Genomic DNA, 72,089 nt, shown 5'->3' on the forward strand with positions numbered 1-72,089 from the left:
GGGGGAATTTTTCGTGACCGCTTACAAGGAGATGTCGCTGAATAGGAGTGGCTGCTCGTACAGATTCTACTGTACATGTACATCTTTGATTGTGGTGGGAGTTGGCTGAATGGTTAACACTTTTGAATTGTATCATAAAGTCTATCATTGAGTCAGCTGGCGTAGTTTCTATTCCTCACTTTTATTAAACAAGGTTTTCTCCAGATCATCCGGTTTCCTCCCACTGCTAAAGACCCCTACGGGGAAGCGATTTATTAAAATAAAATGAGTGGATGTTAAACCACATTTCTCTCTCCCTTGTAGGGTCAATTTTCTTTGTGTCAAGGAGCTGCACTGGCTCGGTGAGTAAAACGTTGGTTCATTAGCCTGGAGGTGTCATGTTCGATCCCAGTGTTAACCGAGAAAGTTCATTGGGAATATCGGGTGTGGTTCACTTCACCCCTTCCGCTTGTCAGCATTGCAGATCAGAGGGCAACATATAGTTGTTCGGATTGGGCAGATTGTTTTTCGCCAAGTGATCTGGTTTCCATATGTTAGTCCCAAAATGACCCGTTTTTTATAACAATCTAATATATAAGGTATAACAAAACCCATTGTATAATAAACATCATGAAATGTTCGTAAGGTACGAGGAGCCACAGTGGGTAAGACGCTGGTTTGCTAGTCTATTGTTTCCTGCATTGGCCGAGAACGTTCATCAGGATTTTCTGACGTGGTTACTGCTTGTCAGTGGTGCAGGACGGAGGACCTGGCGAGGACAGCTGTCTAGTCGTTTAGATGGTACGAAAAACCGAGGTTTCGTGTAACATTGGTGTGCACGTAAAAGATCCCTTGGCAGTTGGAATTTGATACAAGAGTAGGCCATAGTGCCGCTGCCTGGGCAAAATTTGCCGCGTAGCATACTGTATGGTGTATGCCCGTCTTCATTATCCCAGTCGGAGCAGAATCGTAGGACTTTAAACCCCATTTCATTTCATAAGGTATGAGACTTAATATTCATTTTTTTTTGGTTTTCAGACGATAGCCAAGGAAATGGAAGGAAAGTTTATTGCTTTAAAAGTTGATGTTGATGATGTAGAAGTAAGTCTAAAGTCTAAAGATGTTAAATATATAGGATGTCAGTCTAAATATATAAGATGCCAGTCTAATGCGATGTCAGTCTAAATATATGGGATGTCAGTCTAATGGGTTGTCAGTCTAAATATATGGGATGTCAGTCTACTAATGGGTTGTCAGTCTAAATATATGGGATGTCAGTCTAAATATACAAGATGTCGGTCTAAATATACGGAATGTCAGTCTAAATATACAGGATGTCAGCTAATCCAGTGATTCTCAACCAGTGTGCCGCAAGATCTTCCCAAGTGTGCCGCAAAATTTGAATGGCACGCTAAGAAAATGTGAAAAAACGTGATCCCAATTGAGTATTCACTGGTGTCTACCGTTAAGTTCATAGCTAGCTGTGTTTTTCTTTATTTAATTTGAGTCATTATATGTGTCTATGACTAGTCTCTGTCTACGGTTATATTCCGTCATGTTTTTATTTTGCAAAATTCAAATATTTTTCATATATATATTTAGCCAGGTGTGCCGCTATTTTTTCATGTATTCCATGGTGTGCCATTGGCAAAAAAAGGTTGAGAACCACCAACTGGCCCAATCAAAGTTTTGTTAGCTAAAATTACAAGTGCTGCTGATTGACTTTTGACTGTATTCTATTTATATCAGCTCTTCAGCATTGAGACATTTTCAATTTCACGCTAGATAATCTTCTGGCTTTGATTCAGTCAGATTTCAACAAGACCTATCAACAAAATAACGACAGGTCTAGTGCATAACGAGCAGCATTGATCGATGAAATTTCAATTTTTACATATTATTGTAAATGGCGGTTGGATGACCGAATGGTTAGCACGTGCGCGCTGTATCATAACGTCTGCCATTGAGTCAACTGGCGTGGTTTCGATTCCCCGGTTGTATGGGGTTTCTCCAGGTCCTCAAGTTTCCTCCCACTGCTGAAAGACCCCCACGTGCAAGTGAATTATTGAAATAAAATTGAACCATGTGTTAGTTCCGAAATGACTTGGGTTGTTTCGAGTGGACTTTAAACCTCATTTTGTTGCGAATACTGAAAGGAATTAAAACAGTTTTGGACTAATCTTCCTTTTTATGAATTCATCTTTCATAATATTGTAGTTTGCAAGCAATTACAAATCTAACAAGTGGCCTTACCTTTGATTAAAAGGCCATTATGGACGTTTAGATAAGAACTGACATTTCTAACTATAATAGTTAAAAACTAGATAATTTAAAGGGAATATGCTGAAAAGTTCCAGTCAAAGGGGGTCATTCCTTGATTCATAAATAATAATAAACCCTCCATGACTTTGTAAAGGAGAGCGATTTTCAATTTTAGGGAGAGGGAGAAAAAGCTCCCCTCGGTCGAAATTCAGGTGAGCGGCAGGCGCTTGAGAGCGATCGCTTGCCTTAAAAAAACAATGACTGAAATGAACCGTTGACAATTGAAATTCGATATGAGTAGGCTGTAAGGGCAGCTGTTTGTATGATGTATTACTGTCTTCACTTGCGGGATATAGAATGTTAACCCCCCTTCATTTATTACGACTCCACTCTTCAATCATCATTGCTGAAGTTGGTACTATAAAAAACATAGTCTCGATTATCCATTTTTGCATTTAATCATCAATGAGCATTGGGCAGCAGAAAGGATTCAAATCCAGTGAAAATCTGACACATAAGGTGGCATTGAGAGTTGATTAAGGTCTTTTCATGTTAATAAATGTCTAATTAGTAGTTTATATAACATTTCAGGCCTAAAAAAACGACCTGGAATAGGCAGATTTACCTTTTGCAAAATGTATCTTTAACTATTTATTTTATGAATATTTTAATTTCAGGAATTAGCAGCAAGGTATAAAATAAACGCAATGCCAACATTTATTATTATTAAAGGTGGAGAAAAGGTAATATTTATATGATGGAAGTCTTATATTTTTTTTCGACATGTTTTCCCCTTGTCGCTGGTGCAGGACAGAGGGCCTGATAAAGACAGCTGTCTAGTTGTTTGGATGGGACGAAAAAATGAGGTCACATGTATACATTGGCGTGCATTTAAAAGATCTCTTGGCAGTTGGAATTCGGTTTAAGAGTAGGCCATAGTGGAGCTGCCCAGACAAAATTTCCCTCATAGCACACTGTAAGGTGTATGCCCATCTTCATTAGCCCAGTATAGGAGCAGAACAGTAGGACGTTAAACTCCATTTCATTTCATGTCTCACATATGTTTTATGGTTAAAGACGAATAATCCTTTAAAAATAGGGGGGGGGGGTGTTGGGTGGCTGAATGGTTAGCGTGCGTGTGCTGTATCATAAAGTCTGTCATTGAGTCGACTGGCGTGGTTTCGAATCCCCGGTTGGACGTGACAAGGAGTAGGGTCGCCTGTCCAACCTCGTGGTTTTTCTCCGGGTCCTCCGGTTTCCTCCCACTGCTAAAGACCCCTACGCGCAAGCGAATTATTGAAATAAAATTAAACCATATGTTAGTCCAGAAATGACCTAGTTTGTGTCGAGTGGACGTTAAACCCCATTTCTCTCTCTCTTTTTCTTCCAATGTTATGTGAAAGTGAAGTATTGAAATAAAATTGAACCATATGTATAATCATTCAGAAGGACAGCTGTCTAGTCAGTCGGATGAGACGAAAAACAGAGGACCCGTGTATACATTGGCGTGCAAGTAAAAGATCCCTTGGCAGTTGAAATTCGATATAAGAGTAGGCCATAATGCCAGTGTCCGGGCAAAATTTCCCTCATTAGCCCAGTATAGGAGCAGAACAGTAGGACGTTAAACCTCATTTCATTTCATCATCCGGATGGGGTGAAGTTTGAATTCAATATAAGAGTAGGTTGTAGTGCTGCTGTAGGTTGAAGTCGATGCAGAAAATTTTAGAAATTCAACTTTTACAATTTTGTAATTTACAAGACATTCAAATTTAGTTTTTTTGAAATGTAATTTTGATCTATATATATTTTTTTTACAGGTTGATGAACTAATCGGAGCAAGTGAAGCGAAACTCAAAGAACTTATTAATAAACATGTTTAAATATTTTATTCTCAGATATCCATTTATTAAATTGAAATCATGAAAGTAATTCTTAAATTATTTCTATTTACATCAATTTTTATTCTGTCAGATTTAAACATATAAAAAAACATATATTCTAGTTATTCAGTAATCCTGTGTTACTTAAAAAGGCTGCATTACCTATTTTTATTTTTTAAACTAGTCTCATTAATTACTGCATGTAAATTGTTTAGCCTAGGGCCCTTATTCACGAAAACTTAAACTAAGATATAATCGAAATTTTAAGAAATACATGTACTACAATTCGATTGGCTGACCAGTAAAATCAATTTGCATATATCCAATGAAGTTGCAGTATTTCTTAAAATTCTGGTTGTAACTTAGTTTAAGTTTTCGTGAATAAGGGCCCTGGTCACAGTCAGTAATTCTAAAAAAAAAAATTGAATGAATCCAGAAATGCACAGTGAGCTCAATCAAATATGCAACCCTGATGAATGTTATTGACCATAAATGATACTGGATAATCTGGATAATGATACATTGGTATAAACAACATGAGATAAATGATACTGGATAATCATAACATTAGTTTAAACAACATGAGATAAATGATACCGGATAATCATACATTGGTATAAACAACATGAGATAAATGATACTGGATAACCATTCATTGCTATAAACAACATGAGATAAATGATACTGGATAATCGTACATTGGTATAAACAGCATGAGATAAATGATACTGGATAATCATTCATTGCTATAAACAGCATGAGGTAAATGATACTGGATAATCATACATTGATTTAAGCAACATGAGATAAATGATACTGTCCTGAAAATATGATGTTTATGAGATGTTATTTAGCCCATATTTTTAGAAAACCTTGTCTGAGAACCCAAATATTTGTGTTCGATGGCCTAAGGGTCCCACAATATGCAATTATTTTAAGAGTTTGATTTTGAATTTCAATAGTTTAATTTTGTTAATAATTTCACTGGATTAATCTTGGTACGAGGCTATAATTATTGTTAACCACCAGTTTGTTTATTTGTATTAATTTTGAATAATAAATCCTTTTTTTTAAAAGAATTTTTAAAAGTTATTAATATAATCGTTTCGAATAATGGAATTCGAAATAAAGAGTAGGCAGTAGCGCCGCTGTCTGGCCAAAATTTCCCTCATAGCACACTGTATCAGCATATGCCCGTCATTATTAGCAGAACAGTAGGACATTAAACCTCATTTCATTTTTTTGGTTTTTATACGCCCACATGGAAATGTGGTCGTATATTGCCGTCGCCCCTGTCCGTCCATCGTCCACAATTTCTTGTGAACACTCTACAGACTACATTTATCATCTGATTGTTTTGAAATTGATATATGTTGTTTGCATTAGTCAGACGAAGAAGCCTGTTTAAATTAAATAACTTCCGTTAATTTCTGCTGGAGTTATGGCCCTTGTTTCACTTTGTTGTACCTTTTGAATGCTCTGACGACAAAAGTTATTATCCGATCTGTATGAAATTTATATGTATCGTTTAAATTAGTAAAACAAACAAGTCTATTGAGTTTCAGCAAATTTCTGTTAATTACATCTAGAGTTATGACCGTTGTTTCACTTTGTTGAATCTTGTGATTGCTCAAACGACAAAGGTTATCACTCAATCTGTATGAAATTCATATTCATCATTTAAATTAGTGAAATGAAGAAGCCTATTGAATGTCAGCAATTTCCGTAAATTACTTCTAGGTTATGCACCTTGTTTTACTTTGTTGAACCTTGTGAACGTTCCAACGACAAAAGTTAGATTACTTCCAGTGTTATGGCCCTTGTTTTAGTTTTTAGAACCTTGTGAACCCTCAAACGACGAAAATTATAATTTCATCTGTATGAAATTGTCTATAAAATGCCCGAAATTACCTACAAACGAATAAATATGCGACAACCCTTGCCGACCGCTCAGGCGATTTAGCTGCTGTGGGCGTATGTTTTGTTGCCTGGCAACCTATCTTTTATGGTCGAGAGCGAGACATTAAGTAATCTATCTGTATCCTCCCTTTCTCTAATACTGACCAGAATTGAACCATTAGAATTCCATTTAGAGATGGGGGGGTTGGATGGCCGAATGGTTAGCAGTGCATGCTGTATCATAAAGCCTGTCATTGAGTCAACTGGCGTGGTTTCGAATCCCCGGTTGTATGGGGTTTCTCCAGGTCCTCCAGTTTCCTCCCACTGCTGAAAGACCCCTACGCGCAAGCGAATTATTGAAATAAAATTGAACCATGTGTTAGTCCCGAAATGACCTAGTTTGTGTCGAGTGGACGTTAAACCCCATTTCTCTCTCTCTCTCCTTTTAGAGATTCATGTCAATATCCCCACATTCCTAAAATTTGTGCTGAATTATCTACAGTGGATCCAGAAGTCAAGATGGTTCAGTGTGCAGTGGATAAAACAGACACTGCAATTGATCAACTGATCGATCATTATTCAGATTGGTTTAAGTCGAGAAAACCGTAGCATGGTGGAAACGCAGGGTCAAGATATGAAGTTTCTTATCTACACCCAATGGACCAATTACATAAAATTGTGTCGGAATACGATATTATCAGAATAGGGATAGAAGTATTGGACGCTGTCTGCTAATTTAGCTGTTTGAAGTTTAGTTCGTAATTTATAGGCGTAAGAGCCAGGAGGTTGGGAGCAGCTGCGCCCCCCCCCCCTCCCCGAAATTTCGGGCTATCTGACTTTTCGGGCAGACGGGTAAAGTGAAAAAAAATATTATTTTATCTAGTTGGCAAAAAAAATTGCCCGAAATCTATTAAAACACTAATCTTCGACATTGAAAACACGATTTTTTTTGTCAATTTAAATCAACATTGATGTTGTGATCTTACCGGAAAAATATAGGCTTCTGATGTCCAATATTTAAGACAAATTAAACATTTTACCAATGGTACACGAATTTTGTACCACAATGCGTGTCAGCGCCATTTGTAACAAGGGACTCGACGAATGAGGCTAGACATAGTCCACAAGTCATGTCAAACGATGACGCCATTTGTACTGAATTTACATTAAAAGGATTTTGTCTGGAGCCACGCTACTTTGTTCGACATTTTTCGGGCATCGATTATTATTTGTGAATGCAGCAGCAAGTCTGATAATTGGATGGTTGGAATTCAGGTCGGCATAGGGTGGAATTTCGGTTGCAACCCGACTGGAAACTTTGAAACTGCTTAATTCGCGAGATAGAGTAGCGGAGAAACGCATTTGCGGCGGTTAATCTTTCAGAATTTTCTCAGGGAACGCGACTCCCCCATACCCCGCGACGATTGGTTGGTTGTTTGGGATTTGGGATTCAGGTAAGTCACCTAATGCTTGGAGGGCATAAAACACGGTAAGATGAATTACCGCAGCATATTAAGTTAAAAACGCAATGCCAAATTCAAATTTTATTTACTGCAACAACCTTAACAAATGTACAAAACAATTGACAAAATCGGGATAACAAGCATCTGTGGATAATTTCATGAAAAATTCACTACAAATGCACAAAACCGAAACGTCAGAGAACAAAGCAGGGATCAGCTGAAGTCAATATCGGGTATGTCCACCCCGAGCTCTTACACATGCCTGACGAAGGATGGCGTCAACATAATGTTGAGCGTTGAGATTGCCTTGGACCACCACCAACTGGGACCGGAAGTTGACGTTGATAGCTGCCTAAACCATGACGGCACCTCCCCCGAAACGACCCCTTTCCAGCACGCAGTTACCAGCAAAGCGTTCATGTCGACGTCGGTAGATACGGTGACGTCCATCAGGAAAACTGAGGCTTAATCGGGATTCATCGGAGAAGATGACATTTCACCATGGTGCGTTGTGCAGATACCCCTGATTTGCGACTCATTGCTGTCGGGCAAGTCGATGGCGATGCAAAAGGATTTGACCTTGGTAAGGTCGACGGCAGCATAACCCAAGAGCAGCCAGGCGCCTTCGGACTGTTTGAGGGCTGATCTGACGTTGCCGTGTCCCAACAGTTCCCCTGGCAGTAGCAGTAGCTGACTGGAACCTGTTGCGCAGATGCTGTAGTCGGATGTGGTGATCTTGAGCAGCGGTTGTTACAGGTGGCGCTCCAGGTCGGGGTCGATCGGCATTCCTTCCAGTGGCATGGAAGCGTTGTCTGACGTGAGCAATGGTCGATGGGTGGACATTAAAGTGTCTGGCGACGGCTACCTGTGCAGCCCTCTGATCCAGCATGCCAATAGCTCTGTTCCTGTTTTCTTGTGTAAGGCATTTTTCCGAAGTGATGAATGTTGAAATTTTGATCTGTATTTAAAGGGCCAGAGTGCAGGAAATGCACTTGCAAAACGTGTGACATGGGACTGCTTAAAATCGTGAAAAAAGACAAGTGTTGCATTTGCACGAACAAAGTTCATTACCGAGAACTGATATTAGGTTCAAACGAAGAACTCCACAAAAAGAGACCCATCACAAGTTTCACCTATGTGCCATGAGATAGGAAAGCCCAAGAAAACGTTTACCAGAAATATTTCACGAATTAGGCATTGCGTTTTTTATGGCTTTGAGTATATTATAATTATTCGATGATATTGACAGTCGATATGCATGTCTGATTTATCACGTGGTTGTGCAGGTCCCATAAAATTCCAGGGACTCGATGCTATTTTATGTTTATTTAAGATAGTTAAACATAATTATTGCCAGGTGCTTGGGGGGTCGGATGGCCGAATGGTTAGCAACTGCGCGCTGTATCATAAGGTTTATTATTGAGTCAACTAGCGTGGTTTCGATTTCCCGGTTGTACGTGACAAGAAGTAGGGTCGCCTGTTCAACCTAGTGGGTTTTCTCCGGGTCTTCCGGTTTCCTCCCACTACTAAAGACCCCTACGCGCAAGCGAATTATTGAAATAAAATAAAACCATATGTTGTAATATAAGGATTATGTTGTAATACTATAGGGTTTAATTTAGATATAAGAAAGGTGTTCTGTTTAATACAGAAATTCGTTACCTACATGATGTGTGACGAAAACTAGGGTAATGAAGTAGCTTGTATTATTCTACTACTATCTTAGACTAACTCACCGACTGTTATGTCAGTATCCATTGCTGGAAGTAGGGTACTATAGTCCAGTCATCTCGTGCACGGATTAGTAAAATTAAGTAGAATAGTGTTGACGTAAAACGGTGCCTATACGAAACACTTATACCCATACTTTTTCTCGACTCTTTGATGAAAATGGGAGGGTATACACCGATACACGGCCACTTTTCAACTGATACACGGCCATGTATCTGTATCAGTTGAAAAGTGGCCGTGTATCAGTTGAAAAGGGACAAAAATAACAAAATCATGATTTACATATTTATTTGAACATCTACAACCATTTTGAACATGTTATGGTAAACGAGTCATCATTTTCAACTGTCTCAGCACTTTTCGAATGTGCGTCACTCTCAGTCATATTCTTACATTTTGTCTCACATTTCTTTACATTTTGATATCTAGTCGCACTTTTGTCGCGGCTTATGCTCATCCGCAGCACATAATCCAAATATTTTACTATTATAAATTAATCTCTTGGCATTTTCAACACTAAAAACTTTCACATTTTGTCGCGCTTTATGCTCATCCGCAGCACGTAATCAAATATATTACTAGTATAAATTAATCCATTGGCTTTTCTACACTACAAACTTGAGAACTCTACAATTCCAGGGTATCACGTGGCTAAGTGGGTAAGACGCTGGCTCGCTAGCCTGGAGGTCGGGTGTTCGATCCCTGCATTGGCCGAGAAAGTTCATCCCGATTTTCCGGCATGGTTCCCCCTAGTTAGCGATGCAGGACGGAGGGCCTGACAAGGACAGCTGTCTAGTTCTTCGGATGGGACGAAAAACCGAGGTCCCGTGTACACATTGGCATGCACGTAAAAGATCCCTTGACAGTTGGAATTCGATATAAGAGTAGGCCGTAGTGCCGCTGTCCGGGCAATATTTCCCTCATAGCACACTGTATGGCGTATGCCCGTCTTCATTAGCCCAGTTCGGAGCAGAACAGTAGGACGTTAAACCCCATTTCATTTCAAACGATCAGAGACAGTAGAGTAGGTAGCATATTACTAGGAGATGGTGTTTGTTGTGGTAGTGATGGTGACGAGAGAGAGAGAAAGAGAGAGAGAGGAGGTTAACGTCCACTCGACACAAACTAGGTCATTTCGGGAGTAACGTTGTGACACTGTGGGGTAGATGTGTGACACTTTCGTCTAGGCCTTTCTTCGACTTCACGTTGTTTGGATCAATTATTTCAATCTTTTGTACTGATCTCGAAGTGTCACCATATTCCTACACTGAAAAAACACTTGTGTTGGATCTCAACACAAGTACTTGTGTTAAAACTAATCTACACAAGTTATGTGTTGTTTTGCATTGCATTAACACAAACTTGTGTCGATTTATAAAATCTTGTGTTTTTTTCATATCATTAACACAAGTAATGTGTACCTTCCAAGATTTGTTTTCTTTTTAAAAAAAAAACTCCATACAAAGTCTGAATTCGGGAGTCGCAAGTTTTAAGAAAAGTAATAAAGGGCTTAATTCACATCTCGAAAATCACATGCTGTTCTTCACTGGAAGGGTGTGAGTACCAATTAATCAGACAATTGCCAGACAGACTTGAATGTTAATTGATGTTAAGTTGTCTGTATAGTTAAAATGTCTGTCTTTTTTTATTGACCCAATAAACTGATAGATCAAATGAATATATAGTGTACATGTGATTTTCAGCACCCTGGTGTTTTCGAAAATTGATTCAATGTACAATGAACAAAAAAAATGAGTAAAACTCTTAATAATGTAATTGGTTGATGTAATCGAAATTGGACAGTATTGGTTAACTGAAAAGTAACCAATCAAATTTAATTGATCATCCACGTGTATCTCATAATCGACTTATTGATATAATGGTTCTCCAAGTTATCTATACTTTTTGTCTGCGATATCACTTCGGTGGAAGCGGACGTAAAATACAACTAACTAAGAAGAAGTATCTATACTTTAGTCATTGCGACAAATTCTTTCTTTGATATTATATCAGCGACATTCAGTTAGATAGATGTAGTGAAGTTAGCATCAACAGGGTGCTTTAGCCGTGATATTTTTAAAAAAATTATAATGGTCACATAGAATACCAGACCGCAGGTTTGTAAATTTTTACAAAAAATAAAACCGTGTATTTAATTTAGCATGTATATATTGCTTCTATGTATATAATAATTCGTTTCGTTTAAAACAGTCAGATTTAGAACTACTGCCACTGACTGCACCGGAAGTCTATTTATATAATGGCGCCACAAAGAAATTTTTTTTGATGTGTTCTAAAAGTGTTCCGCTAATTCAGCAATCTAATGAATCTATCTTAATTTTTCTGAAATCGTGCTTAATTATTATTAGCTAATCGGCGCTACACCGTTGTTCAAATACTTATAATTGCAAGAAACCCCCGACCAGGACCAGCAGGTAAGAATCTGTCTTGATTTTATAGTAATACCCGGTTGCAATTATTGGCCGCCATCTTTGATTTTTATAGACGTTCGGGCAAAAGGAGAAATGTATATCCAGACACGGACTATAGCTAAATACTAACTTTTGTGTTAGTTGTTTAGTTGAAATGTAATCTTATTTCTGTAAAAGAAAAAAACAACAACAAACAAATCAGCCTTTTTTTTATATCAATGTCATCAATGTGTAGGCCTAATATTAGACTTTCAATGATTCAGAAGTTCCTCTACAGTTTCCTTATTTTTTTCCCCAGTCATTGATGTTAGCATGTACTACACAAAGAAAAACATGTTGAGAAATACGTAAGACGATATGAACATCAACTAAAAAGATATGTAATGTGATTCAGCTGCAAGGTGATATATGCATATATGCAGCATAGATAATTAAAACTTCTATTCAAGTTAAACCAACTGTATCTATTTATTTAAGTCTTACGTCGAGCGGAATACATTTTATGATTTATTGTCATCTATTGGTGGTTAACAGTGTGTAACTAAAAACTAAAATTGGATCTTATTATTGCCAATGATATAATGTACATGTAATAGCAAGTGTATATATATTTTTTGTTTAGTCTGTACACAGTAACATATCTGAGAACCATATTATTATCATTTCTGCCCAAGGCTCCCTGTGCCTTATAGTTAGCAGTGATACAAGGCAATTACCAATTTTCCATGTTCTTGGCCTGAAGAAATAAAATAATAAAAATAAAAGTCAAGTTTTTATTATTATGCAAGTGGAAAAATACAATTATTCATAGTATGATTTGAATAAATACAACTGATTTGAAGTTGGAATTATTATTTGTCTAAGATGACTGGGCATTTACAAATTGAAATAGCTACTCTTCATCAAGAAAATACATGAATATTTTTCCCAATTCACCTGGATTTTATTGTAGGTCTTTGTACGTGAAATAAATTCATCAGCATATTATTCGTTTTAAATAAATATAAAACTTTTATGAGAAACGATGATTATCAAAGAACCGTAAGTGCAACTAATGTTTTATCGTTTGGTTGAGCCTTTTACTAACCACGTGTTTCATGTTAATAAATATTTTCTTTCGTGTTTTGTTTGAATTGGCCTATTTCTAATAAATTATCCCGAGTCCCAAACGTCGTTAACCCGAGTCCCAAACGACGTATACCAAAGTCCCAAACGTCGTATACCCGAGTCCCAAATGTCGTGGTCATATTTTTTTGAGTCCCAAATGACGCGAGTCCCAAATGACATGTAATCAACCTAGAGTTGTTGTTAGTGTATTAGAAACAGTGTTCGCGCAGGTTCGAGAACGGCTGAAGAACATGAAAACACTTTCATGAGTCTCGAACATGAGAGAACGGTATCCATGGTAACAAGATGAATTAAATTTATACAATCTGTTACGATAACTTGTTTAGTATTTACTTCGTTATTAAGCATAATTTTGATAAATTATGACACCGTTTTACTCCTTTTCAATTCTTTGGATGACGATTACATCACCTTTTGATACGCCCTCGTCCGTAGGTTTGTCCGTCGTCTACAGAACTGATTATTTTGAAATTGATATGTTGTTTATTTTAATGAGATGAATCCTATTTAATTTCAATAATTTCTGTTAGTTTCTTCTGGAGTTATGGCCCTTGTTTCACTTTGTGAAATTCATTTGAATCTTTTAAATTAGTGAAACGAAGACGTCTATTAAATTTCTGCGATTTCTGTGAATTATGTCTAGAGTTGTGGCCCTTGTTTCACTTTTTCGAACCTTGTGAACGCGCGAACAACAAAATTATCATCCGATTTGTATGAAAATTGTATGCATTATGTCAAATTTCAACAATTAAGTCCCTTGTTTCAGTTTGTAGAACCTTTGTAAACCCACAAACGACGAAAATTATAATCTTGTATGAAATTTTCTTGTAAATGCCCACATTACCCACAAAAGAATGAATATGCGACAATCCCTGTTGACTGCGCAAACGATTAAACTGCTGTGGGCATATGTTTCGTTGCCTGGCAACCTAACTTACTTGATGTTATACTGGCCACATACTACATCCAATTTTCGAACGGTGTTAAACTTTTAAATTAATAAATGCACCCATGATGCTGTTTTCTCAGCAGTTATCTATACGTCGACCATGTTTGTTCTCCCTCACACCAGCTATGAGGTAGTGTGGGATTTGAGAACGGGAATGTGTTCGTGAACGCATTCCAGACTGCTCAAGTCCAACAAGAACCCATTCTCCGTCCGTTCTCTGCACCGGAACACTGTTTCGAATACACCCTAGGGGTATTTAGCAAAGGGAGGACCCGGAGAAAACCCACACGGCTGGACAGGCGACCCTATTCCTAGTCACATTCAAGTGGGGAATCACATAATAATGGCCTATTTCAAATAAGATATTTGCATAAAAAGAAAGTAGGCCTACGGCCTCTTTCAAATGTGATATTTGCATATAAAGAAAGTACAAACTTAAATCGTCAGTGCTGGATAAACTAGCCAAAGGATTTGGCTGAATCAATTGGCGCTAAACTTCACCTAGTTTATCCGCTGATATACGCCCGAATCAAACATGTTTGATATATTTGGCCGAATTGTATTTGAGTGGTGTGTCCGCTTCGCCGAAGCATTCGTCTGATTTTAGAATTCATTAGCCAATCACCACTCATTCATATCGAGTGGGTATCACAAACTAGCAGTCGAACTGTGACACGGGTGCTACAGCCAACAAATTCCAACTACCATCCTATCTGCTTAAATGCACGCCAATGGGACCTCAGGTTTTGTGTCCCATTGAAACGAATAGAAATGAAATGAAATGAAATGAAATGGAGTTTAACGTCCTACTGTTTTGCTCCGAACTGGGCTAATGAAGACAGGCATACACCACACAGTGTGCTATGAGGGAAATTTTGCCCGGACAGCGGCACTGCGGTGTATCGAATTCCAACTGTCAAGGGATCTTTTACGTGCACGCCAACGTGTACACGGGACCTCGTTTTTTCATTTCATCCGAATGACTAGACAGCTGTCCTTGTCAGGCCCTCCGTCCTGCATCACTGACAAGGGGGAACCACGCCGGGAAATCTGGGTGAACTTTCTCGGCCAATGCAGGGATCGAACACCCGACCTCCAGGCTAGCGAGCCAGCGTCTTACCCACTTAGCCACCATGACGACTAGGCAGGGAATCCATGCTGAAAAATTCAAATGAGCTTTCTCGGTCAACACTGGGAGCGAACCCGCAACCTCCCGGGTACCAAGCCAGTGCCTTACACACTAAGCCACATGGCTCTCTTCTGATTACTGTGACAGTCCAGTCACATAACAAACAAGGGTTATTAAAACAGATTTTCACGGTTTAGGTAAGATCTTCGGGATTAAAATGGTTTTAGATATCACACAGTTTGTATATGGTGGTAAGGTATCTTAAACAGTTAATTACATGTCACATATTCATATTTTTCAGTTTCCATATTAGATGCCATAGCAAATCAAAGATCATATAATAAAATAAGTCAAAAAACCCAAATATGGGAAAAGAAAGAGCTGAAGAAATGGTGATTTGAGCACCTATGATTTCTCATAGGTGTTTTTGGAGGGTGAGTGTTCAATTCTAATAGAAAAGATTGTTGTTGTGGTATTTTAGAATCTCACCATAATGTGTTTGGCACAATATAGCCCGGTTGGAGCTGATGTGACATAAACCTCGATTTCATTTTAATATTTTGAAATTTAAAATTCAGTTTAGTATAGTAAAACTGTACACGTACATGTATGTGCACAGACAGAATCTTACTTATGTCCAGATACATGTAGATATAACTATCTCATCTGTGAGGACCCATGGTGACCAAGTGGGTTAGACACTGGTTTGCATATTTTAAGGTCGCGGGTTTGCAGTAAGACGATGCAGTGCGGAGGGCCTTACAAGGACAGCTGTCTAGTCGTTCAGATTGAACAAAAAAAACGTGGTCCCGTGTACACATTGGTGTGCATGTAAAAGAGCCCCTGGCAGTTAGAATTTGATACAAGAGTAGGCCTTAGGGTCACGGTACCCGGCAAAATTTCTCTCGTGGCACACTGTATGGCATATGCCCAACCTCATTAGCCCAGTCGAAGCTGAACAGTAGGACGCCAAACCCCATTTCATTTCATTTTTTTCATTTTGTCTCATCTGTGACAAAGCAAACCAACACATTACAACACAATGTAATTAAATTAAAACTTTCATCTTTTAACTATTGAGTCGATTTAAGTCAACTAATACATAGTATGTTTTTTTTCTCACTTAACTACATCAGAAAGATCAAGACAGTTGGAAATGGCTATTCATATTATGGAAACTTTTTCTCACAGAGCTTGAAAATCAGGTAAAATGTAAGTAACATACATATTTGTATTTTTAATCATCAACTAGTTCTATACACTTGATTGGTAATCTAGTTATTCTTCTTGGGGCAATGCCTAGGACCCTCCTATTCAAGTCTTGGCATTCTTGATTTTTGACAATCACATCCATTGATTTTCTTCAAGTTGTGATAGACCCTATGTGTATTTTTACAGTAAATAGCAGTATAAAAATGGACAATAATTTACTTTTCAAATAGATTTTAATAGGTAATATCCAATTTGTTGTCGATGGAAATAAAATATAATAATCTGCCTGGGTCTGTTACTGGACAAGACACAATAAGTGTTACCCAAAGATGAAACAAAATAGAGACTCAGTCTCGATGTGGCAAAATAAATTGTTTATTTAAACATTGTGAACCATAAATAGTAAGAAAGTATTCTTATTGCCTACTTTTTATTTTTTAGGATGGAAGATTATTTGATGTATGATAACAACAAGAGATCCCAAGCATCAATTTATTTTACTGGACAAGACACAATAAGTGTTACCCAAAGATGAAACAAAATAGAGACTCAGTCTCGATGTGGCAAAATAAATTGTTTATTTAAACATTGTGAACCATAAATAGTAAGAAAGTATTCTTATTGCCTACTTTTTATTTTTTAGGATGGAAGATTATTTGATGTATGATAACAACAAGAGATCCCAAGCATCAATTTATTTTATAATTCTGGAAAAGAATGCATTTGACCCAATTTTTGAATATTTTTTTTTTGTTTTTACTGTTAAATATTCATCCCAAACACAATTAGATTTTAATTCTCTACAGAAATTTATGTATAATATAGAATGTAAAGTGACATATAAATCACTTAGAATTTGGTCGGAAATCATAAAGTATTTAATAGGCATAATCTAGAAACCAAATGTAGATCAAATATACCCAGAATTACAAAAACCTTGACCTACATTAAGGTGTCTTTCCCTTGCTTATGAAATGAAATAGGGTTTAATATCCTACTTTTCTGTGTTATTATGGTGATTCTGCCCTACAACCTACTCTTATATCAAATATTTCAACTGTCAAGGGTTGTTTAAAGGGAACCCAGGAGGGCCGAATGGTTAACACACGCACATTGGATCAGAAGGGTCTGTCATTGAGTCAGATAATTCAATTGTCAAGGGTTCTTTAAAGTAAACGCAGTGGGGGTAGTTTCAATTCTGGGCTTATACCCAATTATCCCTTGCCATGTCCTACACTACTGACGTGTGGGAACTATGTCGGAAAATCCAGTTGAAATTTCTCGGCCAATGCACTCACTGAACCACAGTGGCTCCCCCTTGCTTTTGATTTGTGATTATTTATATATATTTTGTACATATTATTTAATGTTTGCGATTTTCTCTGATATTTTTTTATTTTTCAATCCTGTAATCTTGATGCTTTGCTCCTTTTATGTACAAAATATTCATTTTGTTTGTTGTTTTTTTTTAATGAGGAAAAGGTTCTACATCATTTTATTACTCCTGCAAAATAGTGCATTTTTCTTTTGTTAGTTTTCTGTGTATGCTAGTTATTTCTAGATGCCTCACAAATCACTTGTAATATGACTTTGTAGCACTTTTCAGTTTCTGAAAGTATTTCAATTTAGTGCATAATTAATCTAATTAGGGCTTGGTTTGGATGTTATTAAATTTAGATATATTTGAATTATATATTTTTGGGGTATGGGGTAGGGATCTTTCTTTTCTCAGTTCTTGTTTTCGGGTAAAGAAAAAATTAAATAGCTTTTTTGTATTTTGTGATGTGGGGGGAGGGGGGCAAAGTATAACAAAATTTTTATTAGTATTAGAATTATATCTCTGTTTTCTGTTAACATTTCAAATGATGTCTATTTAGTTTTGATTTGGTGGTGTTAATTTACTTTTTCCTATCATTTTATGAATAAATGATAATTTAACAAATAAAATTATTGTTACCTCATTTATCAAACTTTACAGGTTAAACAGAGCAAAAGGGATGGGGGCTGCATGGGAAAGATTGCTAAATTGAGGGAAAATAAAACACAAGTTTTTGTTGGTGGTTATACACAAGTTTTTATGAAACCACACAAGTTTCAGAAATTTCAACACAAGTTTCACACAAGTTTCAGAAATTTCAACACAAGTTTCAGAAATTTCAAAACAAGTTTCAACACAAGTATTGTGTAGATTTTCACACAAGTTTCAACACAAGTTTGTGTTGTTTGGTAAATTTTAACACAAGTCTTGTGTTGTTTCAACATTTAACACAAGTTTGTGTTGTTAAATAGAGACACCTAACTTGTGTTGAAAACAACACAAGTTTGTGTTGTTTCAACACAAGTTTTTTTTCAGTGTATGCAATTGGTATTTTTCCTCGTGTTTGGGAGAATTCGACTCATCTGCATGGCTTTAAGTTCTTGTTCCGTGAAGGATCGGGCTTCTAAATCTTCGCGATCATTGAAATCTCTTGCAGAACTGATATTCTCGGTCTTAGAAATATATATCTGTGACATTATAAAGTAGGACTCTTCGACCAATTCCCGCATTCATTTCTGCCATCCACTACAATCGACGCAGCCAGGATGTTGGCAAAACATGGCTATTGTACAAAATGATTGGATGACGTTTGCTTTTCTCAACCAATCAATATCCCTGTTATGAACATTTTCCCTGACCTGATTTAAACCGTGAAATGCACGTGCAGTGTACTGAAATCATTTACCTGAGTAGAAATAGGCGTTTGCGATGAGATAATTGGGGGGCTCTAAATGGGAAACTTTGATAAATTTGTGACATGAAAAATGCTTTTGAAATTGGAAAAAATAGAAAAAAGTATTTAGTATAAGTCAGTTATATACCTTGTTTTCTCGGGGTATGGGTTGATACACCGTCTCTTTTTTGAGTGGAGATCTCCTCGGCTTCCCCTCGGAGCCCCACTCAAAAAAGAGACGGCGTATCAACCCATACACCTTGAAAACAAGGTATATAACTATTACTTACCCCAAGATGGTAATTGTCCCGCCCTAATAGCTGAAGTGGATATTTTAATAACTCGAAAAGTACTATCATAACTTTGTAGTTTGCTCTATTTGTTTAATTTTATAAATTTAGTAACAACATAAACGGTGTTCCAGAGTCAGTTAATTGATGATTGAAATAATTGATCCAAACAACGTGAAGTCGAAGAAAGGCCTAGACGAAAGTGCCACACATCTACCCCGTAGTGTCACAACGTTACTCCCGAAATGACCTAGTTTGTGTCGAGTGGACGTTAACCTCATCTCTCTCTCTTTCTCGTCACCATCACTACCACAACAAACACCATCTCCTAGTAATATGCTACCTACTCTACTGTCTCTGATCGTTTGAAATGAAATGAAAAGAAATGAAATGGGGTTTAACGTCCTACTGTTCTGCTCCTAACCTGGGCTAATGAAGACGGGCATACGCCATACAGTGTGCTATGAGGGATCTTTTACGTGCACGCCAATGCGTACACGGGACCTCGGTTTTTCGTCCCATCCGAACGACTAGACGGCTATCCTTGTCAGGCCCTCCGTCCTGCATCACTGACAAGGGGAAACCACGCCGGAAAATCTGGATGAACTTTCTCGGCCAACGCAGGGATCGAACACCCGACTTCCAGGCTAGCGAGCCAGCGTCTTACCCACTTAGCCAGTCTGTATATGAAGATAATGAGATGTGTTACCAGATATATTATTCTAAGAGTTTTTTGGTGCATTGTTGTCTGTGCCCTACGCCAGGTCCTTCACTTTCCTTCCACAGCGAAAGACCCCCTATGCACAAACAAATTATTGAAATAAAATTGAACAAGTGGCCTCTCTCGCACTCTCACTGTGGCAGGTTTAGTGGTTTAACATGTGCACGTTAGATCTGAAGGTCTGTTATAGAATCAAGTGGTATGGTTTTGCTCCCACACTTGTACGTGACAAGGAACAGGGTCACCTGTCTAACCCCAGGGGTATTCTTCGGGTCCTTCAGTTTCATCCCACTGCTAACGACCTCTACTAAAACATGTTAGTCCCAAAATGATATAGTTTGATCTAGTTCACATGGAGTGGAGATTGAAATCTCTCTCAAACCAGACTTCCCAGTGTTAGTCAAGATAACACCAAAATTTATTATACCCTTTATTTTCTTGCCAGTCTATTGGTAACAATTTAAACTAAGCAAGTCGAAAAGTAAGTCGCCCAGTAATAAGCAGTAATTGTATTCTATATATTGTATTCTGTATATTCCATAGAATTGTGACCGGTATATATACCCTTCAATTACTAAATGCCATTGAAAAAATTTAGTGACAACATGGCAGAAGATAATTCCGTTTGGATTGAGTAATGCACTGGATTTTCCAAAGGCTAATAAACATACATGTATTATATCACTAAAATTCCCAAGGAAAATCTAAAATTTAACAGAAAAGTATTTAATGAGGGTTAACGCAGAGCGATGTCCTACCCATGGGTGTAAATGTATGTGTGTGTGTGTGTGTGTGGGGGGGGGTGTTATATATCCGTGTAAATGATGTAATTATCACTTTCAGAAGTTGTCACAGATTCACAGTACTTTATTCTTGCAAATTTTTTAATAAATAACATAAATTCCTATGCGTAGTACTAAATTGTTCTTCTTTACAGGTGTTTTCTGACCATCAGAATTCTGCACAATCTTCCCACAAACGTTCTCCACGGGGTGGATGCGTCAATCGTATTAGGTGCCCATGAATCAGTTGGTCTTATTTTTGATACAACCCCCCCCCACACACACACACACCCGCCACGCCAACAAAATTGATATGTACGCCCCTGACGTTTGGGTAGATCTACAGCCCCCTTTACCACCCCATGATCTGCCCCGACATTACAAGTTGGTGTATAATTTACCATACGGGAGAAGGGGTTGGATGGCCGAATGGTTAGCACGCGCGCGCTGTATCATAAGGCCTGTCATTGAGTTAACTGGCGGGGTTTTGATTCCCCGGTTGTACGTGACAAGGAATAGTGTCGCCTGTCCAACCATCGTGGATTTTCTCCGGGTCCTCCGGTTTCCCCCACTGCTAACGACCAACACGCGCGTGCGAATGATTGAAATAAAATTGAACTATGTGTTAGTCACGAAATGACCTAGTTTGTGTCGAGTGGACGTTAAACAGCATTCTCTCTCTCTCTCTCTCTTTCTCTCTCTCTCTCTCTCTCTCTCTCTACAGTGAAGTGACTAAATGAATACCGTACATTTAATGATTTGTATGAAGCCGTTTAGCCGAACGGACCGTGTCACCTATCCCACCGTGTCACCTATCCCAACGCGCACAATCTGTCTTAAAGATGCATTATGTAAGAGTGTAATTTAAAACAAGTTCTCTCTCTCTCTCTCTCTCTCTCCACACGGGAAAATGTAATAGAAACCTTGCTTTGATATTCATGAGATTACATCACACCTGTTCATATTACACTGTATTGTGCACCTACATGTACAGTTAGAATTCCCAGGGAATATATCGGTCGACGTGACTGTAATGTTCTAGAATTTCCAGGGAATACCTGTATAGGTGATTAGTATTACTGTGGATTGCATCATCTTAAATTATATGATTGATTTATAAGTAACTTGTTAAGACCTGACTAATGCATATTTTTTTTCATGAATGTTATTTAGGCTAGGAATTTTGTATGCTGTTTGCTGTAAAAGCACAATCATGTATTAAAAGGACAATCCCGATTTGAACAGTCTCAAAAATAATTGAATACCACGAGTTTGTACTGAATTGACTATGGATTAAAACATTTTGTCTGGAACCACTCTACTTTGTGCAATATTTTTCGGGCATCGATTATTATTTGTGAATGCAGCTGCAACAGTCGGCATAGAGTTGGATTTTGGTTGCAAACCGATTGGGAACTCTGAAGTTGTTTAATTCACAGGCTAGAATTTAACGTCCACTCGACACATACTGGGTCATTTCAGGACTAACATGTGGTTTAATTGTATTTCAATAATAGGGGTCTTTAGCAGTGGGAGGAAACCGGAGGACCCGAAGAAAACCCACTAGGTTGGACAGGCTACCTTACTCCTTGTCACGTACAACCGGGGATTTGAAACCACGCTAGTTGACTAAATTAAAGGCCTTATGATACTGCGCGCACGTGCTAACCATTCGGCCATCCAACCCCCAAGTAATTAAAGCACATATATTTGAGGCTGTGAATTACCCTATCGATAGAGGGCGTTTGTTTGTTTATGTTATAAATATTACCGGTACACACGGCTAAATTGTTATTGTCATGATTCGTGATAGTGGAAATCAAAAATGGTGAAGTTAGTCGACAGTGCTGTGAGTATAATTCAAATTTTTAATTACAATTTGGTTATGAAGTGAGGTGAAACACCCGTCAATGATGTAACACCCTTTTCTAGCACCATGTAAATTACATACGTATACATATAAAGTGGGTGATATATACATTAAACATACATTATGCAAGAGGTAAATTTTGCCCGGGCAGCGGCACAATCGCCTACTCTTATATCGAATTCCAACTGCCAAGGGATCTTTTACGTGCACGCCAATGTATACACCAGTCCTTTAATACAGGTTTAACTTCCAATACATTAAGTATGATATTATGGACAGGTTGATTTAATTAAATTATTTACACTTAAACATACATTATGCAAGAGCTAAATCTGTCTATTGCAGGTCTTTCTTTAGGCCTGAAATGTTATCTAAATTATTAATTAGACATTAATTAACTTATCCAGACCATAATCAACTCTCGATGTCATCGCTAGACTGCGATCTTGAGTGGGTTATGACGCGATTTACTACATAACTTCCCTTCCCAAATAAATCAATAAATGGATAATCGAGACTATGTTTTCTTTATCGTACTGACTTTATAAATGATGATCGAGGCTAGGCGGAAATTTCAATTGCTTATTTCTCGGTTTATAGTGGATCAATTTGACTGAACATTATCTAGGATCAATTGCCTTTACATTATCTAGTTTTTAACTATTATAGTAAGAACTGCCAACAGTGTCGTGGTTTGCGCTCCCTGCTTGTACGTGAGAAGGAGCAGGGCGGCCTGTCCAATAGCTATATTTATTTGTTTGTTTGTTGTGTTACTTGGTAACCCTTACTATGGAGTGGACAATAGTAGACAAACAATGTAGAATAGCCTGGATTGGCTGGTTGATAATATACCTCGTCGTAGTCAAAAACTTCCCGTTTCAATATCAACTGTGTTAAGGTATTTTATATTCAAATGACGGTTTCTAGAATAACATAAAAGTAGGCTACTGCGGGAGGCCTCGAAAATAACAATAACTAGAACCCCGAAGGGGTACTGACGTGTTTCGGTACGTCAGTGGACGCCTTGTCACGTCAACAATCAAGGTACACAATGAACTGTTAAGTATAGAAACATCCAATACCTATTAAAGTGGAAAAACCTGTTATTTTGAATTCTTAATAAAACCGGAAGATGTACTTCTTTAAGTCCGAACTTTTTGATATTAGTTATTAATAGACGTTAGGGTCATCATATATGCAAAGGTCAAGGGCATTGAACGGTTAGGTCACCAGATAGTTGGTCTCAAAATTCTAAGTTGAACCGGAAGTAAACAACGTCGAAATGTAAAAAAATCGACTCCCTAAGAATTATTACCACCTGGACTAGGTTCAAAACAAAACAAAAAGGTTTTTCTAATAAAGGAATAAAAATGGCGACTGAACATTGATTTGTAGGATTGTTGTAAAATCTAATATGGCGGCCAAACGTTTGAAAATGTTATCGAACATAGGTTTTTTATGTTTGGTATATGAATAAGCTATTACTACCGGCTCGGTATCAAGGTTGAACGCGCGCTCTCTCTCTCTCTCTCTCTCTCTCTCTCTCTCTCTCAAGAGTTTGTGTTTATTTTAGGAAACATTTGATGCCATATTAAACGAAGCAGGGGATAAAATGATCTGTGTTGATTTTTCTGCATCATGGTGTGGACCCTGTAAGGTCATCGGACCAGCATTTGAAGTAAGCGAATTTTCTAGATCATGGATTCAAATGTCATTGTGCCAGGGAGCATTGGTGGATAAGTACATAAGGCGTTGGCTCTCTCAACTTGTTGGCCGAGCTGTCTTCATTAGCCCAGTATAGGAGCAGAACAGTAGGACGTTAAACCCCATTTCATTTCATTGTTGGCCGAGAAAAATCATCGGGATTTACCGGCCTTGGGTTTCACACTCGGCAAACCTCGGCAGATTCCGGTACCCTACATCTAGCATCGTAGAATTTTCCGAGGTTTGCCGAATGGCAACGTTAAACGCATTTCATTTTGTCGTTGTATCAAGTGGCGTGATGTCAATCCCATGCTTGTAACGTTACCTCTTGGGTTGGGTTTTCCCTGAGTGATCTGAACCATACGTGCAAGCGCATCATTGGAATACAATTGTAGGTACCATATGTTAGTCCCAAAATGACCTGTTTTTGTTAAACAAACTAAAAACTCAGACAAAACAAGACGTTGATGATAGAACTGCTTGCAATGTTTATCACAACTGTATGGAATACAAGTTACTTAAAAATGAAATGAAATGAAATGGGTTTAACGTCCTACTGTTCTGCTCCTATACTGGGCTAATGAAGACGGACATACGCCATACAGTGTGCTATGAGGGAAATTTTGCCCGGGCAGCGGCACTATCGCCTACTCTTATATCGAATTCCAACTGCCAAGGGATCTTTTACGTGCATTCCAATGTTTACACGGGACCTCGGTTTTTCGTCTCATCCGAAGGACTAGACAGCTGTCCTTGTCAGGCCCTCCGTCCTGCATCACTGACAAGGGGAAACCACGTCGGAAAATCGGGATGAACTTTCTTGGCCAATGCAGGGATCGAACACCCGACCTCCAGGCTAGCGAGCCAGCGCCTTATCCACCTAGCCACCGTGGCTCCCAAGTTACTTAAACATACATTATGGATTAAATAGACATTATGCAAAGAGCTAAATCTGTCTATTGCAGGTCTTTCTTTAGGCCTAAAATGTTATCTAAATTATTAATTAGACATTAATTAACTTATCCAGGCCATAATCAACTCTCGGTGGCATCGGATTTCTCCGATATTAAATAGATTAGAATAGTTTAGCCATATTTTGATTTAAGCTAAAAATGGAGGAGCGAGACTTAGCTTCTAACAACCAACCAGTACGGTGGTTGTAATTATTGCACACGTCTTGTCAAACCTTCAAAGGCTAATATCTCCGCTCGCAATAAAGTAAGTTGAATGAAATTTTCAAATTATTCATTTTACATTATCTATTTTCGAACTATTATAGCAAAAATGGCTAGCTCTTTATCTAAATATTACATAATATATCTTCAACCCTTGTCGGTGCACGTGGGGTCTCCGTGGACTCCATGCACATGTTTTATAGTGTTGTGTAATAACTACTGGTCATTGCTTTCTGAAATTTAGTGACTTTGTCTCCTATACATTTTTACACGTAGCGAAGAGTTATGTATTCATCTGCTTCCCACATGCAGAGTTCTGTTACATGCAAATCAGGCCCAACGCTTGAAGATAACAAGGGGTCCAATCGGACCCGTAACTTAAACAACTCAACCTAGGGATTTGCTAATGTGTTTGCTGCCTGATACCAGATTGCGTATGCCAGAGTATTCTCTCTTTTAACATCTGCATGTTACAAATACCAAAAATTAAATGATGAATTCAAGATATTCAATGGTTTTTGTATCAAGCTTGAATTGCCATTTTAACCTCTTTATCACACAGTACACAAAGTAGCAATTTTTTGAGAATTATTAAATCTTTTCCAAATGTCACTAAAATGTTTTTGTAAAATAATTTAGTTGTTTTTCAGTTGTCAAATATGAAGGCAAATAAAAACTAAACCGCTGCCTTTTAATTCAAATATATCTGTACTTAAAAACTTTGTATTATAACTGGGGTCCATATGGACCCCTGATACCTGCTATGTGATTCTCATAACGTGAACCCACAAGGGTTAAAAGTTTATTTCTGACGATGTTTCGACGAGAGTTCTCTCGTTATCAATTAAAGAATGACAACCATAGTACAGGTGAAGATACAACGAAAACATTTAAATACAACGGGAGAGAATCATGTAGAAACCATCGAAGGGCGGTTCACCAGGTATGGAATGTTATATTCATTTTTCTTTTCTTTTCAGAAGATAGCCAAGAAAATGGAAGGAAAGTTTATTGCTTTAAAAGTTGATGTTGATGATGTAGAAGTAAGTCTAAAGTCCAAAGATGTTAAATATATCGTTCGTTCGTTCTTGGTGTTTAACGTCTGCTTCCACATAAGTGATATCGCAGACAAGACATAGGAGAGCCGAAGCTGATTCCTGTTTTTTAGAATATGATTTTGCAATCTTTCCATTTGGCCTTAGGCCATGGATTTGGTTTAGTGGGAAGTTCTTCCCTTTATTTAATATAAAACATATCGTTTGGTAGATGATCTCGTCTGCTTCTGGATTGGTAGATGTCATCGTTTGAGTGTTTAGGTGCCAGGCCCGTCTTATCGTGGCCTCCCCTTACTCCACTATCCCACTCTCTGGGTTTGGTATCAGTTTTATTTGCGGAATAGTGTTTAGGTGCCGAGTTCGTCTGACCGTAACTCCCCCTTACTCCACTATCCTGCTAGTTTGGTAGATGTCATCTTTGTGGGGTTTGTGTTGTTAAATATTTGGGATGTCAGTCTAAATATATGGGATATCAGTCTAATGGGTTGTCAGTCTAAATATATGGGATGTCAGTCTAAATATACAGGATGTCAGTCTAAATATATGGGCTGTCAGTCTCAATATATGGGATGTCAGTCTAATGGGTTGTCGGTCTAAATATACGTGATGTCAGTCTAAATATACAGGATGTCAGTCTAAATATACGGGATGTCACTCTAAATATACGGGATGTCAATCTAAATATACAGGATGTCAGTCTAAATATATGGGATGTCAGTCTAAATATATGGGATGCCAGCCTAAATATATGGGATATCAGTCTAAATATACAGGATGTCAGTCTAAATATATGGGATGCCAGCCTATATATATGGGATGTCAGTTGAATGGGTTAATTCAACTTCCACTCCAAGTCAGTGACCATCAAATCTGACAAGTGGTCCCTCTTTGATTAACTAACTATTTTAATGAATTTTATTTCAGGAATTAGCAGAAAGATATAACATAGGAGAAATGCCAACATTTATTATTATTAAGTGCGGAGAAAAGGTAATATTGATATGGTGGATGTTGTCTCAGATTTTATCTTGTTTTATGGTTAAAGATAACATATTTCTTTTAAGTAGTGAGGGTGGCGCTGATGGTTTAACTCGTCCCCTTTAGATTATGAGGTCTGTCATTGAAGGGGATCACATGGCTAAGTAGGTAAGACGCTGGTTCGCTAGCCTGGAGGTCGGGTGTTCGATCCCTGCATTGGCCGAGAAAGTTCATCCAGATTTTCCAGCGTGGTTTCCCCGTGTCAGTGATGCAGGACGGAGGGCCTGACAAGGCCTGACAAGGCCTGACAAGGACAGATGTCTAGTCGTTCGGATGGGACGAAAAAACCGAGGTCCCGTGTACACATTGGCGTGCACGTAAAAGATCCCTTGACAGTTGGAATTCGATATAAGAGTAGGCCATAGTGCGGCTGTCTGTTCAAAATTTTCCTCATAGCACACTATATAGCATATACCCGTCTTCATTAGCTCATTTCGGAGCAGAACAATAGGACGTTAAACCCCATTTCATTTCATTTCATTTCACTTATTATTGTTTATGTGTTTATGGGGATGGAACATGGAACCTTCCGGTTAGCGAGCAATCGTTTTACTCACCGAGGCACCACCACCCTCAAAAATCAGCTCTCTCCCCGCCCCCGTTCATTAGCTGTAGATGTAATGCCTGGAATCGGACAGGACAATTAGATAATAAAAAAACGATTTTACCCTGTATTTTAGTGGCATTGACTTATGTATTATCATCTACAGAGAGTGCAATCCGATTAAAATACAAATCTATATTTCGTTTCTTTTTTGTATATCTTCGATGGCCTACACTACATGAAAATCTAACCAGTTGTAATAGAAGGTCGCGTCAGGTGTCATACGAGCGACTTTTGAACCTATTACGTCAGACATTGATTAATCAATCAGCGTTAACGTTACTAGTGGTTTACATAAAGTTCCGTGCATCTCACCCCCAAAATCTCGCCGTAACAGACCGTTTCATTGGCTAATCCATCACATCATCCAGAACACGTCAATGATAACATTTCTTCTAGATTCTAGTGTAGTAAAGACAAGTAAAACGAAATTTTTAACTATAAAAAACGAAACGAAATAGGATCTGTGTTTTAATCAGGTTGCAGAGGGTGCTAAAATTTGTAAAGTTTCCAATTCATCTTTGTTACTGAACAGTACTAAACCATTTTGGGACAGATACTCCCTGTAGTTCAAAAATACAAAACGCAATTTGAATATATTTAAAATTTCATTCATATTACTTTATTCTGAGCGAAGTGATCAATGTTTGGAGTTTTGTCAATATGCTGCATTTATTGTTTATTCGAGACTTCTTACATAATGCATCTTTAAGGGAGAGAGAGAGAAATGGGGTTTTAAGGTCCACTCGAAACACACTAGGTCATTTCGGGACTAAAACATGGTTCAATTTTATTTCAATAATTCGCATGCCCGTAGGGGTCTTTAGCAGTGGGAGGAAACCGGATGACCCGGAGAAAACCCAGAAGGTTGGACAAGCGACCCTACTCCTTGTCACGTACAACCGGCGAATCGAAACTACGCCAGTTGACTCAATGACAGACCTTATGATACAGCGAGCAAATGCCAACCATTCGGCCATCCAACCCCCGCATCTTTAAGGAATTCAACTATTACAATATTACAAGGAATTCAATTTTTTTGGTTAAATGTAATTTTGATATATATTTGTTCTTTACAGATTGATGGATATGTCGGTGCGAGTGAAAAGGATCTTAGGGCACTTATTAATAAATATGTTTAAATATGTTATTCTAGATATCCATTTATTAATTTGTAATCATGCAAATAATTTAAGAATTATTTCTATTTACATCCATTTTTATTCTGTCAGATTTAAACATATAAAAAAAACCTTCCGGTTCTCAGATAGTAAAAATGTTGAAAATTTTAAGATTAAACTGAAAACTCATTTATTTTGCACACTGAAGGAACCATAATATTCAACTGATGACATACTTATTATTTTTAACTTGCAACTGCATTCTATCTTATTTTGTGTGTAATTATAGTGTTCTTCCTATATTCTACTTGTATAATGTGTATGTTTTGTAGTTTGGGAGTTTAGGAGTTTGGGAGTGACCTCCCAAACTTCCCACTTTAAAATGCTATTACATTTCAAATGATTTTGAATTTATCCTGATATTACATGTATATATGTCTTTGTAGCTTAGGAGGAGGGACCTATGGAAGATTAGTTTTTTTGTTTTTTTTTGTTTTGCAAACTAAATACGTTGCCTCGTTAAATAAAGTTATTATTATTATAATTATAAAGGTCTGCATGACATGTTTATATCTTAAAAAAATAAAAATACTCTCATTAAACATACATTATGCAAGAGCTAAATCTGCATATTGCAAGTCTTTATTTAGGCCTGAAATGTTATATTAAATTATTAATTAGACATTAATTAACTTATCCAGACCATAATCAACTCTAGATGGCATCGCTAGCCTGCGATCTTAAGTGGATTGTGAGCCGATTTACTGCATTACTTTCCTTCTCGATTAAACGATTAAATAGATAATCGAGACTGTGCTGTTTATCGTTTATCGTAATGATGACCGAGGCTAGGCAGAAATTTCATTCGCTTAGTTTTCGGTTCATAGTGGATCAATTTGAATGAAATTTTTCAGCATATTGCCTTTACGGTATCTAGTTTTTAACTATTATAGTGAGAACTGCCAACTCGTTATCGAATCTCCCATAATGTATCTTTAATTATTAATTAGACATTTACGATTTAACTCCGGTAACAGGAAGTACCTCTATAAATAACTGTGAATGAATACGAAAGAGAGAGAAATGGGGTTTAACGTCCACTCGACACAAACTAGGTCATTTCAGGACTAACATATGGGTTTAATTTTATTTCAATCATTCGCTTGCGCGTAGGGGTCTTTAGCAGTGGGAGGAAACCGGAGGACCCGGAGAAAACCCACGAGGTTGGACAGGCAACCCTACTCCTTGTCACGTACAACCGGGGATTCGAAACCACGCCAGTTGACTCAGTGACAGGCCTTATGATACAGCGCGCGCACGTGCTAACCATTCGGCCATCTAACCCCCCTATGTGTATGAATGCGGAAGTGTGATGTAGGTAGGCTCAATAATGCAACCCTGATAAGATAAATGATACTGGATAATCGTAACATTGTATAAACAAACAACATGAGATAAATGATACTAGGTATAAGCAACATGAGAGATATGTAGTGTCTTGAAATTGAAATTGTGGTGTTTATGAGAAGTCATTTAGCCCATTTTAAGAATTATTAATATAATCGTTTCGATATAAGAGTAGGCCGGAGTGAAGTTGTTCGGGTAAAATTTCCCTCGTACCACACTGTAGGCCGTATGCCCTTCATCATTAGCCCAGTATGACGTTAAACCCCATTACATGTACATTATATTTGTTTAGTGTGGTTAATGGAGGTTATACAGAGAGTGAGAAATGGGGTTTAACGTCCACTCGACACAAACTAGATCATTTCGGGACTAACATATGGTTTTAATTTTATTTCAACAATTCGCTTGCGCATAGGAGTCTTTAGCAGTGGGAGGAAACCGGAGGACCCGGAGAAAACCCACTAGGTTGGACAGGCGACCCTACTCCTTGTCACGTACAACCGGGGATTCGAAACCACGCCAGTTGACTCAAGGAGGTTATAAAACCTCGATATCAACGCCTAATGCATCTTCAATGGAAGGCTTGATCTCGCTTTAACTACGTCAAATATTGTATGGATAACCGTGAGGTTGTGTGGCTGAATAGTAAACGTGTGCGCGTTGCAACATAAGGCATGTCATTGTGTTTAGTGGCGTTAAACCCCATTTCATTTCAATTGATTGACCCCAACTGTCTTCCGTAATCCAGACCGACAAAATTGAGAAAACAATTCCTTATTCAAATTCCTAATTTCATCTACTTGTTTTCATCTATAAGCTGTTTCAGTTTCTCGTTATTGGCACCGGGCATCACACTGACCTAAAAATATAAACAAATAACTGAGTCTTTTTTCAGGCCGTCACAAGAGGTATTAAATGAAATGAAATGGGATTTTACGTTTTACTGTTCTGCTCCTAACAACAACTTTTGGTCTTGGAAGGAATTATAAGTGAGCAGAAATTCGGCCGTGAATCTGTTATCACTCGTCACATCAGTCACTTATATAAAGGTATGACTCGTGTTTTCCTTTGGCGTTCGTCACTTCCGATTCAGGAAACATGTATTACTCAGCTATCGTAGCAATGATCTCTGTGTTAAAATTATATTTGGAACGTGTTTAATTAGTTCTATCACATATGTGATAATGACTGGCACCAATATTGTCCTTTAATTCGTGTGTGAACAAATTGACGCATGGTACATAAAAGGTTGGCAACCCCTGTTTTAAAGATTCACAAATCTGTTCACATTTAGACTACAAGGATTGTTCTTTCATTTGATCAAAACACTTTCAAAAACGAGGATCATATCTTTCCAACGTAAATTTGGATTTTTAAACGTTATTACACGATGTTGTCACATCTTGTAAATCATTACTGTTGACCACTGAATGTCTGTTTATTTGCCCTTTTTTTTCTTTCTTGTTTGTTTGACTTTTCCCCTCGATAATCTTATATATATTCACTTTGTAAATATGTGGAAATATAAATTTGCTAGTTTTATAGAGTAGCAGGGACATGCAATCTGGTTAAAACACAGATCCTATTTCGTTTCGTTTTTTATAGTTCAAAATTTCGTTTTACTTGTCTTTACTACACTAGGATGTGGAAGAGTTGTTATCAATGACGTGTTCTGGATGATGTAGTGTAAGCCATCGAAAGTATAAAAAAAACAACAAAAAACGAAACGAAATATAGATCTGTATTTTAAATCAGATTGGAGGGACATGTTGAAAATTAGAACTCCTGTACTAAATATGTTCCCTCAGAAAATACAGTCAATATTTTTATTGGTCACGGCGACTTGTCATTGTTTATGCTAGAACTGATTCGAGTATTGTTGCATTTTGAACGTGGACAGTATGCATGGTTGCACTCGGTTCGGGTATATTGTACTCGTTCGATTAGACCCAATTAGAGCTCTCGTTAGTCGTTTCTTGCTGCCGATTAAGTTATTGTTTTGCAATATAGCGAATTAGGATGTACTTTGACATCTTCAATTTGGACTAGGTTTTGCCATGTACATTTATGTCTAAAATACTATATTTTTATTTGCATGTTATTTACACAAAGTCTATATCTGTTCAGTCAATCCTTGCTTCACCACTGTTATACAACACTGAATGGCTTACTTTGATGCAGTGCCGGACTGGTCGGCCAAAGGCCCACCTGTCAGGTCACTGACGAAGGCCCACACAACTACGCGGCGAAGGCGCGTCACGAGCGCGCGGAAGGCGCATGAACGTTCTGGGGGGGGGGGGGTCTCCCCCCTGGAAAATTTTGAAAATTGACAACTGCAAACTCTTTTTCCAAGCATTTCAGACCAAAGCGGAAGAAGGCAAATGTTTGATTTCCTGATACAATTAGATAACAGAATTACCTAAGAGCACTATCATTAGATGAATTTGAGAATTCTCTTCAGTGTCAAAAACAAAAGATGAATTACACGGTTCTCGATATAATGAGGTCAAACTCATAATGTTCTTTCCTTGTAGTACACTTCTTTTTTTGTGTTGTTTGTCAGTCATTTTTTTCCTATCTTTTCTTTCTCCTGTCCTGTGCTCTCCTTCCTTCTTTCTTTTCTTTCCTCTCCCTCTCCTTTCTTTCTCTTTTTTCCTTTTTTCTTTCTATTTTTCTTTTTTCTTTATAGGCTTAGGCCCACCTGTCACGGACAGGTGGACAGGTGGGCCTAGTCCGGCACTGCTTTGATGTCCGTAATAAAGTTCATCAACACTAAACCTGTCGTATTTTGTGAACCAAAAGAACTAATTTAAAGAGTCATTCGAAGACTGTCTCCCGTTTGGTTTGGGTCCTTTGGCCTGCGTAATGCTTCTGTGCGTGTACCTTAAGCCCCGTGGAGGGCCATCAAAACAGTTAGTCCCCACTGAGTGTCTTCTGTAAGTGTACCTTATTCAATCCCCCTCCACACACACACACACCAAAAAACAAAAATCAAACTTTTTATTAGATGTCAACATAGGCGCACGAGCCGGGTTGGGGGGGGGGGGGGGAGGGGCGGGGACGAATCCCCTCTTAAATTTCGGGCCATCTGACTTTTCGGGCAGACGGATAAGTGAAAACAAAAATTATTATTTCATCTAGTTGGCAAAATAAAGTGCCCGAAATCTAATAAAACACTTATTTTACTTTTCTTTTAAATAAATACTACGAATTTGTACTGAATTTACTATGGATTAAAGCAATTTCTCGGGCATCGAATATTATTTGTGAATGCAGCTGCAAATCTGATTGGATGGTGGGAATTAGGGTCGGCATAGAGTGGGATTTCGGTTACAAAACCGATTGGAAACTTTGAAGTTGCTTAATTCACGGACTAGAATAGCAGAAAAAAGCATTTGCGGCGGTTGAATTTTCAAAATGTTCTCGGTGAGAGCGAGTGCCCCATACCCGCGACGATTGATTGGTTGTTTGTGATTCGGGTAAGTCACATGCTGGACCACATTGAAGTTGCTGTATTCACGGGCAGGAATAGCAAGAAAACGCGTTTGCGGCAGTTAAATTTTCAAACATTCAGCGAGATCTAGGAATTTTGAAAAGGTGGGGTGCTGCAAAATGAGGGCACTGACCGCGGAGACGAAGCACGCCGCTGATTTTTTTTTTTTTTTTTTTTTTGGTGGGGGGGGGGGGGTCCCCCCCAAGAAAATTATCTTTCATTTCCTTGCATCTGTAGCCATTCCAAGAGCTATTAGGCTGATATTTTCGTCTTAGTAAACGTTCGGAAATTGTTGAGAAAGAGCCTTAAAATCGAGCAAAAAAGCCAGTTGAACATGCGACTCGAAAATTGTCAAGGCGAGCGAGGCATTATGATGGAAAAAAAACGAATCTATTCCCTAGCCACTTCACTATTTAAGCCTTTTAACTTGTACTGTGTACTGTCCACTGTCCACGCATGAAACAGTGCTACATCAAGTTGCACTCATGCGCGTCGGTGATGGACATGAGTGTATACGCCGCCGATTCCACAAGATGTCTGTCTATAGTCACTCTTTAGGATTAGGGCACCGTCAGCTAAACAACAAGAATTCGTTTGAAAGTGGAAGCATTAATTAGACCAGACTGGTGTGTTTGAGTCGATGGTTTGAGTCATTTGGGATCCCTGCAACGGGTTGGGAACGGACATATTTGGGTCTGAGAAAAGGCACTTTCAGCAGTAAAAAAGGGCACTGTCGAGGCGCCCCCCCCCCCTTGAATCCGCCTCTGGCCTATGCATCGCTGGACCATTTTATGTATAGATTTATCTGATATTTCTAGGTAGTTTATCTTGATAAGCGGACACCGGTGAAACGTGAAACACCCTTTATAAAAGGCTTCGGGTTATTAACAAATTTAAAAGTCACGTCATAATCCAAATGTATAAATAATGCATTTATTTATCGCTGATGTTATACATACGTATACAATTTCACACACCGTCTTCTTTATATTAAATATTATTAATGGCATACGTATTCAAATATCTATTTTATTTTTACACATGTGACGGCGTTAAGGAGCACAAAAGGTCTGACTATTCATGTTATTCGTGCAAACCAGTGAGGTGTTACAATCGTTACATAGAAATAGAAGATCTTAATACAAAAGTCTAAACACTAGGTTCCCACTATCACGATTCGCGCCAGGAAAACGCGTTTGCGGCCATCAAATTTTCCCAATTTTCTTTTGGGGGTAGGTGGTGGTCAGGGGCGTACATAACGATTTTGTTTGGGGGGGGGGGGTGTTTAGCCAAAATGCGACCGACTGATGCCCATACCCCTAGTACGAGTGACGCAGTCAGGTGCCGAGCACCACAGGTGCGAGTTTTGTAGGGGCCATGTGCAGTAGCGGATCTAGATAGGGGTGGGGGAGGTCCAAATTTAGGGCGCCACCCCAGCCACAACCCCACCCCACAATGAATGTCAACAAAATACAGGCTATAATATTAAGCGTCCCGGTAGAACATATATGGTATTGTATAATTATATAGTTGTTTGCCGATCGTTGTCTCGCTGGAAAGCAGTTTTATTTAAGTTGACATAAAGTTTATGTCATATATGATTGTGCCTATAACACTGAGCAACCTGAGAAAATTTTGAAAAATTGAGTCAATATCTTGGCATTTGAGGTGATTGCTGGGAGAAATTCTTGTGGACGAGAGGACCAGAAATGTGAGTCAATTAGACAGAATCCCGAGATCTGCCCTTGTCAATTCCGCCTGTTTTGCAAGAGTTGACAGAACTTTTGTTTAGTCTGACGCCTCACGACCCACACGACAGTGCCAGTGGTACTACTAACATAACTAGGCAGTTCAGTATAACCGTGAATATGAAAGTGCTGAGACAGTATAAGACAACAGAGGACTGGAAGAATGATGTTATAATGGAATCGAGCGCCGCAGGCGCGACAAAATTTCAGATGTGTAACCGAGCTTTTAATTTTTGGGACTGGGCCTGACAATTTTAGTCAATGTCATGGCAAATAGATCCAAATTCTCGTTAACGAGAGGATAGGAAATGGGACAGAATCTTGAGGCCTATCTGTCAATGTCGCCTGTTTTGTGAGAGTAGAACTAACAATTCTACAGTCTTTTGACCCACGACTTACTCACTAGTGGTACTACTAACTGGGCGATTCACTGTAACTGTGAATATGATAGTGATGAGATAGTATAAGACAGAAAAGGAGTTGAAGAATGATGGCATAATGGAATTGAGCGCCGATATGTAACTGAGCTTTTAATTTTTGAGGACTGGGTCTGAGGGCACTTTACCTTAATGGGGCGCTTACTTGGTCTCTGAAATGCCCTGGACTTTGGGGAGAGATTTTGCAGAATTCTGATGGTCAGAAAACACCCCATTAATTCATTTAGTCTGAGACCGACTGCGGTGAGCACTTCTTTTTGAAACCGGCTATTTTTTTGCCATGGGGTGAAAAACATTTTTTTCAAACATGATAAGTCGACAAGGTTATTTTATACTAAAGTTTTGCGTGAGTAGAGTGACGTGTGCAGTGAGCACTTATTTTGATACCGACTGCTCATATCTTACGACCGACTGCACTGATTTTGCGACCGACTAGTATTTGAGATCTATTCTTGCATTATTTGTTTACCTCATTAATTCATTAAGACGGCGATGCATAATTTTGAGACCGACTGCAGTGACTGCACTTATTTTGAGACCGACTATTTTTCTCCCTGGGGGAAATTTTGTTCTTAAGACTTACATACTCACAACAGAATAAGAGTGAAACACAACATTTTTTCAAACATGATAAGTTGACAAGGTTATTTTATACTAAAGTTTTGCGTGAGTAGCTTGACGTGTACAGTGAGCACTTATTTTGATACCGACTGCTCTTATTTTGCGACCGACTGCACTGATTTTGCGACCGACTATTTTTTTCCTGGGGGGTGTACCCCCCCCCCCCCACACACACACCCACATTTACGCCCATGGTGGTGGTAGGGGGAGGGGGGTCCTACTATACGGCAAGCTCCGCGGAAATTGTTTCGGGAATTTCAGGTTCTGCCCCACCCCCCACAAACATTCATCGAACCCGTACGCCTATGGATGTCAACATAGGCCTAGTCTCAAAAGAAAAGTCGCTTCGGGAAACTTTTTGTCTACCGATAGAGGGCGTTTGTTTGTTTATGTTATAAAGACACGCGTTTTAATCCAGAGAAACATTACCGGGTCACACTGTTAAATTGTTGTTGTCATAAGTCATAATAGTGGAAATCAAAAATGGTGAAGGTAGTCGAAAGTGTTGTGAGTATGATTAGAATTTTTAAGAGCGTGTCCACGAGAAAACCATGCAGAAGGTGCTAAGGCTTCAATCACAGATTTTGACCAAAATTGGTTTATAAGTTGGGATAGTCCCAAAACACATAAATGTGCAATATTAGATTCCTGTATGAGAAAATTGAAAAAACATTTTTCATATGGTGAAATTGCCAAAATCTGTCTTTTCTCAAATACCAACTTTGGCAAGTCCTTACACCTTTACTATACGTAGCAGAATGACCAAACTCAGATAGTTTATCGAAGACTCAGTGCTGTTACAACAATATTAACTTCAGACGATTCTGGCGAACGAGATCTGTATACGGACTGGATATCAAAGTCTGTCTAAATTCCCCATTTTTCGTCACCCAAAGTTTGACGCCCTATAGCTACTTCTTTCATGGGATGGGTTTAAAAAATTTATGCTCACGTGAACAAGCAACCTCCCAACATTTGATACAAAAAATAAAAATGACCGGAATCGACTTGACAAAAACTAGGTAAAGGAAACAATAACCCATGAAATTAACCTGTAATTTCCCTATTTTGGAGATAATTAACCGTAGTAGATAAAAAAACCTAACAATTTATTTTCCTTTTCATTCATATGGTGTTTACTACCAGCCCTAAAATACATTAGTATCTGTTTTATAAAAATATCTTGAAAAAAAATACTTTCAAAGGCCTGTAATTGTTCATGGCTCATCTGGCGTCAACGGGAATTGACTTCTGCAGTTGTCCACGACCTTCCGTTGGAGTTTCGACGTACTCAATCTTAACAAACATATCCATTACTCTCAAATAGACATTATTTTTAATAAAATAATCCAACGAAAATGAAAAATTCACCTAAAAGTAAGATTCGAACCACCAACCGCATGACTTCCCCCGACCCACCCTCTCACCGAGTTGCTTGTCCCAGGGCCCCAATGTCCATGTCGTGGGCCCTGTTCAGGGGGTTTGCCTAGGGCCTCTCTTATTCTAAATCCGGCCCGAAGGTGCAGCTGACGGTGCCCGAGAGCTGTAGCTACCATACTACACTGTTCAATGTCACCCACTTCGACGCAATTAGGCTTCGTTGCCGTTAATATTTAAGCTTCCACATTTCTGTATTGTAGAAATCAGTGGATGTGTCCCAAAATGAATAGTGGAAACATGCTCTGAAATTAAACATTTTGTAGCCATTTTCGGTAACTTGTTTGAAAATGAAATCTTAAAGAGACAATACAACAAATATGTTAAAGGTACAATACGACAATACCAAATATACAATATACAAATACACACTTATATAGAGTACAACATGGTACAAATAATGGCTATGGATATGATGAAAACGTATAAAAGTCAAAAATTTTATTTCTCTAATTAAATTCGCAAAAAAATGTATCACAAAAGCTTTTTTTAACACTTTTCAATTATCTGTATATTTTAAGTATGTTGCATTCCGGTCATTTTTTTTACACCTATGGATACTATGTGCTTAGCACTTCAAAACCACCCAAAGAAATTCTACTTGCGACCATGAAAGAAAAAGTTACAGTGTATCTTTTTCTGCACTATAAGGACAATGTGAATATGGTACCCTAAAACAAGTCCACACAAAATTAGTATGTACTGATTTGGTTTTTTTTCAAATTAGTGCTGGGGTAGAAGTTGACCACCCGCTTTATCAGACAGGGTCAAAATTAGAAGGTTGCTATTCCACCATAGAATGCAGTCTGTGCTTAAAAAAGGTGATAAATACACATGTGAAAACCGCAATTTTACCCATAAAATGAATAATTCCCGTACAGTCCTTTAGCGCGACATCAGACTGTAACCACTTCAGCATGTTACCTCTTGCCCCTAGGGGGTGTCATACCATAAATTTGATCAAAAACTTCCGACCCCCCATCTTAGCACTTTTTGCGATTTTTGCATGGTCTTCTCGCGGATACACTCTTAATTACAATTTGGTCATGAAGGGAGGTGACTCTACTGATGCTCAACAGTCAATGATACATGAAGCGGGGTGGGTGGCCGAATGGTTAGCGCGTGCGTATTGTATCATAAGGTCTGTCATTGAGTCAACTGGCGTGGTTTCGATTCCCCACTTGTACATGACAAGGAGTAGGGTCGCCTGTCCAACCTCAAGGGTTTTCTCCTGATGCTCCAGTTAAAGACCCTACGCGCAAGCGAATTATTGAAATAAAATTGAACCATATGTTAGTCCCGAAATGACATAGTTTTGTCGAGTGGACCTTACCCCCCCCCCTCTCTGTCTCTCCCCCCCTCTCTCTCTCTCTCTCTCTCTCTCTCTCTGTCTGTCTTGCAGCGTTCTTCATAGTTGTTGCACATTTTCAACATGCTGTTGAGGGCAGCTCGTGCAATACCGCAGATGTGCAGATATACTATTCAAAAAAAGTAGGGGATATTTGATTTTTAAGTGTTATTAAAGTCACCTAATGAAACTGACGAAGAAACAAATGACAAAATGAAATGAAGTTCACATTCATCGATTTATTCCAAATGATCGTTAGACTAAGTAAGGCACAGACTGACCATTATAAGGGTAAAATGATACCCGGGGTCAAACAGCAAAGTTACCACAGCATCACAACCAAGTCAGTAACGGGTAAATCCTCCTCTGTTTGCCAAACAAGCATTGATCCGACGTGGCATACTCCTAATGAGACGTCAAAGGTCATTTTGGTCCAGATTGTCCCATTCCTGTTGCAACGCAGCAGCAAGTTCTTGGACATTGGCAGGACGTTGTTGACGTTGACGTAACCTCTGTCCAAGCATGTCCCAGACATGCTCGATGGGGGAGAGGTCGGGACTCAGTGCTGGCCAAGGTAATGTGGTGATGTTCTGTTGTTGGAGGTAACCTGTAACGATCCTGGCCCTGTGACATCTTGCGTTGTCATCCTGGAAGATGAAACGGCGGCCATGACGTCGTGCGAACGGCACAACATGGACTGCCAAGATGTTGTCCCGGTAGTACTGGCCTGTAACACGCCCTGCAACAACATGTAAAGCCGTTCTTCCAGCAACAGTGATGCCTCCCCACACCATAACAGAACCACCCCCAAATCGATCATGTCTGATGACGTTAACGTCTTGGAAGCACTCGTTTCGACGACGCCACACCCTCCTACGTCTGTCCAAAAAATCAACAGTGAACCTTGACTCATCTGAAAACATCACATTGCTCCAGCGTCGATTATCCCAGTGTTGACGATCCCTACACTAACGACGTCTTGCCTGAATGTGACGATCTCTCAAACAAGGGATCACGCGAGGACGTCGGGCGCGAAGGTGACCCCTATGCAGTCGATTCCGAATCGTCTGGCCACTCACTCTCACACCAGTGTCTGTTTGAAGACGAGCGCTGATCTGATTTGCTGTGATGACACGATTTCTCAAGGCCAAGGTACGGATAAATCGATCCTGGGCTTGAGTTGTCGCCCTTGGTCGACCTGAGCGTGGTCTGTCCTGTACAGATTGTGTATCACGGTATCTGGACCATAGCCTGCTTATGACAGACTGAGAAACATTCATCGTCCGCGCCACAACCGCCTGTGTTGTGCCGATCTGTAGCATGCCAAGGGCACGTAACCTTTCATTTTGGGTAAGCCGACGCATATCAAAATTTGTTTTCTGGTCACTAAAACAATTAAACTGATGTTTCCACCCTGGAATTCAATGCCACAATGACTGTAACATTCAAAGTCAGAGTCGTGCAAATCTTGGGTTGGACCCCCATGATGATCCCAAGCATCACCTGCATTCCATGCGGTAGCTATTGGTGCGTTTGGGCGTTACATGTAACTGGAAATGTTTCTTCTGTTAGGTTCTATAGTGACTTTTTTCGTAGTCATTTGCATATTTTAGTATTATGCCCCCAAAATCAAATATCCCCTACTTTTTTTGAATAGTATATATTCCTTACCGCCCACTCTCTATTTCAAGGCAATGTGTGCTTAGCCGAAGGCGGGACATGGCGGTGTTTGGTTTTTGACCAATTGCAGCTACGGTCCAGTGCTTTGATACTATTTTAAACCGATAGAATATTCTTACTATCTGAAGAGCATTGAATTTATCTTCAAGACATTTAGTAATTTGATTTGATGATCTATTAAAAGTATTTAACAATTCAGCAATGGCGGCTGTTCAAGAAAGTTTAGGAATAAATGGGGCCCTAAAGTACTATCCTCTCTAAAAGAAGCAAAAAAGAAGTCAATGTGACCACGGCCCCTCGCCACCGGGTATGACACTGGAATGACTGAATGAGTACCGTACAATTGTTGATTTGTCATAATATGAAGCCATTATTGGCCGAGAAAGTTCATCTAGATTTTCCAGCGTGGTTTCCCCTTGTCAGTGATGCAGAACGGAGGGCCTGACAAGGACAGCTGTCTAGTCATTCGGAAGGGACGAAAAACCGAGGTCCCGTGTACACATTGGCGTGCACGTAAAAGATCCATTGGCAGTTGGTATTCGATATAAGAGTAGGCAGTCTTCATTAGCCCAGTTTAGGAGCAGAACAGTAGGACGTTAAACCCCATTTCATTTCTTAAAGGTGCATTATGTAAGAGGTTAATCTAAAAAAAAGGTCGCCATTTAATCATTTGATTAAAAATGGCGAATCGAGGCTAAGTCTCGAATAACAAGTGTCACGATTTTAAACTATCTATACCATGCCTTGTTAAAACCTCTAACGGTGATAACTTCGCTCAGAATAAAGTAATTTGAATGAAATTTTCAATATACGCATTTGTAATTATTGAACTATTATAGCAAAAACACAAGGGCCCGGTTCCTTAAAAATTCTTAAGAATTTTCAGGGAACACAAAATAAGGTTAAAGTTTACTTAAATGCAAAGTCTACTTAAAATCTAAGCACAGGAACGTGCTTAAGAACTTTCTAGGAATCGGGCCCAGCTCTTTATCTAAATCTTCCATATATGCATCCTTAAACGCCTTCCTTTTCGATAATGCATCGATTCAGTTTTAACCGTAAGTGCAGGAGAACAACCCCACACACAATAGCCTTATAGAAGACAAACCTATGGAGATCGCAGTTTAATGCATGTGCATTAGACTACAATGTCTGTCAATGAGTCAAGTGGCGTGGTTTCGACCCCCTGTTTGTACGTGACAAGGAGCAGGGTGACCTGTTGTACGTGACAAGGAGCAGGGCCGCCTGTCCAATAGCGACATTTCTTTGTTATTTTACTTGGTAAACTACCCACTATGGCGGGTACAATAGTAAAACTAACAAACAATGTAGAATAGCCTGGGTTGACGGGTTGATAATATACCTCGTCGTAGTCAAAAACTTCCTGTTTCAATATCAAGTGTGTTAAGGTATTTATATTCACATGGCGGTTTCTCGAATAACATAACTATAGGCTAGTGAATAAGTCCTCAAAAATAACAATAATGCGATTTTTATTTTCGAGGGCTGTAGTAGCCTACTAATAGCCTACTAAAAAAAACTTTGTCCTGTCTGCAGGTTTGTTTTGTGTAAATGTTTTTTGTGACGCGGTTATCTTGCACTTAGTTATGGTTATTAAAAACTTAAAGAGACATTATGGGTGATTAGATAAGAGAAAGAGAGAGGGAGAGAGAGAGAGAGAGGGGGGGAGAGAGAGAGGGAGAGAGAGGGAGGGAGAGAGAGAGAGGGGGGGAGAGAGAGAGGGAGAGAGAGAGAGAGAGAGAGAGAGGGAGAGAGAGAGAGAGGGGGAGAGAGAGAGAGAGAGAGAGAGAGGGAGAGAGAGAGAGAGAGAGAGTTTAACGTCCACTCGACACAAACTAGGTTATTTCGGGACTAACACATGGTTCAATTTTATTCCAATAATTCGCTTGCGCGTAGGGGTCTTTAGCAGTGGGGGGAAACCGGAGGACCCGGAGAAAACCCACGAGGTTGGACAGGCGACTCTACTCTTTGTCACGTACAACCGGGGAATCGAAACCACGCCAGTTGACTCAATGAAAGTCCTTATGACACAGCGCGCTCGCGCTAACCATTCGGCCATCCAACCCCCCTGTGATTAGATAAAGATCTGGCAGTTCTCACTATAATATAGTTTAAAACTAGATAATGTAAATGGATTATGCTGAAAGTGTCAGTCAGATTGCTTATCTGTAAGCTGAGAAATCCTTATTTTAAAATCCCTGTAGCCTCGACTGTCTTTGTTACCGCTGTCACGATTATCCAATTTTGCGTTAAATTGTCAACGGACGTTAAACAGCAGATCGGATTCAAATCCAATGAGAATTGGACAGATAAGATGCCATCGAGAGTTGATTATGAACTTTTCATGTTAATAAAGGTCTAATTAATAGTTTATGTAACATTTCAGGCCTAAAGAAAGACCTGCAATAGGCAGATTTAGCTCTTGCATAATGTATGTTTAAATAAATAAATGACTAAATAAAATCCATTGTACAATTAATTATTCCAACGAATAAAAAAGTTCTTTCTTCGACAATTGAACTAATCACATACTTTGACATCGGATGATATCCAAATGGAAGCTAATTATTCAAATGGAAGTTAAGTACATGCTCATTGGGATAGATCGCTCAGTGCAAATGGGTGTCTCTGTGTCGCATCTATCGAAACGTTATCCTTCGTATATGAATAAGCTATGCTTCCGGCTCCGTATCAAGTTTGCTAATGATAATATCTTTCCCTCCCTCTCTACCCCCCCCCCCCTGTCTCTCTATCTCTCTCTCCCTCTCTCTCTTTCTCTCTCAAGAGTTTATGTTTATTTTTAGGAAACATTTGATGCTATATTAAAAGAGGCGGGGGATAAAATCATCTGTGTTGATTTTACTGCATCATGGTGTCCACCCTGTAAATTCATCGGACCAATATTTGCAGTAAGTGAACTTTCTAGATTATAGGGTCAACTGTCATTGTGTCAGGGAGCCGCAGTGGTTCAGTGAGTAAGACGTTGGCTCGCTAACCTGTGTTGGTCGAGAAGAAATTACTTCATAGCACACTACGTGGCACCAGTCTTCATTATCCCAGTCGGTGCAGAAAAGTAGGACAGTAAACTTCATTTCTGTGAGTAAGACATTGGGTCGCTAAATTGGAGGTTACATGTTCAATATTTTTTTTTCTTTTCAGAAGATAGCCAGTGATATGGAAGGAAAGTTTATTGCTTTAAAAGTTGATGTTGATGAGGTAGATGTAAGTCTAAAGGGTTTTCACTCTAAATATATGGGATGTCAGTCTAATGGGTTGTCAGTCTAAATATATGAGATGTCAGTCTAAATATATGGGATGTCAGTCTAAATATATGGGATATCAGTCTAATGGGTTGTCAGTCTAAATATACGAGCTGTAAGTCTAAATAGATGGGATGTCCGTCTAATGGGTTGTCAGTCTAAATAATTGGAATATCAGTCTAATGGGTTGTAAGTCTAAATATATGGAATATATGGGATGGCAGTCTAAATATATGGGATGGCAGTCTAAATATAAGGGATATATATGGGATGGCAGTCTAAATATAAGGGATATATATAGGATGGCAGTCTAAATATAATGGATATATATAGGATGGCAGTCTAAATATAAGGGATATATATAGGATGGCAGTCTAAATAGATGGCAGTCTATATATAAGGGATATATATGGGATGGCAGTCTAAATATAAGGGATATATATGGGATGTCAGTCAAAGAGAGTCCGCTGACTGGCTGTTCACCATATCATTTTGACCATATCCCATGTATACCGTCTCTCGAATGTTGAGAAATTTTCAATCCATGTCACATAAAGGAATTAAACCATTTTTGGACCAATATTCCTTTTAGAAATTCCACTTTCATTCAAATCGGTGAGCATGAAATCTAACAAGTAGCCCCCCCCCCCCAAACCCTTTGATAAACTAATTTTAATGAATATTTTGATTACAGGAATTATCAGAAAGGTATGAAATAGAAGCAATGCCAACATTTATTATTATAAAAGGCGGAAAAAGGGTAATATTGATATGATGGATGTCTAATATTGTATGTTTTATGGTTAAAGATAAATATTCCTTTAAATTTGGGGGAGGGGGGTGGCCGAATGGTTAGCACGTGCGTGCTGTATGTCATACGGCCTGTCATTGAGTCAACTGGCGTGGTTTCGAATCTCCGGTTGTACGTGACAAGGAGTAGGGTCGCCTGTCCAACCTCGTGGGTTTTCTCCGGGTCCTCCGGTTTCCTCCCACTGCTAAAAACCCCCACGCGCAAGCCCAATATTGATAGAAATTGCACCATGTGTTAGTCCCGAAATGGCCTAGTTTGTGTCGAGTGGACGTTAAACCCCATTTCTCTCTCTCTCTCTCTCTCTCTCTCTCTCTCTCTCTCTCACACACACACACATTAGCCTGAGCGAAGTAATGAGCAAGCGAATTATTGAAATAAAAAAAACAAATCATATGTTAGTCCCGAAATGACCTAGTTTGTGTTGGGTGGACTTTAAACCCCATTTCTCTCTCTCTCTCTCTCTCTCTCTTTAAATTTTTGGGAGGTGCAAGGGTGGTAACTCATGTGCTTTAGATCAAAAGGTCTGTCATTTAGCCAAGTGGTGTGGTTTCGATTCTCCCCTTGTACATGACAAGAAGTAGGGTCGCCTGTCGAACCTCGCAGGTTTTCTCCAAGGTTTCCGGCTCCCACTACTAGGCGCAAGCGAAGTAGTGAAATGGAATTGAAACATATGTCAGTCCCAAAATAACCTAGTTTGTGTCGAGTGGCCGTTAAATCTCATCGCTTCTCCATTTTTATACATCCACATTCATAATTTGGACGTATTGTGTAGTCGCCCCTCTCTATGTGTGTATGTATGTATGTATGTGTGTGTCTATGGGTCGTCTACAGGCCGCAATTCTCAATGCATTGTCTTGAAACGTTGCATACTTATTCCTTATACCCTAAGAATGATCCTTATTGTTTTTGGTGCATGCCCAACCCCCATTGGCTAAGCAAGCCACGCCCAATTTTTGTATTTGTTTGTCGTCTACAGGCCCCATTGCTTAAGGGATCATCTTGAAACTTCGCACACTTATTCCTTATACCATAAGGATCATCCCTATTGCCTGTGGTGCATGTCAAACCTCCAGGGACAGAGCCACGCCTATTTTCTCTTTGTGTGTCTGTTTGTCACTCACAGACCGCCATACTTAAAGGATCATCTTGAAAACTTTTCATACTTATTCCTTATACCCTAAGGATGACCTCAATTATTTTTTGTTGCACGATCGACCCCCTGGGACAGAGCCACACCCAATTTTGGTGTCTGTGTGTTGCCTACATGCCTCAATTTTGACAGATCCTTTTGAAACTTTGAATACCTATTCTCTATACCCTAAGGATGATCAATTGTTCTTGATGAATGCCCAACCCCCAGGGACAGAGCCACACCCATTTTGTCTCTGTGTGTTGCTTACGGGCAACAATTCTAACGGATCGTCTTGAAACTTAGTATATATATTCCTTATAGCCTAAGGATGGCAACTATTGATTCTGTTGCATGTCCCAATCCCCAGGGGTAGAGCCACGGCCAATTTTTGTGTTTATCGTATACAGGCCGCAATTCTGAATGGATCATCTTGGAACTTGATATATGCATTAATTATATGCATATACTTAATTCTGAATGGATTTTCTTGGAATTTCGTATACTTATTCCGTATACCCTAAAACTATTGATTTTGGTGTATGATTCATCCCACTTGGGCGGTGCCACGCCCACTTTTTGTTAATATTTTGTCTGTAAATAATCTACAGGTTGCAATTATTAACAGATTTGCATCAAATTCGGCATGATCCATCATAGATTTGTACCTATTTGTATTGTTCTATATCCAACCCATGGGGGTCAAGCCACGCCCATTTTTGTGTTAATCGTCTACAGACTGCAATTCTGAATGGATCATCTTGGTACTTTGCATATTTATACCGTAAAGACAGCAATTATTTATTTTGGTGCATCCCCCGACTCCCACGAATGTGGACGTATATTGCAGCAGCGGTACCGATGCTCTTGTTAAATTAAATAATTAAATATCCGAAACGTTCCACTTAAAATCGGAGTCATACGTTGGTCTAGAAAGTTGTTTATGGTCGTATCATGTTAAAGATACATTATGGGAGATTCGATAACGAGTTGGCAGTTCTCACTATAATAGTTAAAAACTAGATAAATTAAAGGAAATTTGCTGAAAATTTCATTCAAATTGATCCACTATGAAACGAGAACTAAGCGATTGAAATTTCCGCCTAGCCTCGATCATCTATTATCCATTTAATCGTTAAATCGTGAAGTAAATTTATGCAGTAAATCGGCTCATAATCCACTAAAGATTGCAGGCTAGCGATGACATTTAGAGTTGATTATGGTCTGGATAGGTTAATTAATGTCTAATTAATAATTTAGATAACATTTTAGGCCTAAAGAAAGACCTGCAATAGACAGATTTAGCTCTTGCATAATGAATGTTTAATAAAAATGTCTAATTAATAGTTGATATAACATTTGAAGCCAAAATAAAGACACTCAATTGGTAGATTTACCTATTAAATTGCAATCATGAAAGAAATTCTTAAATTATTCCCATTTCCATCAATTTTTATTCTGTCAGATTTAAAAATATAAGGTCATATACAAAAAACCCAAAAACGTTCTGGTTCTTCGATAATCCTACGTCACTTAAATAGGGCTGCATGACCCGTTTTTATTTTTAAAACAAGTCTCATTAATTACCGCACTTAAATGTTTTTTTTACTGGAAATAACTCTATATAAAAAAAGTCTCATTAATAATGTAAATGTTTTTACCCCCGGTTACAGGAAGTAACTCTGTAAATAAAATTTGAATGAATCCGGAATTGCACTGTAGACTCAATGAAATATGCAGCCCTGATAAATGTTATTGATAATAAAAATGATACTGGATAATCATACATTGGTATAAACAACATGAGATAAATGATACTGGATAATTGTACATTGGTATAGGCAACATGAGATAAATGATACTGGATAATCATTCATTGGTATAGGCAACATGAGATAAATGATACTGGATAATCATTCATTGCTATAAACAACATGAGATAAATGATACTGGATAATCATACATTGCTATAAACAACATGAGATAAATGATACTGGATAATCATACATTGCTATAAACAACATGAGATAAATGATACTGGATAATCGTACATTGGTATAAACAACATGAGTTTAATGATACTGGATAATCATACATTGATATAATCAACATGAGATAAATGATACTGGATAATCATAACATTGGTATAATCAACATGAGACAAATGATACCTGATAATCATACATTGCTATAAACGAGGTATTGAAATTGTGATGTTTAGGAGAAGTCATTTAGTCCAGTATTGATCTTTTGATAAAATAAACACAAAATAAAAACCGAATCAGATTTTTAGAAAACATTTTCTGAGAACCAAATTATTTTTATACACTTTCATTTTGATGAGGACGTATATATATATCACCGTTACTTCCTGATGACGATTGGGTTCGAATTTCGTGAAAATCGGACCGAAACTGCCCGACAACATGATCGCTCCTCGTCCGCACATAGTGTAAAAGTATGTAATACCAAGGTTGTGGACCTCGTGGAGATCTCTTTTGTTATCCGATTTTTATGAAATTTTAAATATATCTCAAAGATCTCACTTCTTTTTACCTCGTGGATTATGGCTCCTGATTGTACAAAAAAAATCGCTTATTTAACTTGATGAAACCTAAAGCATATGTTTGTATCCCAAAGATCTCGGTTCCTTTTGATATTGTCCCATGCTGGATCGTAACCTCCTCGATTATGGCTCCTGATTGTACGAAAAATCGCTTTTTAGCTTGTTCTCAGTCCATCTCTTGCAATATGTGGGCGTATCTTGCATGACAACCGCTTTTTTTCCACGGCTTAAAATATGAAATCATTTTAAGGGTTTGATGTTGAATTTCAAAAGTTTTATTTTTATTAATTTTGAATAATAAATTCTTCTTTTAATAAAAACCTTCAAAAGTTATTAGTTTTAAATTTCTGAATTCGATATAAGAGTAGACCGTAGTGCTGCTGTCCGATCAAAATTTCCCTTATAGCTCACCGTATGGCCGAGTGGTCTAACGCATGCGTGTTTGACTACAACGTCTGTCATTGAGTCAAATGGCGTGGTTTAGATCCCAAGTTTGTACGCGACAAGGAGCAGGATCGACTGCCCAACCTCGTGGGTTTTGTCCGGGTACTAATAATATCCGAGATCGCGTCAATAAGCAGACGTGATCTCGGATATTAGTACCATACGAACGACTATACATTGTCTCTTGCCAGGCCGCCTGTCCTGCACCGCTGACAGGTTACAAGGAGAGGGGGGGGGGGGGCACAGCAGAAAATTACATGATGAAAATGACGTCTATCAGAATAGTTCCTTTCTTGGCGTTATAAACACTCAGTCAGTTTTAGGAGAAAATGTCATCAATTTGCACGTTTCGTGTGTAAATGTATTAGGCCTTATAAAAGTAAATAGATCCACGTGTATATTCTAAATTTCGCACGATGACATGCGCGATTCGTATTTACGACCCTTTAACCCCATATGTTTGGGGAAGAATTCCCTGTATATTTGTAAATACTTTATTATTCTACGATAAATATGACCCCATTTCTATTTTATTATAGTAATAGAAGAAAATATTATCATTTATTTGGAGAGAGAGAGAAATGGGGTTTAACGTCCACTCGACACAAACTAGGTCATTTCTGGACTAACATATGGTTTAATGCTATTTCAATAATTCGCTTGCGCGTAGGAGTCTTTAGCAGTGGGAGGAAACCGGAGGACCCGGAGAAAACCCACGAGGTTGGACAGGCGACCCTACTCCTTGTCACGTACAACAGGGGATTCGAAACCACACCAGTCGACTCAATGACAGTCTTTATGATACAGCGCGCGCACGCTAACCATTCAGCCATCCAACCCCCCCATCATTTATTTGGTTTCTATCGTATTGTTTATCATTGTCTATAGAAAAAAAGAATTTTGGTGGCATAGTCAAATGAGCCGTTAGCAGAGGTTAGTGCGAACTGCAAGGGAAGACAACTCTGTTTGGGAGATGAGGTGTGCTGGTGTAGTTGATTCAATTGAATGTTGTATTCGGTTCCAGATGTGTCACAAATCACCATTGGCAGCCCTACTCTTTCATATTTTATCTTAGAGCATAACCCCCTCCGCCCGCCCCCAATCCCTAACAAAGCGTCTCCGCCACTGAGAGTTGACGTCCATTTGCTAAAGGGGAACAACCCTTGAGTGTAAGTCATTATTATGGCCTGTAAGTAGTATATAGCAACCACTATTAAGGTTTTTATTCGATATAAAAGAAAATTATTTCCAGGTTTCATTTCAAATAAAAACCGTGGAAATAAATCTGGCTTACTCATCGATAATGATTATCGCCAATTATCAACCTCAATATTAACCACTAATGACTATACGCTGTATCATAAGGCATGTCATTGAGTCAACTGGCGTGGTTTCGAATCCCCGGTTGTACGTGACAAGAAGTAGGGTTGCCTGTCCAACCACGTGGGTTTTCTCCAGGTCCTCCGGTTTCCTCCAACAAATTATTGAAATAAAATTAATCCGTATGTTAGTCCCGAAATGACCTAGTCTGTGTCGCGTGGACGTTAAACTCCATTTCTCTCTCTCTCTCCTCATGACTATAGAGACGGTTGTTATGTGGAATAATCACCCTAAAATATCAAACGTTGCCGTGAGAAAAAGTCTGGATGTTTGTAACATATGATAATCACTGTCACTGGTCTCAGAAATGTGATCAATATTTTCAACAGCAGAATTTGATTCAAACCTCTCTAAAAACATTAAATAACTGTCAATATTTTCAATTTATTTTCATGATCTATTTTATTAGTGAACAATGAACATATACAATACATGTACATTCTAACGACTATGTATGACGACCGATATTGTATGGATAACCCGACTAATTATGTTATCCTGTAACTGTACATCGAAACGGAAGACAATTAGGGTCAGTCAAACAAACTCGTAATTTCAGGGTCACCATATACCGTTTTTAGTAATCAAATTTTTTTTTCAATTTATTGACCCCAACTGTCTTCCTTATCCAGACCGACAAAATGAACAAAAACAAAGTCACAACATTTTGATACATTTTAAACGAAGATATGTGCATCCAGGTCGACAAAATTGACAAAACCAAAGTCACGACATTTATAAATTCCTTATCAAATGAAGCCATTTACACGTTTCACATTCAAATTAACACCCTATATATGGCTTATTCATCTACTTATTTTCATCTATAAGCTGTTTCAGTTTCTCTTTATTGGCACCGGGCATCACACTGATCTGAAAATATAACCAAATAGCTGAATCTATTATCTGGCCGCCACGAGAGGTAGGGGAAGGGGTAGATAACTCTGGTCGATAATTCCCGACCCCACCCCAAGTGCCCTGATATAGCCACAGATTTCCAATTCTTTCCCCATTGACTTTAATGTTAATTCTCGTCTCTTACATCGGCTCTTACCTTTTCCGAAATTGTCGTGGAGTTGAACGCTTTCTACCACAGATGGAGCAACATGTGCCAACCGCCCTACATTTCAACCTAACCAACCTCTTTCAAACTCTCGTATTCACCGGAACCTGTCTGAAAACCCTTTACTTCGATTCAACACTAAAAAGCCAACAAAGATCGACACGCAAAAGAGAGAAAGGGGAAAAGGGAGGGAAAGACTAAAATAACTTTGGCCCTTACTTCGTGGATGACGAAGTAGAAATAATTGGTGAGCTGTGTCCTATATCTCCAACCAATCAGGTTTGTATATAATTCTTGTGAATATTCCACAGCAGTAGGTCTGTATGATGTAACGTTATTACAGTAGGTCAATATGTTGTAAGGTTATTACAGTAGGACGGTATGATGTAAGGTTATTACAGTAGGTCGGTATGATGTAACATTTTTACAGTAGGTCAGTACGGTACATGAACGTTATTGCAGTAGGTTTGTATGATGTAACATTACAGTAGGTCAGTATGATGTAACGTTATTACAGTAGGTCGGTATGATGTAACGTTATTACAGTAGGTCAGTACAGTACATGAACGTAATTACAGTAGGTTTGTATGATACATCGGATCTCTGATTTTGAGATGTGAACCATATATTTGCAATAAAATGGTGTTGCTGATGATAACGTGATTGATAAATACGTCAATAATGATTCTGACAATCATTAGGGTGACAAAATTGATCATGGTGATAATGAAAATGAAAAAAAGCGTAAATTACTGCAAAACTTGTTTTGACTGCAAAAATGGTTCACCCGACGTTCCACTTATGCTATATCAGCCATGTTTGCATTTCGCAGTCATCTAATTCTATTTGCAAAGATAGTTGCCACACACCATGCCTGTCTGAGACCAGTAACGTAATATTACTGACCTTGCTATTGTCTTTATACAGTATAAAGGTCGGCATACACTCAATACCCTCTTCTTCGGCTAGATCCTGTAGCGATAAATCAATAACTAATATTAGTTCTGGAGAGAGAGAGAGAGGGAGCGAGAGAGAGAGAGAGAGAGAGGTGGGTTTTAACGGCCACTCGACACAAACAAGGTTATTTTCGGACTGGTTAACTTTTAGACCTCATTGTGTATCAGAACTACAAGAGAGAGCTTGTCACAAACTAGTTCATTTCGAGACTAACATACGATTTAATTTATGTTATTGATTAATATTGACTAGAGACACCTAGTGTAGTAATGTCGGACTTCCTTGTTGTGTGGTTCCTTTGTGATCGTAAATAAAACTACAGGTTAGTTCGATCGTTTCTACAACTTTATTGTTAAACTGTTTGGCTTCGGAGTTCCTCGTTCTCAATAAAGAATAGATAATAGCTGCTCGGAATATCTGGGTGAGCTCTGATGAATTTCGCTCAACGCCCTCTTTTATAACCCCCTAATTTCCCTACGTCATAGACTGACCTTGACGTTAATTTCCTTCCCAAATATGGAATCAACATCCCCATTCTCCAGAGACCGAGAGGGTGGCGGTTGACCATTACCTTATTTGGTCTACCAAACACATGTCATAAACAAGGTAAAATTTGATGGATATCACTGTTTTTTTTATATACATGTATATATATATATATATATATATAAATACATCATTCACTTCATTAAGTACGTGTGAACCATATAATTAGTTAAAGATACGATATGGTCGCAATGACCATAGTATTACACTAGTCGAAAAGTTGTTCAGTAAGAATTCCCCTTGTCAGTGGTGCAGAACGGTGGGCCTGACAAGGACAGCTGTCTATTCCTTCGGATGAGACCAAAATCGAGGTCCCGTGTATACATTGGAATGCACGTAAAAGGTCCCTTGGCTGTTGAAATTTGATATAAGAGTAGGCGATAGTGCCCCTGTCCGGGTAAAATTTCACGCATAGCACACTGTATGGTGTATGCCCGTCTTCATTAGCCCAGTATAGAAGCAGAACAGTAGGACGTTAAACCCCATTTAATTTCATTTCATTTTGTTCAGTAAGAAACAATAAGTGAATTCCATAGAATTGTGACGCTTTGATTGTTCCGAACCGGAACGATGACGTATCATACTGATAATTGACACCAATCCGAAGCTGAACCAAGCCCCCAGAGTATTATGGAACTTACCGACAGCTCATCAACATCAACCTTGGCGAAAACAACTGTACCTTCATATTCTGCTTCTAGTTTCTTATAAAAAAATCAAAATAAAATATGAAACATACATTATGCAAGAGCTAAATCTGCCTATTGCAGGTCTTTCTTTAGGTCTTTAATGTTATATAAACTATTATTTAGACATTTATTAACATGAAAAGACCATAATCAATGATCGATGCCATTTTATTTGAATCCGATGTGATGTTCAACGTCCGTTGCTAATTAAAAAAGTCTCGAAAGCAGTAACGATGACAATCGAGGCTACGGTGATTATAAAATAAGGTTTACTCGGTATAAAGTGAAGCAATTTGACTAAAATTTTCAGCATTCCCCCTTTACATCGTCTATTATAGTGAGAACTGCCAGCTCTTTATCTAATCTTCAATTATAATGTATGTTTAATTAGATTGAAAGGAGATGGAAGACCTCTTATGTTAATGGTGTTCTAATTCAACTGAATTCATGAATCCTGAATGGTCTGGATGTATTTTCAGATTTCCAGGGAATCAGTAAGGCGCTGGCTGACCAACCAAAAGATCCCGGTGTTCACTGATAAAATTGTTCGGGATTTATCTGTGTGGTCGAGTCGGTCGGTTGAGACAAAAACTCGAGGGTCCGTGTACAAGTGGGTGCGCACGTAAGAGAACCCTTGGCAGTTGGAATTCGATGAAGAGTTATGCAATTTTCAGTTCATGATAGCTTTGTATATACCGAAAATAATTTAATTATAGTATATCTTTAAAAAACAAAACCAACCCAAAACAACAGAATTCTTACATTTAAGTAGGGTGCCATCATTCGACAAGGACCGCACCAACTAGCTCCAAATTGTAGAACCAATAAGCGATTACCTGCAGATTTACAGATATCTTTATAGTCGCTCTGTAAATAGATTACAATACCATATATTTGTATACAATTCACAACATACTATACATTATGCAATATACAATACAATACAATATGCAAGATACAATACAATATACACTGTACAATATACAGTACACAATACACAATATACAATACAATATACAATACAATATGCATTACAATACATGTATATAACTGGTTCTCTTTTATTTTATTTATTCAGGTGTAGTCTTGCTTAGTCGAAATCGCCGACCATAATCTTTTTAGTTATTTCTCAGGCCCCATATAACTTGTTTATTTCGTGTTTATTTGTGGACAAATTACAACGCTGGAATTCCGATATTATCTTCCAGAACATTTCTTAGCGATTAAGCTAGAAATGCTAGAAATGGATAGAACAAATCTCACGAGAAACAAAAATAATAAAATACCCCCCCCCCCCCGATTTTTAAGGGTCAAGTAACCGTAAACGCAAATATTTTTTCAGACCCTAAAGGACAACCCAATATTTGACAGATCTCTGTAACAAACTTGATTTCAAGGATTTAAACGCATGCGTGGGGAGCGGGAAAGGTGAATCGAGATAGTTTCGTATTCGTCACCGCGATGGTGCCCCAAGGAAAACAGTTGGCGCACTGGCGCAGAGTTACCCAGTCCGTGCCTGGACGGGTATAAAGTTATTTCAAATCTGATATTTGCCAATATTATTGACGTTTATGTTCTTGGTGAACCCGACTGTGTGTTTTCAACAGTTAACGAATTGTTTCCTGTTCATACACGTGACTACTCCTATTCAAATAGTTAAAAATTGTTACTTACAGGATACGGATGTCGTAAAGATGAATAGTGTAAGATTTAGATAAAGGGCTGCTATTTCTTATTACCATAGTTCAAATATATATAGTGAAATTACTTTAGTCTGAGCGAAGTTAAAGTAGCTAGGTCTTTAACTCAATGTCACCCACAGTCTTCGATATTGAGGGAGGGGTGGGCGAATGGTTAGCACGTGCACGCTGTATCATAAGGTCTGTCATTGAGTCAGCTGGCGTGGTTTCGATTCCCCGGTGGTACGTAACAAGGAGTGGGGTCGCCTGTCCAACCTCATGGGTTTTCTCCGGGTCCCCCCGGTTTCCCCCCACTGCTAATGACCCATACGCGCAAGCGAATTATTGAAATAAAATTGAACCATGTGTTAGTCCCGAAATGACCTAGTTTGTGTCGAGTAGATGTTAAGCCCCATTTCTCTCTCTCTCTCTCTCTCTCTCTCTCTCTCTCTCTCTCACTTTGGTCTGAGCGAAGTTATGAGTTTATAAAGTATCGATAAGATAGCCTCGATGGTCAAGTAACATTGCTACGATGATAACCAAAGCCCCGATTATCCATTTCAACGTTAAATTATTAAATGATGCGTATGTTCTAATCCAGAGAGATGATTATGGGCTTGTCATGTGAATAAATGTCTGTTTAATAATTTATTTAAAATATAAAGTTGGATAAAAGATCAGCAACGGGCAGGTTGAGAGAGAGAGAGAGAGAGAGAGAGAGAGAGAGGGGGAGTAACCTCCACTCAATGGTAAATCTTTCCTTGTGTGTTATGATGGAGAAAAGAAGTTCTACTAGAGAGAGAGTTTAACGCCTTAACATTCACTCGTCGACTCAAATTAGGTCATTTCGAGGCTAACATATCGTTCAATTTTATTTCAATAATTCGCTATACGTAATGGTCTTTAGCCGTGCGAGAAAACTGGAGAACCAGGAGAAAACCCACGAGGTTGGACAGGCGATCAGACTCCTTGTCACGCACAAGCGGGGAATCGAAACCACGCCACTCAATGAGAGATTGTCTGATCCATTCGGCCTCGCATCCCCCTTTAATTAAAGCGCATGTTTGTTTATTAGTCACTCAAGAAAATAACAAACCCCCGTGTCAATATTTAAACCACGATTTCTTAAGATGAAAATCTCACAGAACATATTCAAAAATACTTGAATGTAAAATTTAAAAAAAAAACAGTTGCCAAACCGGATAATCGGGATGTAAAGTTGTTATTCAGCCGCTGACAACCAGGATGCAATAGTTTGTTTTTCTTCAGTCATTTAAATTCCACGTGCCTTCTATTTACATTGTATAATTCTCACCTGTATCAAATGATTTTGCTAGGGGGATACTCGATTATTGTTCCGGAATTGAATTCTTTCAATCCCAAAAATAGTGACAATCGGGCCACTGAATAAGAAAAATCCCGCATAACCATGACAGATAAAACATATTAATAAACTAAAACACGTAATGGAAGAACAATTACTGATTTATTTAGGCGACCTTTCGAAGAGTATTGAAAACGTTGAGAGAATACTCTTCGAAACGTCGCCTAAATAAATCAGTAATTGTTCTTCCATAAGTATGTGTTATAGTTTATTGCTCTATCCAGTTACTAAATGCCTCTAAAGGATCACTAAAACATATTCGTTGTGTTTAATTACGTCACGATTTTACTGAATTCCGCGTCACTCGATTGCAATTCTATCAATTCGGAACGTCCCGGACTCTCAATCGAGCATCCCCATTTATGTAAACCAGGATATCAGTAAGTTCACCGTGTCTGAGTTATGACAATGACGGCGAATACAAGCGTTGGTTTAACGTCCACTTGACACAAACTTGGCCATTTCGGGACTAACATATGAATCGATTTTAAGTTCAATAATTCACATGTGTGTAGGGGTCTTTAGCAGTGTCGTGGGTTCTAAACCATGCCTCTTGAGTCAGTGAGAGACCTTATGACCTAAAGCGAACGAGGGCAATATTCAACAGTGGAAAAAACCCTCGAGGTTAGACTGACTGGCGACCTTACTACTTTCTAAGTACAAGATCTAAAGCACACGAGATATTTAGCAGAGAGAGAGAGAGAGAGAGATCGAGAGAGAGAGAGAGAGAGAGAGAGAGAGATAGTTAACTACAATATAACGTCAAATAAATATGGCGAGAGAGAGAAATGGGGTTTAACGTCCACTCGACAAAAACTAGGTCATTTCGGGACTAACATATGGTTTAATTTTATTTACATAATTCGCTTGCGCGTATTGGTGTTTAGCAGTGGTAGGAAACCGGAGGCCCCGGAGAAAACCCACGAGGTTGGACAGGCGACCCTACTCCTTGTCACGTACAACCGGGGATTCGAAACCACGCCAGTCGACTCAATGACAGACTTTATGATACAGCGCGCGCACGCTAACCATTCAGCCATCCACCCACCTCCCCAATATGGCGAAAGAGAGAGAGAGAGAAAGAGAGAGAGAGAGAGTTAACTTTTAGACCTCACTGTGTATAAGAACTACAATACGATGTTAAATAAATAGGAATAGTCTATACATGATGTTGGTTTTATTAAACGATCAATTGCATACAGGAATAGATGTCACGTCTATTAATTACATCCTATTGTCGTTACAATCTATATTCTATTATTTCTATCATCTAAAATAACTAAATTAACACACCTTAACAGATTAACAGACACCACTAATATATCGTCATAGAAACCGTCGTTTGTTTACACTCGTTTCCATAGTGATACCTGATTTTTTATTTTTTATTTTACGTTAATAGCTAACCGATAATGAAGCGCGAATCGAATAAAAGTCCACAGTCGTTAATACAATTTATATTGAACATTTTTGCATTAATGCATGTTGTTAGTGTATTGTTAAAAATATCGATATCTACTCTACAAAGTAAATACTATAGGGGTCTAGTTTCTGTCGTTAAATATATCATAACACGTGGATATCCATTCTACACACAGATAACTATCTACGTTGAGTATAGATCTCTGTTCTGATTGACCGCCATGTTGAAAATATAGTGCACGCAACTGATATTTTATGCGCTTCTTACCCGTTTTATATACACGAAACTCAAAAGGGGGAATCACGTGGCTAAGTGGGTAAGACGCTGGCTCGCTAGCCTGGAGGTCGGGTGTTCGATCCTTGCATTGGCCGAGAAAGTTCATCCCGAGGTCCCGTGTGCACATTGGCGTGCACGTAAAAGATCTCTTGGCAGTTGGAATTCGATATAAGAGTAGGCCGTAGCGCCGCTGCCCAGGCAAAATTTCCCTCATAGCACACTGTATGGCGTATGCCCGTCTTCATTAGCCCAGGTTAGGAGCAGAACAGTAGGACGTTAAACCCCATTTCATTTCATTTCATATACAGACAGACTAAGTAAAGATTACAAATTTCATGAAAATCGAAGCTGAATTAATACTTTTGAAACGTCTTAGTGTTCTCGACTAAAATCATCAAAATGAGAGAGAGAGAGAGAGAGAGAGAGAGAGAGAGAGAGAGAGAGAGAGAGAGGGGGGGTTTAACGTCCACTCGACACAAACTAGGTCATTTCTGGACTAACACATGATTAAATTTTATTTCGATAATTCCCTTGCGCGTAGGGGTCTTTAGCAGTGAGGGGGGGGAACCGGAGAACCCGGAGAAACCCCACGGACAGGCGACCCTACTCCTTGTCACGTATCAAAATGGGAATTAAAATGAAGTCCAACCAGCTTCGTGTCTGTTCACAAGCCGATTTAATTATAGACCGACAGCGTAAGTTTCGTATGACTTGATATCTAAACGATATCAACGATATCTATATGTAAACATGTGTTATAAAAAATGACACAACACCAATTTGGTTGTCAATTTGTTTATCACAGACTAATTCGACCAGAATTGTTCCTACATCACGGCGTTATTCTGACTTTAATAAACGCCAGTACCGAATAATAACAAATGGTACTGAATGTTTGTATTATAGACTCGCGTAATCTTCATTCACGGGGCTTTTCTGACTTCAGCACAGGTCAGAATAGAGTGACGTAGGAAGGACTGGCAAGGAACAGCGTCGTGTACACGTTAGCGTAAACGCAAAATAACCCTTTACAAAATTTCCCTGTTGGTGCAGAAAAAAGGACGTTAAACCCCATTTCATTTCAGTTATCAGTTACAAGGGTTCAATGTGGATACTGATTTGAAAACTGAAAATAACGAATGATTTTCATTTTGATTTGAGTATATAACTTTATCTTATACACGTACGTGTTTGTGGATGCCAATACCGATTAAGATGTTAATCCTATAAACAATAGATTCAATAGGATTAACTATCAAGAAGCAGCGGATTAATTCTTGAATCTGATTAAATTAAGCACGATACAAAACAACTGAGTTTTAATTCTTACCTCCAATGTTAATTCCTTCATTCTTATCTAGTAATAATCTGCTGTAAAGTTTCTTTATGTGTGGATGTTTCAAATACAATGGCGGACGTCTTGACAGCTCTTTTTAAACTCAGCTTAATGCGGGAGACGATAGAGCTCCACCCAAACATCAATATGTGTAGTTATGATTATCATATTAATTATTGATCACTTTGTTACAGTAAACAGAGAGAGAGAGAGAGAGAGAGAGAGAGAGGGGGAGAGGGATAGTTTAACGTCCACTCGACACAAACTAGGTCATTTCGAGACTAACATATCGTTCAATTTTATTGAAACAGTTCGGTTATGCGTAGGGGTCTTTAGCAGTTGGAGGTAACTGGGGGACCCGGAGAAAACCGTAGAAGCTAGGAATGGAAACCACGCCACTTAACTCAATGACAGACCTTACAACGTTATGACGATTCGATCCATGTAACAAGACGGTCGCCATCTTCATTCGCCGTGAACCAAATTGATGGACCTGTTTTAAATCCGATTGAACCCAGAGCGTTGATATTTTGATTTTGTTTACTAAATGTTAAACATACATTATGCAAGAGTTAAATCTGCTTATTACAAGTCTTTCTTTAGGCCTGAAATGTTATCTGAATTATAAGTTAGACATTAATTAACGTATCCAGGCCATATTCAACTCTCGATGTCAACGCTAGTCTGCGATATTTGCTAGATTAGGATCCGAATTGTTGCTCAACTTTCATTCATGATTTATTCATAAACTGGATAATCGAGACTATGTTTCTTATTATCGTACCGACTTTAGTAATGATGATCGAGGCTAGGTTGAAAATCCAATCGGTTCAGAGTGGATCAATTTGACTGAAATTTTCAGCAAATTCCCTTTACATTATCTAGTTTTGAACTATTATAGTGAGAACTGCCAGCTCTTTATCTAATCTCCCATAATAAATCTTTAAATAATCAGTCTGAATACATATTAGCGTGGATTAGGCGTTAGAAATTCGATATTTTCCGAAAATTGCAAATCACTCATCGTTACTTAACCGTTTCTACTTCTTTAAAGACACAATGGATACAAAAAATAATTTTGTTGATTTAAACTCTTTATAGGTCAATGTTCTTTCTAACATCATAATCAATAGTTTCATGACCATGACAGTTTCTACATATTCTTTAGCAGACATGTATAAAATTGATTTTTGTACATGATGCCATTTCTAGTTTTGTATCATTCTATAATCAGCAATTTCTTCTCTACTTTCTGGGACCCGCGGTGGCTCAGTCGGTACGGCGATCCTGAAGTAGGCCGAGAAGGTCCCTTGTCATCCCTTGTCACCCCCCCCCCCCTTATCAGAGGTGTAGAACCGTGAAGGAGTCTAGTTGATCGAATGGCACGTAAAATAACCCATGTCAATTGGAATTCGATGAAGAACAGGTGAAAACGACGCTGTCTAGGTAACGTTTTTTTCATGGCACACTGTATGGCTTATGCCTTTTTTCATTATCCTGGTGGGGGGTTGGATGGCTGAATGGTTCGCGTGCGCGCGCTGTATCATAAAGTCTGTCATTGAGTCGACTGGCGCGGTTTCGAATCCCCGGTTGTACGTGACAAGGAGTAGGGTCGCCTGTCCAACCTCGTGGGTTTTCTCCGGGTCCTCCGGTTTCCTCCCACTGCTAAAGACCCCTATGCGCAAGCGAATTATTGAAATAAAATTGAACCATATGACTATTTGTGATCTAAGCCATTTAAACTGACGACAGTTAAAACATTGGCTCTACCTGGGGACCTGAAATTTTAAATGTAAACAGGTACCCAGATTGAACTTCATTTTTTAAAATGAAACTAGATGCAATAAAATACTGTCTGCGTATATATGTTTTATCACAAGAGAGAGAGAAATGGGGTTTAACGTCCACTCGACACAAACTAGGTCATTTCGGGACTAACATATGGTTTAATTTTATTTAATTAATTCGCTTGCGCGTAGGGGTCTTTAGCAGTGGGAGGAAACCGGAGGACCCGGAGAAAACCCACGAGGTTGGAGTTTTATCACAAACTATCCATCATATTTAAATTGCTTTATTGTGGAAAGTATAGTATCATTAACAGAACTATATATGCATCCATCGTGGCTTAACCCCTTTGGGGTTCAATTAACCAATTGTTGTAATATACTTTACATTAATTGACTATAATAATGAATGAATTTCTGGTAGATGAACACTAGAAAGGAAGTCTGGAAAACAAAGTCTATTTTGACTGGTTGTCGATATCATTATGTAGGTCCATATTACAGGTGCAAATTACAATGTCACAAGTATATTACCTCCACTGTTTTAACACTTTGCGGTAAAGGGTTCCATATTATCGGATAATGTTAACTGGCGGGAAGGACTCTTTAAATAAAATGGTGTACGATCACAATGAAGACATTTGTAGGTTAATACTGAGGACCGAGCAGTACACAGTATTTATCACATACAGCACACAATATAATATATCACATTGACCAACAGAGACATAAACATACACAGTATTTATCACATTGATTTATGCTAGATTCCCACTATCACGATTCGCGCTGCGATTGAAATCGTGGTTTTAATCGTGGAGTAATCGTAGTGATCCTATCAGGTCTGATCATATATTGAGGTCAGTGGTAGCAATCGTGTTGATCGCATCGAAACGTATCCGAACGTATCTGATCGTGGACTTAATAAGGACAATCCTATCGTATCGTATCACACGACAGTGGGAATCTAGTATAACAGGGCGATAGAGACATACAGTATTTACCACATAGACAAATAGAACAATAGAAATGAAATGGGGTTTAACGTCCTACTGTTCTGCTCCTAAACTGGGCTAATGAAAACGGGCATACGCCATACGGTTTTTCGTCCCATCCGAACGACTAGACAGCTGTCCTTGTCAGGCCCCCCCCGCCCTGCATCACTGACAAGAGGAAACCACGCCGGAAAATCTGGATGAACTTTCTCGGCCAATGCAGAGATCGAACACCCGACCTCCAGGCTAGCGAGCCAGCGTCTTACCCACTTAGCCACGTGATCCCCCAAGAACAATAGAAGATACACAGTATTCATTACATACACAAATAGAACAAAAAGTTGGATCAAGCCTATTTTGTGGCTTTCTCTGGCAAGTTTCTTAGGATACTCTTGTCTGCGATATCACCCTTGGTGGAAGTGGACGTAAAACTCCAGGAACGAATGAACGGAAGAACAATAGACGATACACAGTATTTATCACATACACAAATAGAACAATAGAAGATACACCGTATTTGTCACATACACAAATAGAACAATAGAAGATACACAGTATTTGTCACATACACAAATAGAATAATAGAAGATACACCGTATTTATCAGCTAAGGCAACATAAGATACACAGACAGTCAATACCACACCGACAAACACAGCGATACACAATCTTTTATCACATTCAACAAACTATCTAAGAATAGTGAGAGGTTTCTTCCGTCTGGGTTTTAATACAACTACAGGTTTATCTTCGTCACTATCTGTGTCCAACCTTTCAGAACAGATAGATGAAGTACAGTCACTGAATGACGTCGACGATCTGTAATCACCAGAACTCCGATCACTTGAACAATCGAGAATGCTACTAAAATTCGTTGTGGACGTGCCCCTGGGAGTTCTAACCAGTTCCAGAGATTGTCTTCTAGAGGTTGTAGGTGATTTAGCTTTATACTTAATGGATGCTGGAACCTTTGATCGTGATGATTTCATGTGGGCTGAGGCAATTCGACATTTGATCTCTTCCAAAGCTTGTGTTGTTTCGTTATCGGTCTTCATCAGTTCGTATTGTAAGTTTTGTAGCGAGTACAACAATTGTTCCTGGCTTGTAACTAGTTCTCGAGCACTGTTTCCATACGGTACGGATTCACCAGAGTTGTCTCCCTTCCCACCGTGTAAATCTAATATCGCGGAAGCCATTTTGTGGAAATGATGTGAGGTTTAAAGTCCTGATTTCCTGCTGCAACAAGACTAATGAACTGCGGACATATACACCATCCGACTGCAAATAGTGAAATAAAACCTTATTTTTATGTTTACCTAACCTCGAATGGTGTGAACGAAATACGACGCGTTGAAACATATCTAATAGATTAGAGCTTGGATTGGGTTGAATAGGCGAAGATTAAACGCTAATCCCATTTTTATAATTAAGTCCCGTGTTCGATCCAGGTGTTGGCTGGGTGGCCGAATGGTTAGCACGCGCGCGCTGTATCATACGGTCTGTCATTGAGTCAACTGGCGGGGTTTTGAATCCCCGGTTGTACGTGACAAGGAGTAGGGTCGCCTGTCCAAGCTCGTGGGTTTTCTCCGGGTCCTCCGGTTTCCTCCCACTGCTAAAGACCCCTACGCGCAAGCGATTTATTGAATTAAAAGTGAACCATGTGTTAGTCCCGAAATGACCTAGTTTGGGTCGGATGGACGTTAAACCCCATTTCTCTCTCTCTCTCATAGCGAATTTCCGGCGTTGTTTCCACGTGTCAGTGGTGCATGACGGAAGGACCTGGTAAGAAACAACGTACAGCCGTTTAGATGGGACGAAAAACTGAGGCCCCGTGCACGTAAAAGAATCCCTGACAGTTGGAATTAAATTGCTGTCCGGGAAAAATCTCACTCATGGCCCACTGTATGGCAATATGTCCATCTTCGTTAGCCTGGTTGAAACAGAAAAGTAGGGCGATAACCCTATTTCATTTCATTTATGCCTTCTGCCAAACACGGCATGACATTGCATAAGATTGTCTATTCTGTCGCGCATGCGCGGTGGTCAATGATTGGGAATATCGTCGGTAAGTAAAGGCACTGATCGCCATTTCGTTGTTTTCGAAACGTATTAAATTTTTCATGGATTAATAGACGCTATATGTACTCAGATTGAGTTTTTAACATTTAGTTAAAAATAAAGAATGCAAATATCAACGGGAGATAATCTCCAGGATTGGATTAAGACGGATTAAAAAGAAATGAAATAAAATGGAGTTTAACGACCTACTGTTCTGCTCCGACTGGGCTAATGAATACGGACATGCGCCATGCCGTGTGCTATGAGGATAAGTTTGCCCGGGCAGCGCACTATGGCCTATTCTTATGTCAAATTCCAACTGCCAAGGATCTTTTACGTGCACGCCAATTTATACACGGGACCTCGGTTTTTCGTCACATCCGGGATTAAAAAGAGACCTAGCAAAAGGATGTCAGCGAAAATCATAGGTGGTACTAGCTTGTATTAACAGTATCGAATATATTGGCAATCTGATTCAAGGAGGTAATGCCAAAAAGCCTTCTTTTTTTAATCTATGCAAGATGACTGACCTTTAAACATGCATTATGCAAGAGCTAAATCTGCCTATTGCAGGTCTTTCTTTAGGCATGAAATGTTTTCTAAAGTATTAATTAGACATTAATTAACTGATCCAGGCCTTAATCAACTCTCGATGGCGTCAGATTTCTCCGATGTTAAATATATTAGAATGGTTTAGCGATACTTTGATTTAATCAAATATGGAGGACCGAGACTTAGCTTCGATCAACCAGTACGGTGGTTGAAATTTTTGCACACGTCTGTCAAACCTTTGAGTAATTTGAATGAAATTTTCAAATTATTCATTTTTACATCATCTACTTTCGAACTATTATAGCAAGAATGGCTAGTTCTTTATCTAAATCTTACATAATGTATCTTTAAATTCGCGTGCAGTACACGTCTTCGCGTGAAGTGACTTGTTTACATCGGACACAGTAACACAAACTGATCCGGGCAGAATGGCGCCTTTTACTCATTTTACGACTTCACGTCCTATTTCATGTACCCAATTAGACTAAATAGTTTTTTTTTATTATTCAGATTTACTTCCAACATCTTTATATTTTTTCTTAATAATGTAAAAAAAAATGTTTTAGAATTTAATTTGCAGAAGAAAAAAAAAATATTAAGAGCTAAAGACACATCTCTTAGTGATAGTAGCAGCCGAGGGAATCACTCGGCAAACCTCGGAGATTCCGGTACCCTACATCTAAATGCGTAGAATCTGTCGAGGTTTGCCGAATGCCGAGGGAATATGTACTGCCGATTATTGCACACTGATCAGCAGTAAATTTTCGCTAGGCCGCTACAATCACTGATAAGGATGACATCGAGTCCCAAATATTAAACATACATTATGCAAGAGCTAAATCTGCCTATTGAAGGTCTTTCTTTAGGCATGAAATGTCATATAAACTATTAATTAAACAATGCACGCGCTATTGAGCCAATGATTGACGCCGCGTGATGTGCCGTCACGTGTCGAAACAGTCATCTGTAACAGAGATATTAAAAACAATATTGGTGTCAGTCATTATCACATATGTGATAGAACTAATTAAACACGTTCCAAATATAATTTTAACACAGAAATCATTGCTACGATAGCTGAGTAATACAGGTTTCCTGAATCGGAAGTGACGAACGCCAAAGGAAAACGCGATTCATCCCTCTATATAACTGGCTGATGTGACGAGTGATAACAGATACACGGCCGAATTTCTGCTCACTAATAATTCCTTCCAAGACCAAAAGTTGTTGTGTAAGACTGTGAGAGGATGTCTGACAATTCATAAAAAGAATTGACTGCCACTAGATAAGAGAACACTAAAGATAAACAGAAAAAGTCCGTGCATTACCATGTTTTTATAAGGTATAGAATGAATATAAACAAGGGAATGTACGGACTATTTCTATTTTTCTCCTGTTCTCTTATCTAATGACATTCAATTACTTTATTGAATTGTCAGGTATCCTCTTACAGTCCCATATAGCAACTTTTGGTCTTCGAAGGAATTATTAGTGAGCAGAAATTCGGCCGTGTACGTTACTTCCGATTCAGGAAACCTGTATTACTCAGCTTACGTAGAAATAATCTCTGTGTTAAAATTATATTTGGAATGGGTTTAACCAGCTCCATCACATATGTGATAATGACTGGCACCAATATTGTCCTTTAAAAGATCTCTGTGAAACAGATTGTTGATTAGATTTGTTGTAGTGGATATCGGATGTTGCTAAATTTTCAATCAATTCGCCAAAATCCCGCTGATATTCCGTCTTTAAAGATTCAATTTGTACAATCTTGTAGTTTAAAATGGAGTAATAAAACCCCAAAATGACGATTAAAGACATTAACGAATGAACACACCTAGATAACAATGGTCATTAGTATTTATTGCCAATTCGTACATTTCATCATTAGCTCATATAAACATTTTTATATGCCAATGAATGGTGCGCTATTATATATACTCTTCAAAAAAGTAGGGGATATTGAAATGCAAATACCCATGTAGTCTCTATCATCCAGAAAAATATTCTACGAATATTAGTCTGGACAGGTTGTCAACATTTGAGACAAATTGGCTAGATAATCCGGTCTTTCACATTATCATAAACAATGTCTAAGGAAGGTAACTCCTCTTAAAACAAGATGTTTACGCCCATGAAATTAATTTAAGAATGTCATTTCAAAAAATCCATTTGATTGCATGCGAGTTCAATATCTAACACTTTTAATTTTTTATTGTAAAATTTATCTCTTCATGGGCCATATCTATGCTTTTAAAATTAATCCTAACTCGTCGTCACGATTCATGTTTGTTTATATTATAGCTTGTTCATCATAGCTTGATAATGACTAGGGAAGCCTAGTCGAAACGTCGCTCAGTAAAAAGCAGTAATTGTATTCCATAGAATTGTGACCTGTATATTGTTTATATTAATGCAAGAATTATTGGGATTTATTGTGGGAAGGGGCGCAACTCTTACTTGACTTGGCTAAAGAGACTGGAAAATCAACCACATTAAAAACCAAACTCCCGGTTACGCATGGGCAATGTTGAAGTCTAGGAGGTTCTGGGTGACCGAGACTAATACCTATGCAGGTTGTGATATGATAAATAGTCATGGACACTTGACATGCTTTGAGAGTATGTTCACAGATGAAGAACTTATCGCCCCGAACAGAGCCACTGAGCTGCATGTGCGACACGCAATAGCGCCATACACGTGTGAGGGGTTCATTGTCAAATTTGACACTTCAAGGATGAAGGGTCGATGAAAACTGCCGCGTGCTGGTTTATCCTATCCATGTTTGCTTTCCTATCGGTTCTTGCATAAGATTTACTGTTTAGCGTATCTTTGCTTTAGTGTGCAACGTTTAATTTGCAATGAGACGTCTTCAATATGATGAACTGTCTACGTGCTAATTGCAGGCATCCAATTGGTTCTACACAGCGAGCAGTAGCCAACATGCTTAATGTATCACAGTCTGTGATCAGCAGACTGTGGAATCGGTACCAACAAACACACAATGTTGATGATAGACCTCGTTCAGGTCGTCCTAGAACCACTACACAAGCCCAGGATCGATACATTCGTACACAGGTCCTGCGAAACCGAGGACAAACCGCCAATCAGCTTTCTGTAAACTTGTACCAAGTTACAGAAATTCGAGTTACACCCCAGACGATTAGAAATCGGTTACATGCAGCCCATTTGCATGCGCGACGACCACGTGTTGTGCCTCCATTAACTTGCCAGCACATGGCAAACAGGCTTCAATGGTGTAGGCAGCGTAGAAATTGGGGTAATCGTCGATGGAAGCTTGTAATGTTCTCAGATGAGTCCAGGTTTACTCTGGATTTCACGCGTTTGGAGGCGTGTAAATGGGCGTCATGCTAACGTTAACGTCAGACAGCATGGGCCTGTTATGATGTGGTTAGGAATCACCATAACTGGCAGAACGGACTTGCATATTATTCAAGGAAGGGTCCCTGGTGTGTACTACCGTGACCACATCCTGGCACCGATAGTTCTGCCCTTTGCTGAACGTGCAGGTCGACGTTTCAACTTTCAAGATGATAATACCCGTGCCCACCGCGCTCGTGTCGTGAATGACTACCCCAGCGTCACCATATTGTCCATATGCCTTGGCCAGCTATGAGTCCTGACCTTTCCTCTATAGAGCATGTCTGGGACATGATCGGGTAACGTGTTCGTCGACGTCAACGTCAACCCACAACACTGCAAGAATTGGCCGTTGCACTGCAAGAGGAGTGGGTCAGATTGGACGGTTGATTAGGAGCATGCCACGACGAACTGCGGAATGTCCGAGGATTGGTGAAGCAATTACTCATTTTCACTTTTGACAGTGTATCTCTTTGCGAGTGAAATGGGACTGTCAGATAAGCCGCCTATATGCACTGTTTATGTTCATGTGTAGTCAAATGGCTTGTCATTAACATACACTGGTTACCTCTAATAAAAACAGCAGTGCATTTCCGCAGTTTTGTATTGTTTCTAAATATCCCCTACTGTTTTTGAAGAGTATATGTACCACAGAACGATGTGCTGTTATATTTCATTTCAACTCTACAATTAAAGGGAAACAACTCCATTGGCATTACCGGTTAGAGGGACCGACAGGATGATTTACCCAATACTACCACATACTACCTGATTAAGATTGAAAACAGATACCTTAATATATATTATTTCAATATCTACGATTAAAATACGGATGTGACGTCATCCTTTGGTGTTGGCGTATCATTATTTCAAATTTTGGTACTAGAAGTAATGTTGGTACTTGACGATTTGCCTGACATGGGTGGGAGGGGGCGCTAACGCGTTATTTCGATTTCCAGAGAGAGAGAGAGAGAGAGAGAGAGAGAGCGAAATGGGGTTTAGAATCCACTCAACACAAACTAGGTCATTTCGGGACCAACGCATGGTGCATTTTTTATTTCAATAATTCGATTGCGCGTGGGGGTCTTTATCTGTGGGAGGAAACCGGAGGATCCGGAGAAAACCCACGAGGTATTTCGATTTCCAGCTTGTGCGTGAAAGGGAGTAGGTTCCCCTGACCAACCTTGTGGGGGGGGGGGGCATTAGTATAATATTATCTTTATACGAAAATTATGCTGTCTTCAATTAGCTTCGCTTGATGATTACAGACACGATGCTGGTTTGTCGACATTTTAATTCCCCATTTATCGACGATTTTAGTCGAAAACACATGAATTTGAGAAGAAGTTATTCAGCTTCTATTTAATAAAATTGACAATGTTTATTTAGTCTTTGTGTTTGTATGAAAGATATAAAACGGATTAGAACCACATTTCAAACTATAATACTAATATGGCAGCCATTCAGGCAGGGATTTATTCTCAAGGTAAATAGTTCTCTGTGTGCATAATCTATTATCGTGAGCAAATACGTATTATCCATCGGCTAGAGGCCAGTTATTTCTACAGTAAGAAAAATATAAGCAAAACAATAATAGCAATAATATTAAAGGGGCAATCTCGATTAGATTTTGAAGAATAAAACTGCTTAATTTTGTGTGAAAAGCCCCTAAAATTCCCTTCCTTGGGGCCGAGCAACTAACTCAATATACGTGGTGTGTTTTCAAGCATATAAAACCCGTCAGTCTTTATCTGGAAATGGAGCCCGGCGTCCCAAGCTGTAGTATACGGTGTCTGGATAAAACCAGACTTATTTTATAAAAATTACCGTTCGTTATGAAGTACAGCACATGCACCACGCACTGTTTTGACCTATAAAAGAACGGTAATAAATTATCGGGTCACCCAATGTAAACAATTACCCGAAATCTTAAAACGGTTACGCGTCCGGATAGTTGGTTTCGGCGTTCACGCCCAAACGACTCAATATTTTGAGCTGAAATTTCCAGACAAGGTAAATACACCATTTCTTTATATTTTGGCGTTTAAATTTTATACGTACATGGACTTTTATTTCTGGGACTCTGTTAAAATCGGGATAGGCCCTTTAATATAAAATAAACCTATCTATACATATTAATAGTTATTAGTATTAGCCTATTTATAATTTACTGTGGTCGATGATGTTTGTTAAGTATTACCCTTTTTCGCAAGAATCGTTATCTAAATTAAGTTCTAAATTCGCTCTTGATAAAAGAAACGATGAATAACTTTCTTTATGGAAGTTTTTTTGATAATTTTAATTTCAATATTTAGTTAATATTATTGCAATGATTCAAGAATAATATTTGATTAGGATCATTAATCTTTAGATAGAGAGAAAAAATGGGGTTTAACGTCCACTCGACACAAACTAGGTCATTGCGGGACTAACATATGGTTTAATTTTATTTCAATAATTCGCTTGCGCATAGGGGTCTTTAGCAGTGGGAGGAAACCGGAGGACCTGGAGAAAACCCATGAGGTTGGACAGGCGACCCTACTCCTTGTCACGTACAACAGAGGAACAAAGTATTTTCCATAACATTTGTGAGTAAGAGCAGTAAATAAATAGATGATTTAACGGTTTCGATGCTTGATTGACAAAAGTCGCATAATGTTATAGACACGTTACCAATTTTGTATAATTTAGAATTGGTGTATATTATATATCCTGTGTATGTATTTGTATTGAAACATTCTAGTTTCAATTCTCAACACCAATAAACATTGAAGAACCCTTCGATCACAATCACACAACCTCTTAAGTAAGCCTTTTTTAAAAACCAACTCCGGGCGATAGATCTGATGTTACGGAATTCAATATCAAACGAAACCAAAAGCGCAAATTCTATTAAAGTTTTTAAAAAGTGTCTCAAAACCGATTTTGTTTTGTTTTATAAAATATACAACTGATTGAATACGGTTCTAGCAGTGTTTGTGTCAGACTTTTACCATGTGTACTAAATAATGTTCTCCATTTGTTGTTTATGTCTTTTTTATGGATTA

At 38.7% G+C, this 72,089-nt stretch overlaps 2 protein-coding genes and 2 long non-coding RNA genes across 4 annotated transcripts in view; 3 read left to right on the forward strand and 1 right to left on the reverse strand.

Annotated features, from left to right (window-relative positions):
• LOC126819135 (thioredoxin) overlaps window positions 1-5,200 on the forward strand; it is a 10,268-nt gene extending 5,068 nt beyond the window's left edge. Inside the window, exons 3-5 of the mRNA XM_050547020.2 lie at window positions 1,018-1,080; window positions 2,919-2,984; window positions 4,059-5,200. Of these exons, the coding sequence (XP_050402977.1) occupies window positions 1,018-1,080; window positions 2,919-2,984; window positions 4,059-4,121 (192 nt within the window). The 3' untranslated portion in view covers window positions 4,122-5,200. The remainder of the gene's footprint in view (window positions 1-1,017; window positions 1,081-2,918; window positions 2,985-4,058) is intronic.
• A 16,365-nt stretch (window positions 5,201-21,565) lies between these two features.
• LOC126819143 (uncharacterized) lies at window positions 21,566-29,103 on the forward strand. The gene is made up of 4 exons (XR_007679517.2): window positions 21,566-22,417; window positions 26,298-26,360; window positions 27,297-27,362; window positions 29,094-29,103. It is a non-coding gene; the product is annotated as an uncharacterized LOC126819143 (long non-coding RNA).
• An 8,096-nt stretch (window positions 29,104-37,199) lies between these two features.
• Window positions 37,200-45,377, forward strand: LOC126819137 (uncharacterized). Its single transcript, XR_007679501.2, has 4 exons — window positions 37,200-37,348; window positions 44,132-44,236; window positions 44,487-44,549; window positions 45,282-45,377. It is a non-coding gene; the product is annotated as an uncharacterized LOC126819137 (long non-coding RNA).
• Window positions 45,378-51,299: 5,922 nt separating this feature from the next.
• Window positions 51,300-60,410, reverse strand: LOC126819134 (thioredoxin). Its single transcript, XM_050547019.2, has 5 exons — window positions 60,265-60,410; window positions 54,935-55,039; window positions 54,125-54,187; window positions 52,887-52,952; window positions 51,300-51,790 (listed from the first exon to the last, which is right to left on the reverse strand). The coding sequence occupies exons 1-5, from the start codon at window positions 60,283-60,285 to the stop codon at window positions 51,728-51,730; spliced, it is 318 nt and encodes a 105-aa protein (XP_050402976.1). The 5' UTR covers window positions 60,286-60,410; the 3' UTR covers window positions 51,300-51,727.
• Window positions 60,411-72,089: the final 11,679 nt, after the last annotated feature.

Source organism: Patella vulgata, chromosome 4 (assembly GCF_932274485.2).
Source record: "Patella vulgata chromosome 4, xgPatVulg1.2, whole genome shotgun sequence".
NCBI lineage: Eukaryota > Metazoa > Mollusca > Gastropoda > Patellidae > Patella > Patella vulgata.

Bases quoted from the DNA above. Each gene is read 5' to 3' on its own strand.
- LOC126819134 (XM_050547019.2), bottom strand. From the start codon at position 60,285: ATGAAGGAATTAACATTGGAG. The intron at 55,040-60,264 runs GTAAGAATTAAA...ATCTATTTACAG, and splicing joins TGAAGGAATTAACATTGGAG to AGCGACTATAAAGATATCTG. The intron at 54,188-54,934 runs GTAAGAATTCTG...TTTTTTTATAAG, and splicing joins TGATGGCACCCTACTTAAAT to AAACTAGAAGCAGAATATGA.